This window comes from Leptinotarsa decemlineata, unplaced genomic scaffold (genome assembly GCF_025532065.1).
Source record: "Leptinotarsa decemlineata unplaced genomic scaffold, Ldec_3_MD MMD2_tig00000882_RagTag_RagTag, whole genome shotgun sequence".
NCBI lineage: Eukaryota > Metazoa > Arthropoda > Insecta > Coleoptera > Chrysomelidae > Leptinotarsa > Leptinotarsa decemlineata.
In genome coordinates, this window is record NW_027412556.1 from 9,034,535 (window position 1) to 9,106,623 (window position 72,089).

Genomic DNA, 72,089 nt, shown 5'->3' on the forward strand with positions numbered 1-72,089 from the left:
TGTATGTGTGTGTTCTTTTGAGTTTATCAAATTATTGATTTGACGTATGTAAAAACACTTTGTGTAATGGCATGAATAAATATCTATCTATCTATCCGGTTCGGAGACATTTATCTTCTTGGAGAAACCCGATGCCTGGGTTTTTGTGGCATTGAATTGAACCTAGTTACTCTAACCTAAATTTGAAATCATTTCTAGATCCTCATTGACATATGCAACCTCCTGCTGACGGTGAAGATGTGCATCCACAGCCGATGTCCTGGAATCCAAATGGAATGACGAGACAAGTGTGCTGTCGTTGACAAAGCAATGTATTGGAACGAAATTCTGAAAATCATGATGATGATTAAAAATTAAAAAAAAGATTTTAGAAGTTCTGAATTCCATTTGGAAATATGTATGTTTATAGCACATTATATGGAATGTGTTTTCATTTCTTGCAGTCGGTTGAATAGGATTATTCATTTTTTAAAACACTGGAAAGGCTGTACATTCCTCAACTTTATCATATGATTCGACTTTACCTGTGAATAAGAAAGTCTTTATCGAACGAAAAACCTATCATTTGAGTATATGTACAGGGTAAATTTGTGAAAATTGAATGAATTCTTCCTTTATTTGAGAAGATGGAGAAGTAGAAAGCCAAAACGTTTGTTTCCCAACTTCATTGTATTTCATTGTTCATATTGCTCTACGAAGTGATGTCAAAAATAAGACAGGGTTGTTTGTTGAACGGTAATATTTTCATGAAATAACCATTTGAGAAAAAAAAACTGTAGAACCGCAGACCAGAAATTGGCTCAGTGATACTTACTGGACATTGCCCATCTAGGATATTACCGGATGCAACCCAAATACAAGCAAATTCAAAGAAACATCCAGATGAAAGGAGGGGACAAATACCTGCACTAAGGCGTTCTAACCGTATCAACGAACAAACAAGGAGATAAAACGTTCAGTTTGAATAGAGCTATGAAGATGATAGCACATCCTGCAATCGAAAGCGCTCGCATTCAATGAGTAGAAGTTAGTTAAGCTTCGAATTTTTTTGTAAACATATGTTAATATCGAAAAGTCGAATGCGACGTTGAAAATTTTGTTACAGCACCGGAGAAAATGTGAATAATAAGATATTTGCATATACAGTGAGATTTAAATGTATGTAAAGAATTATTAGTGATCTATATTTTTCTTGAATTGAAGGGGTTATATTTTTAGGAGTGATTAATTTTTTGGGAAAGAAAGTTTTTGGCTTTCTACTACTCCATCTGATACAAAAAAAGGGATGAAAGAATCTTCCAAAGAAAGGAAGGAAGTAATCAATTTGAAACTCTATACATGAATGTGTAGATCATGCAAAGAAGTAACTTTCAGTCACAAACTGAAAGAAAGTCCTGAAACAGCTACTTTCATATAAACATTGAATTCACGAAAGAAAATAATTCTTTCGAAACAAATACTTCTATATGAACACTGAATTATACAGAAGATACTTTTCTCTACTCAGTTTGTATTTCAAACATTTGTTGTGGAATAAGAATCAGATATCATTCACATGAGTTCTACTTTGAATGAATGGTAATAAATTGTACTCACATAGAACACTGTCACCCTCACTGGTATACACCGATGTTTCGCCTTAAGACACTTGCCCTAAGGCTCTTCAGTACCAAATTGGATAACATTATAGAAAATACACACATTTCATTCATGAATTACGATTTTGAATGTCACGGAATAAGCTTGATCTGCTTATGTCTTTCGTGTAATTCAATGTTCATATGAAAGTAGCTGTTTCAGGAGGACTTTCTTTCAGTTGGTGACTGACAGTTACTTCTTTGCATGATCTACACATTCATGTATAGAGTTTCAAATTGATTACTTCCTTCCTTTCTTTGGAAGATTCTCTCATCCCTTTTTTTGTATCAGATGGAGTAGTAGAAAGCCAAAAACTTTCTTTCCCAAAAAATTAATCACTCCTAAAAATATAACCCCTTCAATTCAAATAAGATTCCTCTTGGCTGGGATTAAATCAAATAGGTGAATGAATGTCATTACGATGTCATCGATGACATAAGCAGATCAAGCTTATTCCGTGACATTAAAAATCGTAATTCATGAATGAAGTGTGTGTATTTTCTATAATGTTATCCAATTTGGTACTGAAGAGCCTTAGGGCAAGTGTCTTAAGGCCAAACATCGGTGTATACCAGTGAGGGTGACAGTGTCCCATGTAAGTGCAATTTATTACCATTCATTCAAAGTAGAACTCATGAGAATGATATCTGATTTTTATTCCACAACGAATGTTTGAAATACAAACTGAGTAGAGAAAAGTATCTTCTGTATAATTCAGTTTCATATAGAAGTATTTGTTTCGAAAGAATTTTTTTTCTTTCGTGTAATTCAATGTTTATATGAAAGTAGCTGTTTCAGGAGGACTTTCTTTCAGTTTGTGTCTGAAAGTTACTTCTTTGCATGATCTACACATTCATGTATAGAGTTTCAAATTGATTACTTCCTTCCTTTCTTTGGAAGATTCTCTCATCCCTTTTTTTTATCAAATATTTTTCTTATATTGAAATTATCCGTTAATTTTATTGATTTGACCTGAATTTTGTTTTTCTGATTTTTTGATTTTTTGTTCAAATAACATTGAACCAGTCGGAAGAGAATCGCACAGTCGCTTGCGCATGGCGACTGGCGCCACGCCAACAATCGGTTTTACATGCGGTTATAGATGTTTCACTTCATCAACAAATAATATTCTACAATTCCTGTGGATGGTTGTCTTCCATATTGTGATCAATAAATACCAATTTCTCTGAGGAGTATATTACCATGATTCTATAACTCAACATTTCAGTCCTAGTAGGTTTCCTTCATTTCTTACGACGTAATTCATGTATCTACAGTAACTTAACAGGTCTCAGTTTACTTCAGTTCACACACCTTAGGGCATTAACCGATGTTGGGATTTCCCAGTGATGTAACAGCTAAAAAAATGGCACTGCTTGAAGTATTTCCATATCGAGATAAATTAACTGGAGATTAACTGCAGTTTATATGATAACTGACTTCGTTTGGTTCAAATGAAAGAGAAACGCAACACAGACTTTTGTTTAAAATTATTGGCGGCCCATTGAAAAAATATATCGAACTACTCTAGACTCAAATAAAATGCAAGAATTATGTACCAATTTGAACTGCATTACCTGTAACTTGCATTTTTAATTGCGATGTGAGTTATGAAGGAGGTAATCTTACTTTTTAGCTCTTATAGTGGCAGATAAAATAATATTGAAGTGAGGTGTAAATAATAGTACGTCAAGCATTGTTGATAGTTCAGTTAGAGAAAACCTATGCACGTTTTTTTATGTCATTCTCTACATTGCTGGCAAAAACGATGATCAGATTGGTGGTACATTAAACGTAATACTTCACCCTAAGTTTATGTTGGATTTTCTTCATATTTTTTATGTAATTTACTCATCCTTGTTACGTGCCTTTTTAGTTACGGGTTTATGCAGTCACGATTTTTATGACAAGCATCTATCGGTTCACCACAGTGGAGACGGGGTGGGTTCAAAGTATGTTGATAGCAATATTTGGGCGCCAGGTAAATTTAATTGCCGATATAGAATGCCTGAGTATTAAACTATTCCTCCAATTTATCAAGTGGAATAAAAAAATAAATGACAACGTACCAGTACCAAACTTGTATTACAAGATCTCTTATTATGGCTTTGTACAACGGTGTGACCGATTGGTAACAGTTGCAAACAAAATGAATACATTCACCGGAAAATTATTTTCATTAAAAAAAAAATAACAAATGAACAAAAAAAAATTCTCGATTTCTGCACATCGACTCTCGAAAGAGTTCTCTCAAAATAAATAAACTCCCGTGGACAAAAGAACTAACTCAATATATCTATATACATACATATATACACAAGGACATGAAAATATAGGATTCAATACCGTACAACCTATATACGTTTACACGCTAATATTGTGCATTAATTCGTCAGAAGCTTTGGGCCCGGGGCGCAGACGCCGCAAAAATATTTATATAGGTTGGACGCAAAAGGTTAAATTCGATATTCCTCTCAAAATAAATAAGTAACAATAATCTATAGGTGTCTAGCTTTCCCCACTACTTGCGTGTCTTGATGCCTCCCTGGTCGTTGAACGAACTGTCGTGAAGGCTGGTAAGTTCCCAGATTCCCTTTCTGTCTTCCAAGAATCAGTGTCATCCAAAATCTAGCCGTACCAAACAACCCTTTTTTTCAGAAGAGTTGTTTTTTTTCCTCCTTTCTATTTCTGATCGTATACGTAATTTTGTAAATGTTAAGAGGCAGAACCTTGCGCCTTTGTTTTGCTGATCTTCTTATGATTTTATGTAAACGTTAGAATTTCGATAGCCAGTATAGTTAGCTTTACTAATCCTCCTAAGAGTGCGGAAATATGGGTCATCCCTTCCAAATTCGCAACGATATATTTGGAACAATACCCAATACACACTTTCCACTTATTATTTATTCAAATGAACCTACTCCCGTCAGGATGTTTGAGAAAACATTTATGTCTATTTGGAAAATGCTAACTATCACGTACAGAATAGGGCACCTATCTCCAAAAAAGTGAGAGGGCCTCGGTTTTTTTCCTTCCTCTCGATTTATCAATCTCATTAAGAAAAAAGAACAATCGACTACGTTAACAACTTGCTGTCACTATTTTGGACCTTGCAAGATAGAAAATAAGTATTTTTGATCGTAGGAAAATCTAGTAGAATAGTTGGATATCTGTATAATACACGAGATACAATAGAAATGGCGGCGAAAACACCGTTGTTTTTAGGGAAAAATCACGGAAACTCTTTGAAAATGTAGGTTGGGCACACTGGCAAACCAGATGTGTCCCTAGCTGTGACGAAAAGTTCGTCATCAATAAATGAAAATTCTGTCAATTCTATAATAAATAAACGAACAATATCTACAATATTTACAAGTAAATTTAGACCGTTACATCCTGCATATTGCGAATCGGCATAGAGATTTTGCTGAGGAAAACATGTTCTCGGCTGGAAAAAAGACTCAGCAAACCACCTAAGGACACTGCTGATACTGTAACTTCAAGTGATCAAGCTTATCAAAAACTTTTCAGCGGCTTTCAATAAATACCAGTCTCTTTTAATGTGATGTGACGGATTAATTATTGGTTAATGATGAAGTTGAATAAAATTAGTGAGCTGCATTCAATCTACACATTTGGGACACTCTAGGCCAACGAACAATTCTCTGTAGATATTATTTCTATTATATTATATTAAATATTAGTTAGATTATATTATTTTCATAGCTGACTTCAAAACCCTTTGATTATTTGAGATATCATCATTTGAAACCAAGTTCAAATTGTGGGTAGTACGACGAAGACTAGGCCAAGCGGTCAAGTCAGCTGTGGCAGAACACGCGCTTAGTGAAGGAGACCACATAATTTTGTTTGAAAACACAAAACTAATTGCCCCCATCCAGGGATACTATAGCCGACTGGTACGGAAGGCAATAGAGATCCACAAACACACGGAGAATTTCAACAGAAAAGAAAAAGCGGTGAACCTCAATCGAATATGGAACCCCATTTTAAGGAATCCGAGAATAACGAACAGAATGACAACAGGCAGCAAGATTGTTGATATTCCAGGTTCAAGTACAGGTACAAATACAGGTACTAAAACAACTGATTACCTGACAAGGCATAAATACGCTTTACGAAGCCTAAAAGTTAGTCATCGGACATCAAGCCATGATGGTTAAACCTCTGAAGAAGCTAGCCACTCGCGCCAGCGAAACGTCAGGAGAAAATTCCAAAAATCCACGGCTTTCAAACTCGAAGAACAGTGACACTGACGACGAATATACTTCACTATTTTTTCCTAATGAATTGTATGGAACCTTTGGTGTTGTAATAAATATTACTGGGTTTTTTTCCTAACATCAAACCGTTATTTTAACACCTCGACACGTGTTTCGATCACCAAGTGATCATCTTCAAGAAGAAGATCAAACTGCAATTTCCTCTTCCTCTGATCTTCCTCTTGAAGATGATCACTTGGTGAGCGAAACACGTGTCAAGGTGTTAAAATAACGGTTTGGTGTTGGGAAAAAACTCCAGCAATATTCTTCACTCTTTTCTATTTGATTTCAAACACTTTGGAATGACCTATGCCAGATATGGCTGAACAAATTCGAGAAGCCAATGTTTTCAACATCGTTAGAACTAAATCTAACAATTTTCATAATCTTACTGCTCTGCTTTTCCGGAAATTAAGCCACTGCTGCCGTTGGGTTGGAAAATGAATCCAATTTGATATGAAGGTCACCACGATATTACTCAAGGATTGAAATCCAATAAGATATCGTACATGTTATTTGAATACCAGAAATGTATCCAGAAAGGGGAAAGCAAATGCCTCATTCTGGGTAGCCTGGAAAAGGAAGAGACAGCGAACTACTCACCAATTATTCGACATGTCCCCGAATTGGTAACACTGGATTAAAGAATGACAATGACATATATCTTTGACCAATGACATGATTCTGTAGATGTCACTGTACCTGATTATGAACAGTGGATCAACTGAATTGAATCATTAGATAGATATTTCAAAACAGATTGTAATTTGTTGATGTCCATCATATGTAGGGTATTTCATTAGACGCTTACTACCTTCAAATTCGTTTGAAAGACCTATCGATGCAATTGTGTGTGGAATATAACATCGCTAGAAATATCCGACACGGCTTCTCTGGGTGGAGCGCATCCGAAACTTTCAATTTTTCATGACTCTGGTGCATAAACTAGGCTGAATTTGACAGATGACACGGGTTGAGTTGGCTTTGGGGACTTGAGAAAACCCCACAAGGGAAAGTCAAATCGCACAATCTTGTTGGCCAGTTTACATCACCTCCACTTGAGATGACCATGCTCTCGAATCGCTCGTGCAGAATATCCAATGTGTTATCAGCTATGTGACACGTAGCGCCGTCCTGTTGAAAAACCACATGTCGTTGACTTCAAGGTCATTCAATACAGGCCAAAAAAGTTGGTAATCTACCACCGTGGACCAGCCTACCTAAGCCAAAGTGTGAGGAATCGTGCCGACGGCACGGGCGAAACCTCATTGTAATCAGCCTTCATCTGGTAATGCGGGGTTCTGCCAGAGGTGACCAACTCTTCCCTTGCTACTCGTGGGGGACACATATATGAAACAAACAAAACAGACACAACAAAAACCAATCCCGAGGCTGGACAGAAGTGCTCACCTCAATCAATGGCAGTGGCTGAACAAAAATGTCCACCCCAATCTACCGCTTGGAATGAGGCTGAACATAGCAGATCACCTCGTGATGTGATACAAAGGCGGCGCATTTGCAGCGCCGAGGCCAAAAGGAGAAAGAGAGCAAAAGAAGCAGGAGTGGCAGCAATTATAAGTGCACCCTCCTCCCCCACACTACCTCCAACAGCAAGAGCACTGGGGCAGCGCTGGGGCAGCGCTAAGATCTCCGCCAAATAAAGGCAAGAAACCGGCTGCCCCTGCAGGAATGCGCCCTCACTTGAACACCTCCACTAGGGGAATCCCAGGGAGGTTGAAGAAGCCCCGCAACGACAGTAATGTCGCTGCACCTTCCAAAATCTTCGCAGAAGCCGCCGGGAGATACCTCAAGCTTGTCAAAGAGAGTGTGTGTTCGGCGAGTGCTGTGGGTATACACTCACCTTCTCTACTATATAAATACATACAAGTTGGTAATCATTGACCTATAGTGCTTGCCGTTGACAGTGATGGCCTGGCCAACGTCGTTCTTGATCCGCCAGCCCAAAATCCACACCAAACAGTGACTTTCTCGGGATGCATTGGACGCTCTTGGAACTCATGTGGATTGGTATTGTCGCAAATTCGACAATTTTCTTTTTTCACGAAACCACTCAACTAGAAGTGGACCGCATCGCTGAAGATGATTCTTCGTTGAGAATTAGGGTCAGTTGCCAACTGCTCCAGAGCCCATTCAGCGAACACACGTCGTTGTGTATGGTACATTACCTCTAGTCCCTGGGTGAATTGAATTTTATACGGATCTACGAAAGGCTAAGTTTTTGAGGACGACGCGAAATCGACTGCCTCGGATTCTTCTGCACACTCTCACTGACAGCGGAGATGTTTCGTCGACGTACGGGTGTTGATCGATTGTGTACTAAACCAGTGGACTCGAATGTATCCACCACATTGCGAATAGTTCTCTCGGTAGGACGATTATGGCGACTGTAAAATGGGCGAAATGCGCAATACGTTGTCCGAACAGCTCACCCATTTTGATATAACAATTTTATCATTTGCACGTGTTGTCGGATGCCGTCGATGGCGATTTGGCAAAACAGCTTCAACAAAGATACATATGTCAAATTTGTCGAAAGTCCCTGTTGGATGACCCCTTAGTAGGTACAGTTAAAGTTTACCTGCTACAGAACTATTTCAAATCCAAATGAGTATCGGATGATTTTGATGGATTGATCATCAAGTACCAGGAAATCTTTCTCACTCAGAGAGAATGAAAGATCATATTTACTAGTTGGATGGACCAAGGTTGATACACCTAAGTTTTTTATTGAATTCATTTTCTTTCAGGTGCTACGCTCAAAGAAATATCAACGATTTGAAGAAATCATTCTAATTTTTTCTTCTACTAAGATGGAATCTATTGAGTTGAACCCTGTTTTGAACTAATTATTTTGGTATTTAAACTGACTTGAGAATCAATACATAACAAGTACATTATTTAGATCAACTTCTTGATTATTTGGGCAGCGATAGGGATGTTGTCGCCAAAGAGCGACAACAGAAAAAAACAGATTTCATATAACAGATTTTGAACAGACAGAAAATTTTTATTTACATTATAATCTTTTGTCGTTATTCAAGTAACTAACTTATCTATTTCTTTATATTGCACGGTATTTGTAATTCGGAGAATAACATATTCTATTAGATTTGGAAGGTCATAAATTCATACGTGTAGAATTAATTATGTTGGAGATTTCACAGAAAATACACAGGTTATTGGGAAAATGCATTAATTGGAAATGCACTTATTGTTATGACAAGGTTTCTGCATAACGTAAACATGTATTTCTTCGAATCACATACTTCTAGTATACATTCATGAGCAGCTTTTATTATTTCGACGGAATATATCTTGTGACTTATAAAATGATTGAATATATATATATATATATATATATATATATATATATATATATATATAAATATATATATATATATATATATATATATATATATATATATATACATAGATATAGATTATTATTATTATTATATATATATATATATATATATAAAATATATATATATATATATAGATATAGATTATTATTTATTATTATATATATATATATATATATATATATATATATATATATATATATTACAAATTACAAAATAAATTACAAAAAGGATTTGAAGCTCTATAACTTCTATTTAATTATCTGCAAGCGCTTTTAATAGCTGGTCGTGCTGTCATCCTCTAGGCCCTACTCTATCTGAACGTGTCATCCTGTTGTGTGTCCTTTTATTATACGGTCCGAACGCCTCAATACAGGTACTTCAGGTACTTTAGGTAAACTTCCCTTTATTTGGATTACATCAGGTACTATTCTCTGTGTTGGTTCTTCTCTAGGTTTATTGTTTCTAGGAGTGTGTCTTGATTTGTTTAATATATTGAATGTTAGGTCTTGTTGTGTTTTGATTTGTACTTGTTCCTCGATAAGCATATCTTCTAGAAATTTCTAACCCATTCCGCTGCGACAGACCGTAAACGTAATGCATATCAGCATATTTCCTCATTTGTGTATGCCATTTCAATAACAAGTGAATTATTGAAGTAACAAATTAAAAACAGAACAACAACACACAATTAGTATTAATTCAATTTCGAAAATTCATGAACTGACAGCGTCATACCAATTTAATTGTCACTATCGCTAATAGCGACCTACTAGATAGATTAGTTTCGTATTTTCGCATTTATGACGATGTATTTCTGTAGTTGTTCGTAAAATAACTTTTTGCTGCGAACTGGTTTATTTTGGGCGAAAAACCCAAGAGACAATTTTTGTTTAGAATGAAACAGGCTATCGGAAATAAATTTTTAAATGGTATACACATGATGAGACAAAAAGTTACATTGGAAATACATTTTAGGGGTTGCGTTTTCCACCCCTTACAACCATGGGGTGAACCAAATAAATTTCTGGATAAGTGTCTTTTTGTAGTACAAAACGTCTGGTTAATTTCAATATTGTAACTTTTTTAGTGCTTGTGAAAAAAATATTATACAAATTTTATGTACCCCTTTTAAGGGGCTGTATCTTAACAAGGGATGCTCCAATGAAATTTGTTCATATGAAAGATCTTATCTTTTTTTCGATGAGGAATCACCTCCTTGAATGTTTTACACTTATTTAGTTACATATATATATATATATATATATATATATATATATATATATATATATATATTATATATATATGTTATAATATTATATATATATACATATATACATATACATATGTTATAATAATATATATATATATATATATATATATATATATATATATATATATATATATATATGCACAGGGTGTCCAATATAAAACTCCGCGGGCAAATATCTGAAAAATGCGAGAGAATATCCACATTTCGTGATGGCAGATGATTTTGATGTCAAAGGGTTCTCTTATTTGCGAAGAGATCCAGCAATAGGCATCATCTATTAGCGCGTCACGACACCGACGCCAATTTTTTCAAGTGGTAACCTAGATTTTTTGATTCGTTTTTGGATTCTGCATTAAATTCTGAATTCAGCCATATAGCACACTTGTAGTTTTCTTTAATACTGATGAAAAAAGGCAATTTCATTGCATATTATAAAGAGGACCATGAATAAGTCAATATACATATATACATATATATATACATATATATATATATATATATATATATATATATATATATATATATATATATATATATATATATATTGATTGATGCAACTAATTTTCCTTTATTTTGAGTATTTCAGTATTACTGCGAGCGCTTTCGACAGTTGGTAGTACTGTCATCTTCTAGGCACCCTCAAACTGAACTGGTCATCCTGTTGTCTGCCTCAATACAGGTACTTCAGGTACTTTAGGTAAATTTGCCTGTATTTGTTCTTCATCAGGTACTCTGTTTTGTGTTAGATCTTCTCTAGGAATGTGTATGGTTTTGTTTAATATATTGAATGTGAGGTCTTGTTGTGTTTTGATTTGTACTTGTTCCACGATAAGTGATTTATGACTGTTAAATTTATGGATGTTCAAGTTTTCCCAAATGTCCATGCGGTTTCCCTTGTATATATATATATATATATATATATATATATATATATATATATATATATATATATATATATATATATATATATATATATATATATATATATATATATATATATATATATATATATATTATACATCCTACATATTTACATGCACTTAATCAAATTCTTACTTTTTACATCTAACATTTCATATCTTATACTTAATTTTTCTCATATGTTATATTCTTCTCCACGAAACAAGTGCTTGCACTTATCGCAGAATTTCCTTATTCACTTCCACCATGTACTCATCATTGTATTTGACATATTGTAGTGCGAATAAAGTTATTATAGTTATATAAAAAAATCAACACTAATTCATAAATATGTTCTGTGGTGAATATTACTGGAGTTGTATCCCAACACAAAACCGTTATTTTAACCTCTACACGTGTTCCGATCACCACGTGAACATCTTCCTCTTGAAGATGACCACTAGGGGATCGAAACGCGTGTCGAGGTATAAAAAATAACAGTTTTATGTTGGGATAAAACTCCAGCAAAGTTCTGTAGTGATTAAATTATACGCTCGCATATATTTCTTTCTCGATGAAATAAACTTCTGTTGGCAAATCTTGGATCAACAGAGATTGCTGGCAGAAATACGCGACGGACAATGACTGTTTATTGTTTTGAGGTTCAACCCAGTTCACCTGGAACTTCTGTGTTCGAGAACTCTTCCATTTGGATAACTACGTTTATATGGAATAAACCTCCAGATAACGTTTTTCCGAATGAATAAAATCTCCACTGATTCTAATCTATTATAAATGCAAAACGCTGAGTGCTCAAACAAAATTTTGTGATTTCGTTTTGACTTGCCACTGGCGGTTTTATAATACTTTAACGGCTCCACGCTATTTTAGGTTTTACCTTTAATTTGGAGAACGGCGTTTATGTGGAATAAAGTTCCCGAGAACTTTTTTTCAAATGAATCTAATCTCTAGCGATTCGAATCCAACGTGAATCGTAACTTTCGCACAGACACCGCTCTTTTGAGAGCCTTGAGGATTCTTCTGTACTGCTTGTGTTCTGTCTTTAAAAAAATAGATTGTCTAAGAATATATAGTGATTATGATTGTTTTTTGACCGACTTGACTTTGGAAAATCTATTTTCCATATCGATTATTGTTTGTATATTTTTTAACCTCAATAATAACAGCTACAATTACTTAAGTCTATGTCACATTGTCAAAGTGCCTAAGGGCATCAATTGCCATCGTTTCTGAGACCCTGAGGTGCTAAAAAAATGTTGAATAAGTATTTCGTAAACAACTTGCAGGTGATATCCATTACTTCACTGTGCCTGTAGCCGATTTTAAGGAAGATTCAGCTCATAACTGGAGAAAGTTATTATATTAGTCAGAAATAGCCTTCAACATATTCAGTCTACCATAAACCGCGTGCTGAAAAATGAATATCGAAGAATTTAGAGAGTTCGGCAAAGCCAGTGTTGATTATATTGCGGATTACTTGGAAAATATAAGGAATATGTGAGTACTTTGATAAATATTCACTAATCGATGACATGTCCATTCTTTTCAAACTTTTGTAATTATAATTGATGTTATGTTATAACGCTTCATGCCCGAAATTTCCACAACAATTATATGGCATGAGCACACCGATATATCTACATCTCCAGCAATTTCTATAATAGTGATTCTGCATAACAATTTTCTTCACTTTCTCAACATTTCCATCGATTGTGGATGTGTTGTGGCTTCCAGGGCGAGCGTCGTCTTTGACATCTTTGTGAAAACGTAAATATTTTTATGACTCAGAGTACAATCACCGTATGCCACTGTCAACATTTCGAGTGTTTTTTTGGCACCCAATTCTATTTTTCATACGCGAAACCTTGAAATAATTTCAATGTATCAGTAATTTTGCACCATCTTGGCTATCAGATCAGTGTAATTGTCTGTATCGAATTATAACCGTTTATTTAGCATGACGTCTGTGTTATCTTCGACATCTTCATTTCTACAAAATGAATTTGATTACTTTGTCGATTTATATCAATTATCATTAATTCACTCACATTCAAAATTTTGTACTTCTTTCATTCACCTTTTTCTAAATGATTGCGGCAACACTGATGATACATGAAATTTATGACGTGTTAAAGTAAGAGGTGGATATGTCAACTTTGTCAGGGAAAAAACTAATAATGAGATCGATAAATATTCAAATCATGAATATTAAAGACTAACGAAGGTTCCAACAAGGTCTGTTACTTTTTTTTGAGGATAAAAGACAAGTACTATAAAATTTCGCACACTATACAGGAAAACACAGTATAAAATCAAAAATTATAAAACATACATATGTAAAACAAAAAACTCGAAGGAATTTGTATCAACACTTGAAGAAAACTTGAATAAATTAATATCATTCAAGTACTGATCTGAATGTTCTGGAATACAAGCGTTTTTTCAGATGTTCATTTTTTGTTTGAAGTATGGTAGTTTTCATATCAAAGATGTGATTTGGATAGAATAGCTATTCATTATATGATACCGTATCAAACCATGACCGTAAACGTACCGGCACATGCTAAAAATATTCTTTCATGCGGTTTATATGAAACAACGCCCACTAGACCGCTCCGTCACCGGTCCGGCACGTAGCGTAGCATGCACGTGCCATGAAAGTATTCGAGTCGAGAATAATTTGCCGGTGCTGATACGCAACGTGCATACGAAACGGTGTATAAACGGGTTATAAATCATTTTCAATTTTATTCGGCAATACATTCCATTGAAATGTAGATAATCTCACAGCCATATTCGTTCTTCGTGGTAAACTCTTCTACACGCTCACACTACACTGATGAGTAAGCCGAAAAAACATTCAATACTTCTCATTACCTATAGATGTCAAACGGGTATCTAACGCTCATCATACCCGTATGATACGGTCATTATACGTGTTGCTTACGGGCTTAGAACGCGGTTGATCTATTATAGTGGGCAAGGTAGACCGTGTCGTGTTATTTTCCGTGTCTGATACGGTCCTAGCACGGTCATGGTTGGTCCGGTATAGTGGGCAGAGACCTTAAAAGTAAAGTTTTATTTTGTAAGTGAAAACAAAATAAAACTTACTTTTAACAGAAATATCACACACATTTTTTTGTACAACTCTCCTGTTTTCATAATAAATTAGATAAATTAAATATTTCTCTAAAAACACATTTTGACATCTCTTGTCAATTAACTATTTTCATGTTATCGCATTTGCTGTGAAGTGCCCGTATCAGGTGACACCGAATCACCTGGGGCCTATAACACAACCACTACAAGTCTAACAAGTGTATGAATAAATTATACAAGTGTAGATATTCTCTAACATAAAGTAACTTGTAGTTACTAGTGGGCCACTGGTAATTACGGGACTTTCTCTACAATTGTAGTATCTTTTCGTAACACAAAAATGAGACTTGTACAGTCGTGTTACGAAATTGTCGACAATTGTAGACAATTTTCCACCTATCTTGATTTGATAAGTAGATTGTGCGTACTAGTGTAGTGAAGTCTTTCATCGTGAGCGTATATCTATAATTCGACTGTCGATATATGGTTAAGCAATTCGGATAGTGAAAACGAAAATGGTCATGCAGTATATCGCTATCGGGAGAGAAGTAACTTTGTCATACTGACAGACGGGGAATTTGTGGAAAGGTTCATACTTAGTGGACAACACTGTCAAAGTCTTCTTCAAGATATAGGTCCAGCCACAGCGAATATAACGATTCGAGGGAATGGCTTGTCACCATTACAGCAGCGGCGTATTGCTCTGCATTGGTTTGGAAACGGAAGGCAATACCATGGAGTTTGTGATATGCATGGAGAATCAAAAATGACCGTATGCAGTTGTGTTCACGAAGTTACTGCTGCCGTAAACGAAATAAAATTTGATGTATTAGTTCGATGGTCCGACAATACAGGGAAGGTGATAGAATGTTTTCATAATTGGGCAGGATTTCATGAAGCTAGCTTCAGCTTTACAGCATCGTTCTCTTCACTTCAAGAATTAAATGTTAATCTATGACATTGTCAACTCAGCTAGTTCAAATATATTACAAGGCTCTTTAACAATGCAAGGTATTAATATAGTTGTTTCAATTTTACTTTTCATATTATAATAATGTAATTAATGTTAGCCTTGAACAGACAGCGTGTTACTTCAGGGCTAGCACTAGAGTGCCACCAAGATTTAGCCAAAGCCTCGGTAGATAATAACATTATCCTGAGGTGGGTTAAAGGGCACGACAGGAGTAAAGGTACTCGCATTGCCGACTCTTTAGCCAAGGAAGCGGCTGGACTAAGAATTTTAGGACCCAGTGGCACCCTCGGCCTGATGACTTCGACAATTGCGGAACTAGTCAAATATTACACCCATGCTCAATCTTTAAAGAGATGGGATGAAATCAAAGGATGTAATCTTGCCAGGATCACCTTGGGCGACCCTGGGAAGCTGGCGCCGAAGAAATATCTGGCGATGACCAGGAAAAATCTACGCCTTAGAGTAGGATTTCCGACTGGTCACTGTCAGCTAAGGAAACACCTACATAATATGGGGCTAGTGGACACACCTCTATGCAGGATGTGTGAACAGGAAGATGAGACTGTCAGGCATGTTCTGTGTGAGTGCCCGGAGTTATCGTCAATAAGAGAGTGTGTGTTCGGCGAGTCTTGGCCTACACCTGCCGATATAAAGAAGATGTCTCCCAGCGACCTGTCCACCTTCCTGGAAAGGAAAGGATGGACGATGACCTAGGAGGACAACTCCTCGGGAGGATGTACAATGGGTCATATGTGGCCTAAGTGCGTGGGCTTACACTCACCCTCCCTACTCTACAGATACAGAGATACAGAATGTATCAGAATTTAATTGTATCTACATCTATGGTTCATAATAAAACTTTTTTGGAAATTGAATAATTATGTTTTGTTTATTGCTATTTGCTCGAAAAAAATCGTGTTGAAATTATTTTAAAAGGCTACTTTGTAAAATTCATCTTTTAATACTATTGACAACCAGTAAAAATGTAACTTTTTATGACGATTGTAGAAAAAAACAGTTTATGAGCTGTTAACAAAATTTTACGTGTTATTTGAATGAATAAAAGACTAAAGCTGATGATCAGTGATTTCGCAAAATAAGGGCTCGTGCGGGATTCGAACCCACGACCACCACGCGAATAAATTCAGTGTGGTAAGCTCTAACCAACTGAGCTAACGAGCCGCTGAAGACGTTGGTCATGACGATTTATTAAAACGCACTTAATGATATTCCTTCAGAACGAAGTTTGAAATAGAATATATTCAAAAAACATACCAATGTGAGTATTATGCTATCACATAGCGGTTATATAAACTTTCAAGTGGAAATCTGACGTTAGTGTTTTTGGAACACGTTCTGATGGATATTCATCAAGAATCGGTTGGACATCATAGACATAGAATTTTTTTGCCCGTTTCTGGGTAATACAATAACATAATTTGTTTTTTGATATTTTTGGAACATGTCAGAAATTGTATTTCGTTTAGTGGGTTGGCATATGAAATTGGTAAATGAAACGTAGAAAAACACCTGTAAATAGGGAACTATACAGCATAATAATTTGTGTCTATTTTGTTCTCCCAATTGCATTTTATATTAACAACTAAATGCGAGGTTCCAACTCTACCAATTCATTTCTTGATTGTTTTATTTTTCAGGAACGTACTCTCCTCGGTTGAGCCGGGATATCTGAGCAACGAACTCCCAGAGAAAACTCCTTTTTTTGGAGAACCTTGGCAGGGTGTTCTTTCGGACGTGGATAGAGTCATAGTACCAGGACTAACTCACTGGCAGTCACCGAATTTTCATGCATATTTTCCAACTGCAAATTCCTATCCTGGAGTGGTCGGCGAATTATTTTCAGCCGGTTTGGGGTGCATATCAACAGACTGGGTGAGAATACATCTCGAAATATCATTCTCAGAACTCAAAAATAGTGTTTTCCATAAGTGTCATCCAACAGTACTTCCGAACTTTGACAATTGATAACGGACGTCTTGTTGATGCTTCATCTGTCAAATTAGGTATTATCAGCCCGTTAGGCATTACACAACACGTGCATCCCATAATAAGCTGGGTTTATTTGGTCGAGTGTGAATAGGTGTGAGCCACAATAAACCCTTGCGGGTTGGACCTAACCTAACCTAACTGTAATTTCCATTTAACGGTATTCAGATGACAATTGAAAAATTAATGTTAACGGCCTCCGTCTGTTAAAATTTATTAACGGCCGACGGCCATTAAATATTCAAATATTGTTTTCAAACTTCATTCTGCTTATAACAAAAATGTTCATTTGATATCGCACTTGAGTTATTTTGGGCGGTAAATCGACACTCGCTGCACATGAGTCTCCCAATATTTCTGAAGAAATTTGATGTTGTCCCTCAATTTGTACAATTTCATCCACGGTCGTTGTTAAAGCGAACTTACGAACGCAAAAAACTGACGTTGTTGATAAATTTGTTGTTATATTGTTAAGCTGCTCCATTACAACACGATTTAGGGGTTTTTCTGTAGAATTACGATGGACGTGGTTTGTTCCTTTCTGGGAATCAAAATGTAATTTTTAAGCGGGATTACGAAAAGTTTTGAACGACACTCGACCGATAAGCAAATAACGAATTCGGTTGTTATAATCCCCAGCTGCGCCTCAGATTACAATATTCAACCTCATCCGTTATTTGCTACATATCGGCCTTGTAACGTTTATAACCATATCAAATTAGGTGTTCTGTTCAGGCAACGTACCGCGTTCCTAGCCCATTTTACAGACGTTTCAATCGTGCTACCGAGAAGACTATTCCACAGTATACTTATTTACAGTAATCCCACTTTGGTTGATTTTTTGTTTGAATTTTCTACAAGCTGACCCAGGAGTTGCAGTCTCAGGTCTTCGCAAACGACGAGTTCAAGACAGGCACGCAACCCTTCCATAGTTGTCGAATTTCATGGGTTTCACCCAACCTACTGTGGTATATTATTCTACAACTCATGAAAAAATGTTAAAGGTGGTCTCTTATTCCATCAAATTCTGATTGCAGGAATATTAATGGATGAGGCGTCCGTTCTTAGAAATATTCCACGTATTTTATTCGAAAGTGATCATTTTGTCAAATCTACAATAGCGTGTCGGATTAAGATAATTGTCACATTGGCAACAGTGCAAAATGCAATCATAACCACAGTTTACTGTGTCATAACCTTTTCGTTTCCTTTACTTTCGTCACATCCGAATATGAACATCTGCCGATTCCATGAATTTTTATAATCTACTTGAAACATAGTTCATCGTTGTCCAAATGATCTGGGTTACTTGAATATTACACAAATGCAAAATTATCATTTTTACAATTTCCTCAGGTGCCCAACATGGTTTTCATCGACTGTTTTTTTTGAGCGGTTTATATGAATAGTTGTTATGTTGAGCAGTGCTTAGACGCTTTGGTTGAGATTGTAGTAGGGAGAAATGTCATTAGTATCAAATACGTAGCATTGTAAAAACTGAAACTCTTGGACACCAACATCAAAGGGACCGACGCTAAGTGGGACTACTGTATACTGTGACTAGGTATTCGCTATGTGGTGGATAAATTTGAGTCCACTGGTTCAGTGACCGATTGACGTACGACCACGAAACGCAAGATTCCATAAAAATATCGCCGCTGTCTATTTTCATTATCTTTAATAATAGGACTACCGTAATTGTGGTATCATATGTAAAGCAATGGAACTCCATTTTAAGGTACGAACTGCAATTAATTTATTCTTATTGCATGACCAAGAGAAAGAGAAATTCATCACTGCTGTGAAAGTTTGGCTTTTCCAAGTACCGAACTGAACTGTTTCCAAATCCGAGGTTCAAAAGCACGTTGATGTAAGTTTTACCAGGGCCGCAATCAGGACGAAATATTATTGCAATGTATTCAAATTAAGACATTTGGAAATGATAATTTGCATTTGTCTGCTACCAACGGAAATTAGAAAAAAACATTTTAAAAATATCATAGAAGGTGACACAAAAGTACACATTATAATTAATCTAATGGTATAATAAAATCCATAGATTTGTAACAAAAATATATCTATATAAAACAACGATAAAAATAAAATAAATACAACAATAAAAATTAATTGGCGCTCCGGGAGACTTCATTGATTCCAGTGGCGCATTTGCTTTTTCAGCTGCAGGAAAACCCGGAAAAACCTGCAGCACCACATCATCTGAAGATCTTGATCTAACAATGTCCTCTCTCTCATAAAACAAAATGTAGGGTGTCTCCAGAGGCTCCAATAAATTCAATGCATCACCAGAACACTTCGTGACACGACTATTGTCAAACTTATACCAGGCCGTTTCTTCTTTGACCAAGGCGTAATAATGACCACATTCAACGCCAGAACCACAGTGAACAATGACTGCATGAATATTATAACAGTGGTCTGCTAGGTTGAAATGTTCATCTATTTCGAACCTTCCAAAGAGTTTCTTGCTTCCGTTAGAGGTTGAGTCTTGTTTGAAAATCATCAGTGTTATTATTAGATTGACTGGTGCCTCAGCTATACTTGTTTCCTTATAACAGTCAGTTAGTTTGGCGCATGTTTGACAATACAGTCGATCATCGCCTGTTAAAAATTCCATTTTCAGATGATTTAACAATAAGCTTTGCACGGACTGGTAATTAGTCGTATTAGGAAAAGCTAGATGAAGTTCCAGAAATTCACATAAGTTTTCAGTTCTTCTTGAACATTTACCACAAAGTAAACAAGTGAGGATTTTTCCAGCAAAATATTTACAAACACAAGACGAGATGGGTTGTACGGAATCATTCAGTCCAGAGCAGCTGGGAGTATTGATTTTGCTATTGTTTTGCTCACGAAGAGTATTCAACAAGAACCCCAAGAATTCGGAACAATCCTCTTGTTGTCCTAACGAGTATTCAGTGGACTTCAAAGACTCCAGGAAATCGGTTGGAGGGAAAGATGATACCTTCTTACGAAACTGCAGCTGCATGAACAGTTGTTTGAGTTTGATGAATAAGCAGGAAACATTCCCGTTCTCGTTCATTATTAAAACTTCGTTCTTGAAATTCTTCGTCATGAACAACACTTGTAAAATGCTATTCATGTAACAAGTGTTTCTTAAATTATCCAATCCAATTTTCTTCTCTAGATTTTTAGGACAACTCTCTACTGATTCGTAAGGAAGAACACGTTTCACATAATCTCCATAAGAACCATTTCTCAAGCTGCGATCGATCCTTCCAAGTGAAAAGGGGTTTCGTAGAGGGATCGATTCGGCTCTTGCTTCAAGAAGCGCTTCCACTGAAATGGTACCAATTCTACGAGGAATGCAACTCATTTTTGGGGCCAAGAATGACCTGAGTCTACTGGTATAATATAAAAAAAAATTGTGATGTTTGTCAGGAACTTTCTATAACAAGTATTTTTTTGAAGTTGGTTAACAATGTTACAAGGTGAATTCCATCAGTTTGGACTTGCATTGTCTAATATAAATAGCTAATTAAAATGAATAGCTGATAAAGAAACCCTGAAATGAAGTGACAATAAAATAAAAACTGAGTGGAAAATTAAACAATTAAAATGAAATCAAAGTAAAGATTGAAAGATTTCAAGGAAAGTTACTTCACGACGTTTCGTTTGTAAGTATCCACAATCGTCTTCGGGTGATGGCTGGACTATACCTCCGAGAGATGACTATTTATAGGTCATTCGAGGGCTTTCACTCATCCTCTCTTACCTCGCTCCGTTTCACCGGTTTAGCCGGAGAAAACCGTTTGACGGAAGTTGACCGTTTTCCGCTTGATTATGGGTTTCCATATGTTGCGTATATCTACGCTAGCTTGGCTGAATGCATCGTTAGACAACATATATGCAGCTTCTTCAAACTTCCTTCTAAATCAGTGTTCCTGCCTGTGGATGATCTCTGCTTTGGACCACTTGATATTATGTTGATGAGCCAAACATGCTCTACTGTTCCCGATTTGTTGGTTTCTCCTCGCTGTGTGTTTGGCAATGACCTCTCTGTTTTACCAATATAGGACTTGCCGTACTCACAGGGTAACTGGTAAATGCAATTCTTGGAATCGCAGTCCACGTTTGGTGACCTGATTTTCGTGAGGCTGCTACAGATGGTGTTTCCGTATCTAAAGCAGGTTCTAATGTTATACTTGGATCCAATTCTTCTTATTCTTTCCAACAATCATCTGATGTAGGGGAGTGCAAGCACTGGCCTCTTCCTTGCGAGCCTCTTGATGTTTTCTAGCCAAAGTATGTTCCACCATCATCACCATCATTTTTAATGATGCCTAGTTCCTTCTCGAGACTTTTCTTCGTATTACAGAGCTCTAAAGAACGGTCTTTTGACGTCTTGATGATTCCTCTTTTGGTATATTGAGGGTGGTTGGATAACTGATACTGTTCGGTGTGAGCTTCGTTCGGTTTTGAAAGTTGTAAATGTTGCAAAATAGCTTTCAATGCGGCCAGTATCAAACTTTTCAGACATTGGTCCATATCATAGACCTATAGACATACGCATTTTTTTTAAGTAGCACCATATTCAATAGTGCTTTTGAAATATGGTAACATGTGAGGCAGTTCATTTTTTTACACCGTTCCAGTGCACATTTAGGAAAACTGTAAGTTTTTCATATTCCAGTATCCAATTAATCCCTGTCACTGCTTGAAGAATACTTCTTGCTTGTGGGGTGGAGGAATATTAAACTTCAGCGTCAATCGCCAAGTGACAACCTTTGGATTATTCTAATCATATTTGGCCCATTTTAGGTCAAACCACAAGCTCATTCATCGTTTGTGTAATCATTCGATAATCATAATTGTAAAGAAATTCTTTCTTGGATTTGAAATTTTTACATTCCCTTGCAACCAAGATTTTTCATTTCAAAAATCATTCTGCATATTGCATTTCATTTAAGTAGTCACACGAGTTTCATTTCCAGGAATCCAATCCAGCATGCGTCGAATTAGAAGTTAGAATGATGGACTGGCTGGCTAAAATGTTAGGCTTACCCAATCACTTCCTGAATGAATCAGAAGGACCAGGAGGAGGAGTGATACAGGTAGGTACCGACAACAAGAACTGGATGATAAATGATTCGAATATCTGCATTTCAGAATGCAGCAAGTGAATCTACGCTGGTTGGTTTGCTGTCAGGAAAACAGAGAACAATCAAAACCATTCTAAACGAGAATCCCAAACTGACAGCAAATGAAGTTAAGGAAAAGTTGATAGCATACACATCCAAGGAATCCAATTCGTCTGTTGAAAAGGCCAGTTTGCTGGCTTCTGTACCTATGAGACTCCTTTCAACAGATGATAATTGTAGCTTACGAGGAAAGGTTCTCCAGGAGGCAATAAATGAGGATAGAGCCGCAGGACTGATACCTTGTTGTGTAGTTGCTAGTTTGGGAACAACGGGAACTTGTGCCTTCGATGACTTGGAAGAACTCGGTAAAATTTGCGCGAAGGAAAATATGTGGCTGCATGTTGATGCTGCCTATGCTGGAGCAGCCTTAGTTTGTCCGGAATATAGATATCTAATGAAAGGTGAAATATTTCGTTCATGATTTATGAGATAATTACTATATTTTTTTGATCGATTCCATTTGCAAAAATGACACAAGTATTGTTCAGAACTAGATGTGACCAGAGTAGTATTCTTGGAAATAAATATGACTAGCCCCAAGAATTTGAATAGTTCATCATGAAAAAAAGCACGTTGATTCTGCGACGGCATTCATATATTTTTGTGTTTCAACTCAGAAGTTATTACAATGTGTTAAAACAACGATAAAAATAAAATAAATACAACAATAAAAATTAATTGGCGCTCCGGGGCGACTTCATTGATTCCAGTGGCGCATTTGCTTTTTCAGCTGCAGGAAAACCCGGAAAAACCTGCAGCACCACATCATCTGAAGATCTTGATCTAACAATGTCCTCTCTCTCATAAAACAAAATGTAGGGTGTCTCCAGAGGCTCCAATAAATTCAATGCATCGCCAGAACACTTCGTGACACGACTATCGTCAAACTTAAATCAGTCCGTTTCTTCTTTGACCAAGGCGTAATAATGACCACATTCAACGCCAGAACCACAGTGAACAATGACTGCATGAATATTATAACAGTGGTCTGCTAGGTTGAAATGTTCATCTATTTCGAACCTTCCATAGAGTTTCTTGCTTCCGTTAGAGGTTGAGTCTTGTTTGAAAATCATCAGTGTTATTATTAGATTGACTGGTGCCTCAGCTATACTTGTTTCCTTATAACAGTCAGTTAGTTTGGCGCATGTTTGACAATACAGTCGATCATCACCTGTTAAAAATTCCATTTTCAGATGATTTAACAATAAGCTTTGCACGGACTGGTAATTAGTCGTATTAGGAAAAGCTAGATGAAGTTCCAGAAATTCACATAAGTTTTCAGTACTTCTTGAACATTTACCACAAAGTAAACAAGTGAGGATTTTTCCAGCAAAAGATTCACAAACACAAGACGAGATGGGTTGTACGGAATCATTCAGTCCAGAGCGGCTGGGAGTATTGATTTTGCTATTGTTTTGCTCACGAAGAGTATTCAACAAAAACCCCAAGGATTCGGAACAATCCTCTTGTTGTCCTAACGAGTATCTAGTGGACTTCAAAGACTCCAGGAAATCGGTTGGAGGGAAAGATGATACCTTCTTACGAAACTGCAGCTGCATGAACAGTTGTTTGAGTTTGATGAATAAGCAGGAAACATTCTCGTTCTCTTTCATCATTAAAACTTCGTTCTTGAAATTCTTCGTCATGAACTCAGAAGTGCTCATAATTGAATTGAATCCTCCAATTATTTTTCACGATATCGCTGAATGACATCCACGAATTGATAACGATTGAGAACTGTAAATTATGAGTCTTATGAATGATTGATATATTTGATATTCAATCCTGTGTTCAGAGGACCTACAAAAGGTATGACATCTGGACATATCATTTTTTTGTCGTTTCTGGCCCAAAATCTATCTATTGATTTTCACTAGTTCGTACTTCCATTGTCTACTATATAAAATGATTTGAAATCTTTGGAATAACTAAAAAAGACGAATTAAAAATGAAAAGATGAAAATTCGTCTTTTTTAGTTGTTCCAGGGATTTCAAATCATTATATATAGTAGACAATGGAAGTCCGAACTAGTGAAATTCATCATGAAACATTGTCATTCACCTTCAAACTATTATTGATGTTGATTCTGAAAGACCGTTCCCTGCAAGTGGCCGTCGATGGATATCTCTCGAATACTTTCACCATCAACGCTGGTGTTCCCCAGGGATCCATATTATCTCCACCCTCTTTTTAGGGTCTAACCCTTCTGGATCTGTACGTTGAGGAGGTTGCGTTAATGGCCATCGTACGATTGCGCACGACTGGTGTGAACCTCGAAGTAGGAATGGGTCAATTGAGGCTGGGCCAATGTCGAGAAGCGCTTACTGCGCAACCTCTACTGCAGGCAACTAGTGATGCAAATGAACCCAGGTTTGTGTTTAATAAACCCTACAAAATACAAATTGAGCAGAACACAGAGTCAGATGCTACAAATGCAATACGGATTTATACAGACGGCTCAAAAACCAAAGAAGGCTCAGGATGTGGAGTGTACTCCAGATCACTAAGCCTAAGGATTAAGTGGGGAATGGGAAGTAATACCAGCGTGGTCCGAACAGAACTGTCATGTATCTCAATCGCCACAAAAGAAATAACCAAGAAAGTGGCACCCACGGTCTGATGACTTCAACAATTGCGAAACTAGTCAAATGTTACACCCATACTCAATCCTTGAAGAGATGGGATGGAATCAAAGGATGTAATCTTGCCAGGATCACCTTGGGTGACCCTGGGAAGCTGGCGCCGAAGAAATATCTGGCAATGACCAGGAAAAATCTACGCCTTACAGTAGGATTTCTGACTGGCCACTGTCAACTAAGGAAACACCTCCATAATATGGGGCTAGTGGACACACCTCTAGGCAGGATGTGTGAACAGGAAAATGAGACTGTCAGGCACGTCCTGTGCGAGTGCCCGGAGTTATCGTCAATAAGAGAGTGTGTGTCCGGCGAGTCTTGGCCTACACCTGCCGAAATAAAGACTATATCTCCCAGCGACCTGTCCACCTTCCTGGAAAGGACAGGATGGACGATGACCTAGGAGGACAACTCCTCGGGAGGATGTACAATGGGTCACATGTGGCCTAAGTGGGTGGGCTTACACTGACCCTCCCTACTCTACAGATACAGATACCCTCTTTTATTGTATGTCCACGACTTAGTAGAAAAAACCAAGAATCCAATATATTGCTTTGCTTACGACAGCACACTTGTGTCGTCATTCTAGGACATTGACTGCGGATACACATCTTCACCGGCAGCAGGAGGTGGCATATCGCAATGGGGATCTAGATAGACTGTGGTTGCTTATCGTTCTGAGGTTCGACTCAGTACAACTCGTACTTCACTCTCCAGGAACTCTTTCATCTGGAGAACTACGTTTATGCGGAAAAAACGTTTTTCCAAATGGATTTAATCTCCAGTGATCCAATCTCTACTTTCGCACAGGCACCGCTCTGGGAGCGCCTCAAGGATTTTTCTCTAGTGCTTGTTGTTTGTCCTTGAAAAAACTATTTAGACTTCTTTTCTCACGAAGATGTCACTTTTCAAAGATACTTTCCTGTGTCATGAGATTGGACTGCCTTGAGATGAATCGGTGAAAATCACGTTCTTAACTATTTTGTTAACATAAAAATAGTCGGGTGTTAATGATCTTTGTTATGAAACAGGAATAACCCAACTGATTTTCCCAACCATCTGTTCATTTACTAACTTGTTACAAACGGGAAATATTGATTTCTGGCGAATCACATTAAATTAACTCAACAGAAAATACATAATTTCTGCGACATTAATTAACGAGAATTTCAACTTGAGGTTGAGCGTTGAGATAAGAATTTGCGGTTTTAACATGGAATTGTCGCTGCTCAATAATTCTCATTACTTTTTCTGTACAAACCACATAGAAATTTCTTCAGTTTCTGTAGAGGAATATTTTACGATTTGAAACTCTTGTGAGACCATCTCAAGAAATTCATCACTGCTGTGAAACTATTTCCAAATCCGAGGTTCAAAAGCACGTTGATGTAAGTTTTACCAGGGCCGCAATCAGGACGAAATATTATTGCAATGTATTCAAATTGATAAATTTGGAAATGATAATTTGCAGTTCTCTAATACCAACGGAAATTGTAAAAAAAACATATTGAAAATATTATAGAAGGTGACGCAAAAGTATACATACAATTAATCTGATGGTATTAAATAAAAAATTGAAATTGTGATGTTTGTCAGGACTTTCTTTAGTATTTTTTTGAAGTTGCTTGACAATGTTTCACGGTGAATTCCATCAGTTTGGACTTGCATTGTCTAATATGATACAATATCATTTGAAATCCCTGAAAGAAGGAAAACATTTGTTTCGTTTGTTAGTATCCACAATCGTCTCCGGGTCTCCGGGTCTGTTCATTTACTAAATTGTTACAAACGGGAAACATTGATTTCTCGCGAATCACATTAAATTAACTCAACAGAAAATACGTAAATTCTGCGTCATTAATTTACGAGAATTTCTACTCGAGGTTGCGCGTTGAGATAAGAATTTGCAGTTTTGACTTGGAATTGTTCCTGTTTAATAATAATTCTCATTAGTTTTCTGTACAAACCACATAGAAATTCCTTCAGTTTCTGTAGAGGAATATTTTATGATTAAAAACTTTCATGAGACCATCCCAAATAATTTGAGAAGAAATACGTATTTTTTCAAATCATGACATATTATTTTCTATTGATAACAACAGAAATTGAACCAATATTTGAAGTGGTATTAAATATATGAAAATTATCGATACACATAATACTAATTCACTAAGTCATATATTTTTTTAATTTTTTTTTTTATTCAAGCTCTCTATAATATTTGCTGTATACACGTTTTGATAAACCGAAGCATTGATTGAGTACATGCTTCCTCCCGCATGCATGACTTTATCGTCAGTAATTTCTCGTATTTTGATCATCGTTTTGCATTAACTACTACACATCATTTTGTCCGAACAAAATGGAAAATGGTTTTTCACAATAGATTCCTCCGCATTTATTTATTTCATTGAAAATGCCCAAAACAGTATTGGCAATGATTTTGCCCTATCACAATTTGAAAACTTTTATTTTACCCCTCTTGTAATAAAATACAGATGTCCTATCATAGCCAGTTATTGCGTGTAAAAATAGTACATGATTTTGACACTTTGCAATAGTAGATAAACTTTTTGATGAATATATTTCCGATTGATGTTGAGCTTTTCCTGGTTTCGAGAAGAAAATAGTTTTTTCAGTTGGAGTTCGCACAGTGAGTAATACGAGTAAGTCTACATCTTCACCAACAACAATAGTTGTATTTGTCAAATTGAATTGCTCTTTTGCTGTATCAATTATCAATACATCAGCATCATCATTAGCTTGTTTTATTCACCAATATATTTTCAGTAGTGAATTTTGCTTTCAACATTGAAATGAACCTAGACTTTTTGTGAGTATTTGTAAGAAACTTTTGTTGACTGGTTGGAACTGTCATATTTTCATAAAATAAAATATCAATTGATGTAGATGTTGCTAAAGTTCGACGACGTTGTTCTGCAGCTTTGGTATTTCTCGTGCAATTATTATAGCCATTAAATACGACAGTAACTCTGGAACCAAAATGTCGACGTACATACTGTACATATTTATCTAAGACCACGATAAATGTTTCTCCGCTATCCCACACAACGCGATGTAGTAAGTATCCTCCGTCAATGATGTATGTCGCATTTGTGTTGTTCATATGAAAATCTACCTTTTTGAAACAATCGTAAATGGCAGGCTTCTGTGTTTTACGCATCCCGATGTCATCAAACAACGATAAAGGATAGAAAGATAATTCATATACATTGACCAATAGAAAAATATTTTAACATATATTACAACTACAGAGATGTATATACGTGGTGTACTCATGCATATTATGACGATTACAACTTTTACAACTTTTTGAATCGTTATATCTCAAAAACAGTGGCTTGTAAAGAAAAAAACTATAGATACATTTTTTGTAGATAAGTTGATGGTCTAAAATTTTGGTCTGAAGCATTTTTATGCTGCGGAAATTAGCAAAAAACTAATTTTTTTGACCTATGACCTTAAATAAAAAATTTTCCATACGAGGGAAAGATGGGAAACTTTGGAATTTCATTTTTGATCATATTTCAAACAACCTTACCGATTTTCAACTCGGTGTGAATTTAGGTAGCTTTACTCTTATTTTTTGGTCTAATTTGACCGGACTAATGCAGGATTTTTTAGTGATAGTCTTCATTTTACTTCATTCACCTGGTGAATTGAAAAAATTACCAATTTTTTTTGAAACTTTCCTATATCTGCAATAGTGTTTTTTGCATCTATATTTTCATATCTCACCGTTTAAAATTTTTAATCGACAATGTTTTTGATATTTTTTTGAAAAAAGCGGTAAAAAAAACAGAGCTTTTGGAACAAGCTAATATCGATAGAGTGGCTGATCAAAGTATGTGAATAATGAAAGTTAACATTTTTCAGGCATCGAATACGTGGACTCTTTCAACTTCAATCCCCACAAATGGTTCCTCGTCAACTCTGACTGTTCGGCAATGTGGTTCAAAAATACTAATGACGTAGAGGCAGCGTTCAAGCTGCAATCATCGATGATCAAGGATCCTACATTCAAACCACAAATTGAAGACTGGCAGATACCAACATCAAGACGTTTCAGAGCTCTTAAGCTGTGGTTCGTTATGAGAATATACGGGGTAGAAGGGATTCAGAAATATATCCGCGAACAGGTATCTTTGGCGAAATACTTGGAAAGTCTGGTGAGGGAAGACGACAGATATGAGTTGCTGGTATCAAGTTTGGGAGTAGTCTGTTTTCGATTGAAAGGTGACGATTCACTGACACAGCTCCTTCTGGATAGGATAGCTGAAAGCAAGAAACTCTACATCATGCCCTATTACTACCATAAGAATTTTGTGGTCAGGTTTGTTATCTGCAGTAGGCTAACCACAACACACGACATTGATTTTGCTTGGCATGAAATCAGTTCTATAGTGGAGGAAATAAGTAATGGAGTTGTAACATCATCCACGGAATGTGAGAAACCAAGAAATGAAAATACACCTGCAGATCCATTGACGAAAGCTATGAAAGGCTTTTCTACGGAAAAAAAAGAAAAATTTAAACTTGGACTGTTCCTGTGAGTTATCCATGATGAAATTCATTTCCCAGTATTATATTTGATGTAAGATGTTATAAATAAATGAAATCAGTTTGTTATTATAATCTCCCACAAATAAATAGGATTCTGTGTAGTGCTGGAGAAGCTATTTAGTGAAATACATATTGCGATTTTGTGAAACTGTTAAGAAAAATCTCACAATGAAGTGCTTCTTGAATGAGCTCCATATTACTGAAGCTTCTGGACCTGAACCTGCTTTGTAATCAAAAAAGCGCTTGGAAAATTACATCAATGGAGGCTGTTAAATTTGTTCCACAGAAAGAATTTTTTTCCAACAGTTCAATACAGATTATCTATACTTATAGATCACTATAAGATCACTATACTTATCACTCACTCAACACTCAATAATTCCTCTATGTTCCTCCATACTGGTGAGTCCTAGGAAGCTAAAATTCGGTATATGGGTGCTTCTTAGGTCTTGTTTCAGAACAAAACACAATCACTACAAAACATAATTAAGGCACTCTAAGAGCGATGCCTGTGCGAAGGTAGTGATTCACATTGGATTTGAATCGCTGGAGATAAAAACCATTTGGAAAAACGTTTTCAGGGAGTAAATTCCGCATTAACGCAGTTCTCCAAATGGAAGAGTTCTTTTACAGTCAAGTTCGAGGTGTACTGAGTTGAACCTTGTCCGTCGTGTATTTCTGTTATGTACCTTTGAATACTTCCCGTGAAAGTATCTATAGAAGAGAGACAATTCTCCAACCTTTCTTCGATCTTCCAGACTATTGAGGTTGCAAGGGATGTTCGCGTCTCCAACCAGGAGGATGACCCTTTTCTGGATGGAATCCAGCATCTTTTGAGTACGCTTAGGGGCGGAGCTCCATACATCAATCAATAAATCAAAAATATACTTTATTGTCAAAGAAAAAAATTCTTATTAACAAAGCCTAAATGAATAAAAAAAAAACAGTCAATTCACAGCAACAATGGAACAATATAGATTCTAACGCTACATGTAGACAGGACATAAGATTCCACAAAGCAGTTGAGAATTGATTTACATGTATAGATAAAATAAATAAATCAGTCGGTTCGACCTCAAAGGTTCAGGTACTCAAAATCTGTCTTCAATATATTCTTCCAAGCTATAATATGCTTTCGTGAGTAAAAGTTCCTCCACACGATTTCGGAATGTTTTTGACTCTATTATACTTTTCATTTCAAATGGTAGATGACTGAATATCTCCCGACTCTCAAATATTATGGAATTTTTTGTTAATGTTGAAGTTGGCTTTGGCAGAGGTATATTGGCATTTTGCCGGGTGTTATATATTCTTTCTGATGGAAAGAGTATTTTTTCTCATTTGAATTAGACATACTGTTTCTAGAATGAAGATGCAGTAGATTGTAAGTATTCCACTATTTATGAAGGGTGGTCTACAGTGGTCCATACGCTTGGCTCAACATATATATCTTATCGCCCTTTTTTGTAGAACAAACACTGATTGCATCAACTACTTGCTACATAAACCCCAGAAAGCGATACCATACCTCAGATGAGACTCGACTAGTGAAAAGTAAGATATTTTTTCTGCTACTATTCCCAACTCCTTGGTGATGACCTTGATAGCGTAGCAGCCTGATAGAAGTTTTTTGTTGAGATGTTTTACTTGTTCATCAAACTTCAGGGTATTATCAATCCATAATCCCAAGAATTTGGTGCATGTCTTAGGTTTCCCGAAACAAATTTGAAAGAAATTATGTTTTATTCACACTGAAACATAAAGAATTGGAATCACACCAAGATTTGACTTTCTCTAAATCAGTTTGTTGTGGAATTGGCCGCGGTGGTAGTGCGCCCGACTCACAATCGGAAGACCGTGGGTTCGATTCCTGCCTCGACCAGATATTTTTCTCGAGAGAATTTATCTGGTTGAAGCTGGGATGATTCTGCAACCGTGTTAGGAATCACACGTTAAAAGGTAAGACCTCGTTAGTCCTTAGCTCGCACAAGTTTCTCAACTTCTGAGAGTTGTCGTTCGTATGGGGGCGACAGTTGATTAACGGAAAAACAGATTTAAACAGAATTATATGTCTCAGAGAGTCTGTATTATTTCCATGACATGAGAACAATACTCCGAAGAAGGTATGATTTGCGCTTCATGGAGCATCAGAAGTGTCTGAGGTGTGTTCAATTTTCTGGTGCGGAACAGTGTTTCAAGCTTTTGAGAAGCAGCCTTTGTACTTTCAGCCCAAAACTTATCGAAGCAGAAAATGGAATTGTCTGATCTGATATTATTATATCCGATTCGAAGACATTAACCATTTCGAAGAAAATCAATGCCTGGGTTTTCGTGACATTGAATTGAACCTTGTTATTTTCACTCCAATTCGAAATTACTCCAAGATCCTCATTAGATTACGCTGCTACCGGTGAAGATGTGCATCCGCCGTCGATAATCCAAATGGAATGACGAAACAAGGGTGCTGTCGTCAGCAAAGCAATATATTGTATCCTTGGTTTTTTCCAATAAGTCATTGATGTACAATAGAAAGAGGGTTGCAGACAATATAGCTACAGCGCTACAACTCTTGAGTCTCCATGTTTCTCGATTGCGTTATTCCATACATGGTTGACATAGGATAGAAGGTCGCCTGTTGATCTTTGTTTCCGAAAGCCATATTGATGATCGTTCAAGATATTGAAGCCTTCCAAATATTTAAGGATATGGTGGTTGACGGCTTTCTCCATGATTTTTGATATCACCGATAGCAAAGCGACTGGTCTATAGTTATTTGGAAGATTTTTCTTGCCTTTTTTGTAGGACAGGTTGGAAAGTCTGCAAAATACTGGTGCGAGTTCATTTGCGCACTTTTTAAGTACGATGAGGGCCGCTTCATCAGGACCAGAGGCCTTTTTGATATCGGGCTGTTTCAGAATTCACCTGACTAGACGTTGTCGAAAAGTAATTTCCGGCATTGTGAATTCTAGTGTGGGAATAGTGGGTGGTACCTTTCCCAGAAAGAAGACTATGGAGTGGGACGCAAATTGTTAAGCTAATAGATTTACTTTTTCTATGGCTATTGTTGCAATTGAACCATCCGCTTCCGTTAGTGGTAGAATTGTGGATTTTGTAAAGTTTAGATCAATAGCTCTATTAGCTACCGACGAGAATGATCTAGACCCCTTGGAATGGGCAGGCAGTTCATCCCTTATTCTCTGATTTTCATTTCTTTGTTTTCATTTATCCTAAGTTTGCAGCTGTTGCGAGCATCAACAAACCCAGTTTGGTTTTCGGCACTGGGATTTTTGCGCCACTACCGGTAGGTGAGATTTCTGGAGGCGAAACACACTCAGTAAGGACAGTTGCGTCCATAAAACAAAATTATCTTTCCATCACTGTTTCTCCATGTCCTTGAATTTCCTGTGGATAAATTATTGCATCATTGCATTTGTGCGCGGAGCCAGCCTAAAATATGTGCAAGAAATATTTCATATGAGTACAGAGTGTCATGAAGACAGCTGCAAATCAACATCACTACATAGTATGAAACACAGTCGCTTCCCGCTATCTGTCTCGATGTATGCTTGCTCTTTTAAACTATACAATGGATTTTGATGCATCTTTTTCAATAGATAAAGTGATTCAAGAGAAAGGCATGATATAGTAGTGAAACACTGATTGAATAATCTAGAATTAGAGGTTTATGATGTGATGTAAATGAACACTTTTTTGCGGTCACATTGCAAACGCTGGCTGAACCCTACCTAATAGATCAAAATAATATACTATAGTACTGTACACCAAAAAAAATCTACGAAAAATCCGCGATGGTATGTGTCTATCTTCTAGGGATAACCCACAGAAACCATTTTTTATCCCTGTTTACGAGAAATAATGGCTTATTTACGAAGCGATTTTGAGCAATACAGCATTAGTCTTTATCCAATTAAGTACCTTGAACACATTATGCATTCAATATAGGTAGATCAATAAGGCTCTTTACAGCATATTCTTTGAATGAATATTTTTGAAGCTATCAAAGATTTAAAATGCAGCGACATAGCGGTTGCCCTATGGCACTATATGATTAGTAGCGATCGCATTCGTTTTTTGGGGTTCTCTAGCAAAGAAAATAACAATACTTTTGAGATATTCTGTAGTATATCCAGTATCAGCATTGCACCCGTGCGAAGCCGGGGCGGCTCGCTAGTTTGATTTGTTCATTCATTCTTGCAAACTTACTTATTTCATTGTGATATGATGTATGCATTTTTCAAAGTTATCATATGAATGCCTGCAAAACATACCTCAAATACCTAGACACAATCCAAACCACAGAATATGTCTGGATGTCTTCAGATCCAGTCTGACGTAAAGCATTCTCTCTTCATACGACGAAAATACCAACTGTTTTCCTATTTCTCCAGGGTATCTGCTTATCCACAAAACCCGGTATTTGAATGTATTGATTCTATACAACCAGCTCCCAAAAACAGGCCCAGAACGTCGCTTCCACCTTCACAATTATTATACCCTATTTCAAGAAACACCAACCTCAAAGCTCCAACTCTTATGAAACTTTCTAAAACTTCGCCATGGACCAGAAAACCGCCATTTCTGAATACATGCCTGAGAAACTACAATGAGCACAATACTCCTAACATAGTCTCCATACAAAGATTCAGAAAACTGATAAATAACCAGCCATTCAACAAAATCCTTCATACTGACGCATTCAAAGAAGTTGATGGTACCGGATGTGCTGTTACTATACTCGATACATTAATAGTAACATAGAAACTCCCCAGTTTCTGTAGTATACACACAGCTGAACTATATGGAATACTACAAGCGTTGAGGCCTCCAGTACAAGATAACACTAAACTTGCCATATGCACAGACTCCATTTCATCAATATTCTCTATCAAAAATAGTTACTCACATCATCCTTCGGTTCAAGATATCCTCGACACCTGTCACCACCATAGTACCAGAGGTGTCCTTGTGAATATCATCTGGATCCCTTCTCATGTAGGAAATGGGCAACGAACGTGCAGACCAAACAACGAAACAAGCTTGTTCCTCCGACTTGCCAGAGGAGCAAATCTGACTTCACCAAGACTTAAAATCAGCAGCTTGACAAATGATGATATAAACATGGCAAATACATTGAAACACATGTACCACCAAACTACATACAATCCAACCCACAGTTTCTGCGCTGGACTTACCCCCAATGATAAGAAAGGACAAAAGTGTTACAAGAAGACTCAGAATAGGCAACTCACGTTTCACCCATGGTTACCCGTTGACTTCATAAAATACCCCTACTTGTGAATTTTGTGGTAATGCAAGACTCACATTTGAGCACATACTTTCAAATTGCATACACTACAGCCCAACTCGCCGCAAACACAAACTCACTGGAACTCTCAAAGACATTTTTGGACTACCTTACCAGTGTCGTGATACAGTTCTTCAAGGACTGTCGACTGTTTAATTTAATCTGATTTCTATGTTTTGTATTATTATGTAACCAGATGTATCACAGATCCCGTGTCAGTGGCCATTAGATGCCTAGACACGTTAATATTGATAAAAAAAGTGCTTTTCTTTAATGTCTCCTCCCCTTTTATTTTTTGAACGGGTCAACTCACAAAATTGAAATTTGGAATAATGAAATTAATGCATGAATACTTTATTTTGAAGTGACGAAACTTCCAAGATAGCGACTGGGCGCTATCGATATTACTCGATACAGTGCCAAACTATTTGTCAAACATGTTTGAATTCACCCCTTTGTCCCTACAAAACTTATATGACATAATTAAATCACAAAGAAAAAAATATAGTACTGATGAAGTTGGTCTCGAAGTTATCAAAAATGTATTTCATATTGTTGGTTATCCACTACTGAATTTAATTAATTTGAGTTTATCAAAGGGAAAAGTACCTCTATGTTTCAAAACTTCAACAATAGTTCCAATACCAAAAATTCTGAACACTAACTTAGCTGAACAATTAAGACCAGTAAATATGTTACTGTTTTGTGACAAAATCTTAGAAATAGCGGTACTAAATCAAATGATGGAATATATTGATGTAAATAACATTATCTATTCGTACCAATCAGGATTTCGTAAATCCCATTCGTGTGAATCAGCACTTCAATTTGTTATATCAGACATGAAGAGTGCTTTGGATAAACCTGGAGTTGGAATATGTGCAGTTTTGATTGATATGAAAAGGGCATTTGAAACAATCGATCGCGAAATATTATTATTGAAATTAAAGAAATATGGATTTTCTGGTTCAGTAATACAGTGGATAACAATAGATATCAAACAACCAAAATGGCAAACATAGAGTCAGAGTGCCACCTCAACAACTATGATGTGCCATAAGGAAGTGTTTTAGGTCCCCTTTTATTCTTGTTATATGTAAATGATTTGGGTTCTATTCTGACGAAATGTAAATTTCATGTTTTTGCTGATGATACCTTGATATACTTCAATAGTTGTGATTTCGCTGATCTTATGAACACATTGAATGATGAAATAGATCAACTTTTTCATAAATTCAAAATCAATAAACTGAAAGTTGATGAAACTAAAAGTAAATATATGTTTATTGGCAATAATTTTCTGTATCAAAAATTTCTAAGCACGGAATTAGATATCAAAATAAATGATCAGCGGATTGAACGGGATTGATTGGGATTCGTAACTGATACCCAACTGAAATTTGATAAACATATTGACTATATTTCGAAAAAAATAGGTAAGAAATTGGATTCATAAGACGTATAACTTCATCTTCATCTCAGTCTAGTCGGATAACAGTGTACAATACTATGATATTGCCACATTTCAACTATTGCAGTTCTATAATTTACACGAACATATCTAATTATGACAGACTGCAAATTCTACAAAATAAAGCAATGCGTGTTATCCTTGGTTGCAACAGGTACACGAATATAAAATCGATGTTAGATATTCTCAACTGGCTTAATGTGAAACAAAATCATTATATTCAAACAATGACTTTCATTTTCAAAATGATAAATAATTTACTGCCCAATTATTTACAGTGTCAATTGATTCCTGTGAACAATATCCATGATCGAACAACACGAACTGCAAATAATATGAATTTCCATGTGAAACCAACCTCTTAAGCTATTTCGATGAAATCTGTCTTTTTCAAAGGTATTGTTGAATTCAATCTACTTCCTCGTGAAATCAAAGAATCTTCGTCCATAAAATTGTTTAAAACAAAATTGAAAGAATATGTGACAAATTGAACATTATAAATGTGTATGTGTATGTATATGTATGTGTGTATATGTTTATATGTATTAATATGTGCATATATGTATAAAATAGGTGGTTCATTATGATATTATATTGTGTATGTACGTATATATATGAGTGTGTATATTTATGTATATGTTAATATGTATATATGTATATATAGATAAGTGTAAAAATTTTAGCATGTTCCATACTATTCTTTTATTTTTTATATTTTCTGTAATCTGTATTCTTTATATTTTCTTTATACATTGTAATCTGATTATCCGGTGATAAATAAAGCATTCATTCATTCATATTGATGTGTTTTTCAGGAAATTATTAAATGTTTTGTAGTAGGCGGAGATATTGACTTCATATTCTAGGGTTGTGAAGTATTGTGAAGCTTCAAAATAATGTGTCATAAGACCCCCCTTTCCATTAAATTTCTTTCTTCAGATGGCGCCCAGTCGCTATCTTGAAAGTTTCATCTGTCAATTTCACTTCAAAATAAAGTATTCATGCATTAATTTTATTATCCCGAATTTCAATTTTTTGAATTGACCCGTTCAAGAAATAAAAGGGCAGTATATTAAAGAAAAGCACTGTATACTACAACAACAATGGCAACACGTGAATAGTATACGGTATAAAAACGATACTTGAATATGTTTCGAATGGAATGGAAGGTTGTAATTGCTTCATAAAATATTGTAAGTTATCAATAAAATAATATTCAGCAGTCAACTGAAGATCCCACTCAAATTTTCAATCGTTATCACCTGTTCTATAAAACTTGAGTGCTTTCAGTTTAATCTGTGGAAACCACAAAGTAGGCAATTGTGAATGGTTTTCGTTATGAAAAAGGAATAACCCAACTCGGATAAAATTTTCCCAACTATCTGGTTGTCCGTGATACTCCATGATACTTTCAACCAAATGTAACACTTACATAACTACTAAATTGATTGGAGATGTGGAATAATTCCCATATAATTAGTTACTTTATATTTGAGGTAATGGTTAAGAGTTTTTTAGTGAAACAATTGTTTAGGTTTTACCCAAGTGTCTTAAAAAAATGGTATCAGGTTCACTACAAACCGTGTTTTACTCTCTTATCCCTACAAGTTTCGAAACATCAAGTATTTTGCTTTTTTGTCAACTTGGTTCAATGATTGAATTATCTGAATAGGGGACCCTGGGGCTGGTTTTAACAGGGGTAAATACTAACAGCGTAATTACATGGAACCTATTCGACTTACCATGTTAGTTCCAACGCACTTTGTGCTTACGAATACGCGCGAACGTGTCTCGACCTGTCAGTTGCCGGCCGAGCGTCACGGGAGCAGGTTGTGTCAGACGCCTCCAATTTCACAGGTAAATGAACTTTTTAACGTGTTTAATTTTTTGCATTACTTTTTAAATATGTATCGTAAAAAATTGGCTTTGGTATTGCATAAATCTGTATTTATTGTATTTTTCATTAATGTTAAAGTTTTAATCGAGAATATAACCGGTAAAAGAAAAACTATAACTTTGTGCAAAATGGGGTCGTGGGGTTGGTTTTAACAAAATGCACGGGGTAGGTTCTAACGCGTTAATATTTGCCCCGCACACGGGGCAGGTTTTAACAGTTGAAAAAATTTAAACGTAGGTAATATTGTTCTTACTGTTTCTATACGACGAGGGTGCAATTTTGATACCAAATGTGATCCCATTTAAAAAATGTTAAGGTTATGGCGACAATGTTTGACGACCTCTGTGGTTGAGTGGTTAGCGTGCCGGCTTTCAAAGCGCTACTACTTTCATTTCCTCCACACTGTTCGCACAAGCTGCAGCCATTAGATGTGGGAATTTATGGGCCCCTGAAGAATTACGTTGCCAGACTACAAACTATTGGATGATTAACAATCCTGGAAAGACGATGACTATTTATGACCTGCCTGGTATTGTAAGAGAAGCATTTCCGTTGGCTTTCACCCCGAACAATATTGCTCACTCGTTTAGAAAAGCTGGTATCTGGCCATGCAATGAGTTTGTTTTTGGCGATGACGACTTTGCTCCGTCTTTCGTAACAGACCGGCCAATGCCTGTATCCCAGCCGAATGACAACACTAATGCAGCGCCTGTTGAATCTAATATCACGATTCCCCCGAATCAACAAAACGAGGAAGACATTTTAAGTAATCCATCGCCTTCATTGCTGCAAACTGAGGAACAAGACGAATTAATAACACCAAAGAGTCTCAGCCTAACATTAGGCCTGGAACCGTCCTTGATACCAGAAATCGAAAGAAGCATGCCTAATCTTGATATCAGCGTAGGTGCAGTAATTGAGGAAATGTCAAGGAGTCCAGTTCCTGGTACATCAACTGCAGAAAATGAACCAGCAGTGACGTCTCGTCCAAGAGATTCACCAACATTCTTTAGTCCCGAAGCTGTACGGCCATTGCCAAAAGCGGCCCCCCGCTCTAAGTCTAATCGAGGTCGCAAGCGAAAATGTGCGATCTTAACCGACACTCCGGAAAAGAGTGCTTTAGAAGAAGAAGCTAAGCTAAAGAATAACAAAAAGAAATCTACTGCGAAAGTAAAAGTCAATAAGGAAAAGCAAAGAGTTAAGAAACGTAAAGTGGAAAAAAAAGAGAAGAAGTCCAGTAAACAGCCTAGGGATAGAGTGAAAAAGAAAGTATTACAAGAGAGTTCAGAAGACGACGATGATGAGGATGAAACCATTTGCTTAGGCTGTGGCTCATCGTATTCTGAAGATATATCTGGTGTGGACTGGGTTGAATGTATATCCTGTAAACAATGGTCGCATATAACTTGCATAAAAGGCGATGCAGTTGCTTATGTTTGCACAAACTGCAACTCAGATTCCGATTACGATGACTAATTTTTATCACTGGTTTGAAGACTGACTAATGAGTAGGTTGAGTAAGACTGATTAGAAAGTTTCACTGTTATAACCAAAGTTGTACCTATGTTGATTTATTAGAGGAGTAATGTTTTGTTATTTTATTTGATAAAGATAGATTTAGTAAGTTTTAAGTTTATTACACATGTTTAAACGGCAAGGAGCCGAATTTCATTTTATTTGGATTTTTAATGATCATTTGATGATCAAACATTATTTTTTGTTCTCTGATTTGAGTAATGCTGATTAAGTGAGTCAGTTTAACTATATAATTTAAGTTTTCTGTTTATTTTATGAACGGTAAGGAACCGCATTCAATTTTATTAGTGTTTCTAATAAACATTGAATATTATTTTGTTGTTTATCTTAACTAAAATCCCATTCCCAACTACATGTTATTTCTTACCCCCGCTGTTAAAACTTTCCCCAGCGGTGTTAAAACCAACCCCAAACCGGGGGTAAGATCTAACAAGTGACTTGTTTGCCAAAACTCGTTTTTTCTCAGATATGGTAATTATTATATACATTTTGTTGTACTTTACGTAAAGCTCATTAAATTTTGCATCATTTACCAAAAAACCATGTTTTTTGCTAAAGTAGTTTAGAAAATATTACGCTTAATTCAAAATTTGTTAGAACCAGCCCCGTCTCCCCTATAAAGAATATTGCATTTGTTTTGAATTTTTACAAATATAAAGATTATTTCGTTTCAATTTGGCTTCAAGCAAACATAATTTAACAGAATTGTTGAAGTAATATAATGACAGTTCATTTTACGATCGAAAAATCATTTTTCGGTTGCTCGTTAGCTTCAAACCTCTTCACGTTTTCGCTTCAAAGCAGTTTTTCTACGTTTCCTAGGTATCTTGTATAATTGATACCTTATTTCCTCATTCAATTCTTTATTGGGTTGTCTAGGTGAAATCAATTGAAGTAATTTCATCGACAAGGTTTCAACCGTGGGGTTTCGACTGCAAGGTCAAAACGAAAGGGATTTTTCAGCCATAAGCAATCGTTTTTGTATCAGTTGTTGGTATTTCCAACATCAATACCAGTTCTTATCCAAAAGAATTTAAATTGCTATTCAAAACATTTCATTACAAGTAATATTCTACATCGGCATTCCCATCGAGCAATTATTATATAATGGAAAGTAAGTAGTCCTCTGCGAAATAGGGCAGTAAAATATTTTTCAATAAAATACTTATGATCACAATTCTGGGGAATTCTATAAGAAAATATGGGAATCTCTCAAAGAAAGGAAGGAAGCAACAAATTTCGAAAAATTAACTCTAAAATGTGTAGATGTTGCAAAGAAGTAACTTTTTGAAACAAACTCGGTTTAATTCGGTTTAATTCGTGAGGTTGCAGTCAATAGCTGGGCTGTTACAAAGAAAACTCTTTGTTATATGTCAAGCTTTCGGTATATTTCACACCTTCGTCAGGACAACTACAATAATAAGATTATATATCTTGTAAAAAATATATAAATATGGAGAACTTACTAACGTGAGAATAAAATATAAAATGGTTCACGTTAGTAAGTTCTCCATATTTATATATTTTTTACAAGATATATAATCTTATTATTGTAGTTGTCCTGACGAAGGTGTGAAATATACCGAAAGCTTGACATATAACAAAGAGTTTTCTTTGTAACAGCCCAGCTATTGACTGCAACCTCTCGAATTAAACCGGTTTATAGTTAATCCAGTCACTAATTATTCTGTGGCAACACTCGTTTGCCAAAATAAGGAAACAACACAAACGCACGGAGTCAACAACAGGAGCCAACCAATATATATATATATATATATATATATATATATATATATATATATATATATATATATAAATTACGTGTCACGTTGTTTGTCCGCGATGGACTCCTAAACTACCTAACCAATTTCAATCAAATTCACACAACGTGTGCAGTTTGATCCAACTTGAAAGATAGGATAGCTTACATCTTGATTGCAAATTATTTGTCTATTATTTGACATTCATAATTATCTGTTAACTCAAACGATTTTAATAGATGACGATATCTGTTGACTGGATTGAGTAAGTAATCAATAGATGGCGCTGCTATGTTAAACCCAAAAATGTGTCATACAAGCTACAATTCAATTGCATAACCACCACGTGTTGTTGAGGCTAAAGTATGAGTTAAATTTATTTTGAAGAACTTTTTTGGTGTTAGCATAGCCGGCCACATGTTATTTAGACTTGAGTGTTAATTAAATTCATATTATAGTGAAGATTATACAGTGAAATTATTCCTGCTTTTTAATTATTTGTGCTTCATTGTTCAAAACTCTTTAATGAAATATATACATATTTTCATCACATTTTTTCATTATTTTTATTTAATCTCTATTAAAAATTATTTTGCACGATATGCAACGATACGCGTTTGGTCATCAAAAAGATCCCCGGAAATATTCTTGAATCAACCATTTTAATTGGGAAGTTTAAAGGAATAGTGGTCTTGTCGCCACGTATTCCAATGATACCGTCAGATTCTACCATACCCTTCAGAAGGCTACAGTTTCCAATTCGTTTAGCTTTTGCCATGTCTATAAAGAAGTCTCAAGGCCAAACAATGTCTATTTGTTGTTTAGATTTGGAAAATCCATGTTTTTCTCATGGGCAACTATATGTTGCAGGTTCGCGTGTAGGAAAACCGTCGAATCTATTTGTGTTAGCTAAAGACAGGTTAACCAAAAATATTGTGCACCGATTAGTGTTAAATTAAATTCAAATTAAAAGTATTTATAATTCAAAATGATAAATATTATTGTTACATATTTAAGATTATCTGCCATACCTACCTCATTCATAAGTTTAAGTGGCACATGTTATTTACTAACAACTTTGTAATATACTCATGTGTTACAAAATTGAATTAAAATAATAATAAATTTCAGAATTAATACTTTTGAATTGATTTTTGCTTAATATCAACTGTACGAAAATTTTAATCAATCGTGTTCAAAGTCCTTCCCCTTCAAATCCCAACACAGTGGATTTTTATACCAGCTTTAACGTTTCCGTCTTCGTTTTTAAATAATAATTTCATTGTACTAAGGCGTTATGGTAGTAGAGAATCTGTCATGGAGGTCACCATATTTTTTTACAAATGGCATCTATGTAAAAAAGCATGGTGGTCCCCGTGACTGATATTCTCCTACCGTTCCTCTTAAATAGTTTACTACAATGTAAAATAACAAAAACCTCAGCCACAGCAACGCGTGGCCGGATCTGCTAGTATAGTATATGGAGTAGGTGAAATTTCACTTACATGGAACACTGTCTTCCTCAATGAAGGACATCCGATGTTTCGGAATAAGACAGTTGCTTTGTTGCCTCTTCAGCCTCTTCTGGATAACAATACAAGATAAAGCTCTCAATTCATTCATGAAATTACGACTTCATGTCACGAATGAGTTGACTCTACTCATGTCATCGATGACAGTACGTAATGATATTCATTCGCTTATTTGATTCAATACCAGCCATAGGACTCTTGTTTGAATTGAAAGGGGCATATTTTTTATGGGAGATTGAGTGATAGGCAGCTGTGTACGAGACATATTTTGCCTTAGCTGGAATCAAGCGAGCTGGGTCATTAGAACACTTTCCGTGAAAGTATCTATAGATTAGACAAGCCATCATACTTTTTCGATGTTTCAGGCTAACAAGGATGCTTGTGACGTTTGAGTCTACAGATAGGCGCATAGATGTTTCTAGACAGAATTTGGCAGCCTCAGGATATGCTTAGGATATGTATTTTAATATTCCATGAGTTTCATGAAGTATTAAAAGTTACTGATATTTCTACAAATTTCTACTTCAAAATAGTTTTCCAAATTTGTGAGAAGCTAACTTTCCGTGACATGATTGAACCAAGACATATTGGTATCAAACTTAATACTAAACAAATCAACCAATGCAGAAAGTCTATTTATTCCCCCTTTTAGAGAAAACTGTAACGTTGTTAAAAAATATTTCTATGATCTTTATTGGAGGTTTCAAATGAAGACGTATTCACTTCAGTTCCATTCATTGAATACCCCAAGAGTCGACCACAAACCCAAAAAGCATATACCATACATGAAAAAGAAGTGAAGAAAAATATTTACCTTTTTATGTATGGCTCACCAGTGGCAGCTGGATGGAAATTTTCGGACAGACAATAAAACTGGTATTTGAATTAACCACTAAAACTAATTTTTTGGTTCAGCCTAGTTTATAACTTGAAATGTGTTGGAGTCATAATCCTTGCAAACCATGGTGAACTTCTCAGTTCCCGATTTTAGCCCACTCGACCTGAGGAAAGCAAAGGTCAAGCGGTTTGATAGGGTCTTCAATTTTGTTGAAAAAGGCCCCATGCTCATCCTTGCATTGCCGCAGGAGTAAAGTGATATTTGGGGCTTTTATGTACGCCTTTCAATGAACGGGTTCCACCTAGTTCAGTACTGAACGGGTTCCACGTCGTTCAGTGCTGAACCAACTTCAGCAGTCACTCGGGTAATTGCCTCAAAGAGAAGTGCTTCAATTCTTGCTTTCTCACTGTCGTAGACCATGCAGAAAAGGGAATTCAAACTACTAATGACTTCTCAGACTCAATCCAGAACAATCCTGTCATGTAGATACACCAAACACTCATAATTGATTTTTATTCAAGGTTGCGCTGGTCGGGCCCTGTCAGCATCAACCAATAACCACTCTCACACCGTGAGGGCAGTGATCATTGAGTCCCAAAATAATGTGCCGTAAGCAAACGCGGTGAGCCAAGAACGAAAACCTTTCGCATTGTTCCGGCTGAGATTTCTGCCTTCATGCGGCAAGCCTGCATTGTCATTACCCTCTGTCCTTATATATCAGTCTTTGCAGACATCTTGACACATGTTGATCTATCTTACAGTATAGTATTATATCCAAAAAATTAATTTATCTTAGTTGAAAAATGAATAAATTAATCGAAGCAAATTATTCACCAACCGATAAATATGAAGAATTAAAAATATGCCACATTTTTGTTCAATTTAATTCATTGATTTCCATAATCTCGTATTGATATGGTTAATAATAGATGGTTATATTCATTTGAAGAGCTCGTGCAGCAGAAAATTAATTAATTAGATAATGTAACAATGGGAGTTCAATTGCTTACGTCAAATAGATTATTATCGTTATCTCCGGAGTTCTCGATGGAAAAACAAAAAATGACATGCGTATTCAATGTATAGAATTTTTGAGGGAAGTCGATCAATCAAAATACTAACTGAAAAAACAGGTAACAAAATGAATCCAAACAAGAGGAAGATCACCTTTGATCTTCCTCCTGAAGATAATCACTTGGTGATCGAAACAAGCATCAAGGTGTTAAAATAACGGTTTGGTGTTGGGAAAAAATCTCCAGTAATACCGATACATCAACTCCATCTTTTCTCTCATCCATATTTTGTGATACCACGAAACATTTCTTTAAACCTTTTCCACCAAAATGATTGATGAATGAATGTAAGCCCCTCATTTAATCTAGCCAAAGTAGACCATATCACTTCTTTTGAAATTTCAACAGCTCTCGATGTGTGCCTCAACCAGAGTTACCTACAGTTCAACAACAAATTTTATAAACAGGATTCAGGTTTACCAATAGGCTCAGCACTTTTAGCAGACATATTTATGAACAGCTTGGAGACCACTATAGTAAATTTTGATGTAGGTAAAAACCAGACCAGTGTAACCTACAGTTCAACAACAAATTTAATAAACAGTATTCAGGTTTACCAATGGGCTCACCACTTTTAGCAGACATATTCATGAACAGCTTGGAGACCACTATAGTAAATTTCGACGTGGGTGAAAAATAATATTCATTTTTGGTACAGATATTAAGACGATATTCTTGCATGTTTTATGGGTACTACACGACAGCTGAACCAATTAATGACATTCATGAATAATCACAATAGCAACATTCAGTTCACACTCGAAACAGAGATAGAGAAACAGATACATTTCTTAGACCCGAACATTACACACAATCCGAACAAATTTGAGTTCGATGTATTCAGAAAACCTAGCTATACAGACATCACTATCTCGAGTGGTTCTTTCCATCCAGACAGTCATAAATTAGCAGTCTGTCTTGGTCCGCTAACAATCTAGCTAGGAAAATGAAAATAATTACACAAATAGGCCATAATAATGGTTTCAACGCAGATACAATCCAGAAGTCACTCAGAAAACAAAGCCGTAAATTCACCTACAAACTAATATAATACCCCCAGATCAAACAATCAAAAATCAAGAAATGGGTAACTCTAACATATCTTGGTAAAAGAACAGAGATAATTGCGGGTTTCTTTAGAAAAAAAACAATGTGAAGGTGGCATTCAGACCAAAACATGCCAGTTTATCTGATTTCCTTTTCAATGCCAAAGATGAAGTGAACAAGTTGGAGAAATAAGTGTCCGAAATGTAATAGTGTTTATGTGGGACAATGTGTGCCTCCGTAGCCGATGTCCTGGAATCCAAATGTAATGACGAGACAAGTGTGATGTCAGCGAAGAAATATATTGGATTCTTGGTTTTTTCCAACGAGTCGTTGATACACAATAAAAAAAGGGTTGGAGACAATAGGGATCTCTGGGGAACACCAGCGTTGATGATGAAAGTATTCGTGAGATATCCATCGACAGCCACTTGCAGGGAACGTTCTGTCAGGAAGCTGGTGAGCCATACACAAAAATGATTCGAAAAGCCATGGCATCGAAGTTTGACCAGCAAACCCTCATGCCACACACGGTCAAAGGCTTTAGAAATATCAAGCGCAACAGCCCTTTATTGTCCATTTATGTTATTGTTAATATGATAGATAGAAGGTCGCCTGTTGATCTTTGTTTCCGAAAGTCTTCCAAATATTTGAGGATATGGTGGTTTACGACTTCCTCCATGATTTTTTATATCAAGAAATATCAAGCGCAACAGCTCTTGATTGATCATTTATGTTATTGTAAATATGGGTGACATACGATAGAAGGTCGCCTGTTGATCTTTGTTTCCGAAAGTCTTCCAAATATTTGAGGATATGGTGGTTTACGACTTCCTTCATGATTTTTTATATCAAGAAATATCAAGCGCAACAGTTCTTGATTGTCCATTTGCGTTATTGCAAATATGGGTGACATACGATAGAAGGTCGCCTGTTGATCTTTGTTTCCGAAAGCCTTCCAAATATTTGAGAATATGGTGGTTTACGACTTTCTTCATGATTTTTTTATATCAAGAAATATGAAGCGCAACAGCTCGTGATTGTCCATTTATGTTGTTGTAAATATGGGTGACATACGATAGAAGGTCGCCTGTTGATCTTTGTTTCCGAAAGCCTTCCAAATATTTGACGATGTGGTGGTTTACGACTTCCTTCATGATTTTTTATATCAAAAAATATCAAGCGCAACAGCTCTTGATTGATCATTTATGTTATTGTAAATATGGGTGACATACGATAGAAGGTCGCCTGTTGATCTTTGTTTCCGAAAGTCTTCCAAATATTTGAGGATATGGTGGTTTACGACTTCCTTCATGATTTTTTATATCAAGAAATATCAAGCGCAACAGCTCTTGATTGTCCATTTGCGTTATTGCAAATATGGGTGACATACGATAGAAGGTCGCCTGTTGATCTTTGTTACCGAAAGCCTTCCAAACATTTGAGGATATTGTAATTTACGACACTCTTCATGATTTTTTATATCAAGAAATATCAAGCGCAACAGCTCTTGATTGTCCGTTTGCGTTATTGCAAATATAGGTGACATACGATAGAAGGTCGCCTGTTGATCTTTATTTAGCCATATTAATGATCGCTCAAGATGTTGAAGCCTCTAAAATGTTTGAGGATATGGTGGTTTACGGCTTTCTTCATGATGTTTTATATCACTGATACATCCATTTCTTGTAAGACAGGTTGAAAAGTCTGCCAAATACTGGTACGAGTTCATTTGCGCACTTTTTAAGAACGATGACAGGCACTTCATCAGGGCCAGACGCCTTGTTGATATTGAGCTGTTTCGAAACTCGCCTGACTGGATGCTATCAAAAAGTAATTTCCGGCATTGTGCATTCTATTTTGGGAGTAGTATGTGGTGCCTTCTCCAGAAAATCGACTGTGCAGTGGGACGCGAATTGTTCAGCTAGTAAATTTACTTTTTTTATGGCTGTTGTTGCAATTGAACCATCCACTGGTGTTAGTGGTGGAATTGTGGACTTTATACAGTTCTGATTAACAGCTTTAGCTACCGACCAGAAGGATCTAGACTCGTTGGGATTGGCAAGCAGTGTATCCCTAATTCTCTGATTGTGAAGTCCTTTGCTTCCATTCATCCTGAGTTTGCAGCTGTTGCGACCATTAACAAACACAGTTCGGTTTTCAGCACTGGTATTTTTGCGCCACTGCCGGTAGGTGAGATTTTTGAAGGCAACCGTTTGCTCGCAATTTTTTTAAAAGGTCGTTTTATTGAAAAAGGAATATATGCTTACATGGATGCTAGATTAACTTTCTTGACTCCAGAAGCACAAGTAGATGAATCTTGAGATCTGAAACGAACATATAGCCAGGGGAAATTTCGGAAATGGTCTTGAAGATCCTTCCATTCAGCTGATCTGTAATGCCAAACTTTGCGCGGCATAGATTGTTCCCCAACTTTTATTGGTAATTCATTCAACACTGAAATGAGTTTGTGGTCAGAAGATCCCAATGGAGATCTTATGGTGACTGTGTAAACTTCTGGATTGGTTGTTAAGTAGAGTAGGGCGGGGCTACTTGAGCAATTTTTTACTCAAGTGATTATAGCTCCTCAACAATAACTCTCAATAGTTTGTGTAGCATACCAATGGATTGCTTATTTATTCTTCTACAAAAAAGCCCATACTAATTTATTTCTAACAAATCAAATTCAAAAGTTACAGCTGTTTAAACGAAGAAAGTCAAGTATGCTCAACTTACCCCATAGGTGAGGTAAGTTGAGCAAGGGTATGGGGCAAATTGGACAGTTAGAGATTCTAGTCTAACTAAGGTTTTTAGACATGAAATAAAAATTGTATTCGATAATCATCTGTTACTTTATTAATTTCTAAGTGAAAAAAATAAAACAAAACATAATATTCTTCTAGACATTGAGCATAAAAATAGAATCAACAAAAACGCAACATATTTGAAGATCAATTTTTGGAATAGATTCATCCTTTCCATTTTCAATAAAGAATCAATTAAGAAAAAATATCCATAATGACTAAAACTAATCATAATCGTCATCGGAATTGCAATTGATGCAAATGAAATGAAGGCCAGTAAGTTGGACACATTTTTTATGTGCTCACTCTTTACAATCTTCGCATTGGATCCACTTCTCTCCTGGTATGCTGTCAGACCAGACTTTGCTACAAACCAGGCAGATACATTCATCTTTGTCACGTTCATCACTTGACTGAAGTATTTTTTCACTAACACTCTTCTTTCTTTTCTTTTCTTTTCTAATTTTCTTCTTTTGCTTCTTAACTTTTTTACTAGATTTATTTTGTTCTTCTTGCATCGCGTCTTTTTTGGATGTATCTGTGCATGAGAATTGCAGCTTCTCTCTTTCTTCAAATACTTGTACTTATCTTTCTTGGAGCTGTCTTTGGGTATGGCTAAACAGTTTCCAGGGCTGTTCATTTTCTTTATTGCTCGTACTAGGCTCAGGTTCACATTGATTGGCAGTGGTAGACGGAACGGGATCAGGTTGAATAGCTTGAGTGGTGGACATTACTTGTTCTTGACGATCTCTTTCTAGGTCAATAGATGCTGGATCTGGATGGTTGGTTACAGACGATGGTGGAAACTCATCGTCGCTAAAAATGTTGGGGTTGTATGGGAAGATGCCAGTCTTTTTCAAACCATTCATAATATTCATACTTGTCTGAGCAAAAGGCAGTGAATCAGCGACTATTTTTGGGATATCGTAAATGGTTATAGTCTACCCTGAGATGTTTCGTATCCATGAATCTTGTGCAGAGACGCAATATTTTTTGAACGGTCCGAATAGTGAGACGTCCATCCATTTAACTCTTGAAGTTTTCCTTTTATAAGTCCGCATTCTAAAACGAGAGAAAAATATAAGTCACTATTATTTTGAATCACGGGGTAAGTTGAACAACAGTTGCTCAACATATCCCAACCCGAGTATTTGAATTTAAAATGAGGTTATGAAAAAACTGTATTAGTTTAAACAAAATCCATAATAGATATCAAAAATACATGAAATTTATGAAACTTTAACACTTACTTGATTGAAAATGAATAACGTTTGACCTGTACAGAAGAAATTTACACAGACACGATTGTTTTACTTTTTGTTCGCAAAATAAACAAATCGCTGCCTTACTCGATCGTCAATTCGCCACTAGCGGTCGCGTGATCTGTTTCCCTCCCGCGCCCCCGCATTTCTATCATTTGACGTCCGGTGTATAGTTTCGGAGATATTTTGATTGCCCAACTTACCCCAATACTCAACTAGCCCCGCCCTTCCCTTTAGATCCAGAAGACTAGCATAGTCTCCATCACGGTCAGGAATCCTGGTTGGCTCATTTATAATCTGAGTAAGTCCGCTGCTTCTTGCAAAAGTCCCAGCTTCACTTCCTTGTTCGTCGTTAATGTTTGAAAATTTGAGCCATTCGATATTGTGGACATTGTAGTCACCGAATATGAAAATTTTGCCACTGGGATGATTGATTTGTAGAAAGTCTATGGTGAAGAAAAGAGAATTGAAACTTTCTATGTTTTTTACTACTTTTATTTATAGCCAAATGTCTTATAAGGACATTTTCAAACTCATATATAATGTATAAGTTTGAAAAAAAATGTTCTTATAGGACGAAACTGGAGTAACGTTAGTTACAAATAGAAGTGGTAAAAACATAGAAAGTTCCAATTCTTTTTTCTTCATTATGATTTCCTACCACGTAGTAACGGCAACATCCATCAATTTATTGAAAGTCAATGGTGTTTGCAAGTGGGGAGGTTAGTGCCCTATATTGTGTATCGCTAGGTGGTCGATAAACGCAGGTGATAGAAACACTTGTCTAGGTGTTGAAATAACGGTTTGGTGTTGGAATAAAACTCAAGTAATATTCATTACTACACCAAAGATTCCAAACAGTGCATTACAAACAAATAGAATCAGATAACTCCTCGTTACTGAATAATTTTTATAATTTGGAAAATGGTCCATAATCTCAGGTCGCTGAGGGTCGAACTGAGGTACGAACTGAGGTACAAACTAATGTAGGTACATATAAAATATCAAATGACAGGAAAAACTCAAGTACTTGAAATATAGACTGCTTCTCAGAAGCTTGGAACACCGTTCAGAACCAGAAAACTGTACAAACTTCGGCAACTTTTGATGCTTCATAAAGTTCAGATCAGACCAATATGTCTTGGCACAATGATGTCGCTGGAATTGCAAAGGCTGCTTCTGAAAAGCTTGGAACACTGTTCCGAATCTGAAAACTGTGCACAACTCAGCAATGCAATTGATGCTTCATAAAGCTCAGATCAAACCTTCTTCCAAGATTGTTCTCATTTGAGGAGTCCGCTCCTAAATATCTGAAGCAGCTGAATACAGCCATTTCAATTCCATCTCTTTTTTATGTTACAGAAAACCGCTATTCTAAAATCTGTTTTTTCGTTAACCAGCTAACGCACCTCTACGAACGAAAACCCTCAAAAATCGAAACTTGTGACTAACGAGGTCTCACCTTTTAACGTGTGATTCATATCCACCCGCACATCCTGAATAGACCCTGTATAGAGGTTTTTACTCTCAGTTTGGTGACAGTAAATTTTCCACAGATATTGTGGAAAAATCCAGTTGTGATGGCAATTTGTTTGATAATTGCCATTACACATATCTAAAACGAACAAACGTAATAATAGTGTCACTAGTATTTTTCCTTATTTTTTTCTAGGAACTATTTTTCCTAGTTTTCATGCCGGTAACTTAAGTGGTAATTATTCGATTGACGGGAAATATAAGCAAACGAAAGTATAATTTTTCTTCAGGGGATTAGTAAATAAGTAAGCAAAATCAAGGTAAAGTCTCGTTACTTCTTGCAGAAAAATTCCCTCAATGATGTAGTGGATTCAAATGTGGTCTCAAATGATTTCATTTTGAAACGGCAGTGGATAGATTACGAAAAATGGAAGCTTCGAAAGCCTCTGTCTAGGAAAAATTGCACAATGAACTTGGCACTATATGTACTAGCTAGGTGAGTAACCCTGAAATTTTTCAATAAATGTCAATATATAATTCAATTCTGAGTTTTTCAATGATGTTCTTAGAATTTTGAAAAGTTTCTCAAAGATCCAACACACAAGGTGCCTATAATTGAATTATTATACAGCGTGACTCACGGTCGATGATAGGTTAGACGTTTCTGGAAAACGCAAAGCATGATTTTTCTGAAAATGTCACGTCTCACATTTCCTTACCTGTTCTATCGATCTAAAATATTTTCAGCATTGCGGCGTTGCCACTTCCAAAAAGTCCTAGCAATTATATTTTTTTAATGGAACATCCCGTATATTAATACATTTTTAGAATCGCTCTAGTATTTTAATAGTTTTTTGTCATAATTTCCTACAATTATCTCTATCTGTTTTCGAAATAAAAAATAAATTGTGCTAAATATGGTCCAGAACATAGCCTTAATTGAAATTAAGTACATCAGTACTCTCAATTCATAAAAAGTTGATATTTCGATGATAGTTTGGACAAACTCGAATTATTCAAATAACACCAAGAAATCGACTCCATATCATATAGGGCGTGCTAAAATTACTATTATTTCCATTGCGCATAAAAGTAGTCGAAAGTTCATTATTTCAAATGAAACCCCCTGTATATTACACAAAAAATTGGAAGATGGTGAAAAATACTTCAAGATGATATACATCTATACCTAAATCGTCAAGTTTTCTTAATAAAGCCGTTTTTTGTGGAAAAATAGTTATTCACGTTTTACCTACAAGTGTTTAAAGTGGCATTTTATTTTATGAGTGAGGATTATTGCAAAATGAGCGTCAGCAAGTGGAGCAAACTCACGAGCAAAATAAAATCACTTTCAACAAATGTATCATTCACATTTTTTTGTATAACGTTACTGCTGATAATAAAAAAAAATTATAAGGTCCATGGGATTTGAACACACGATCTTTGGATTACAAGGCATATGTTACAACTACATACGCCAACATGTTTTAGCCCACAAAATCTTACTTTTCACCTAGAAATGACTGATTTTTGGTACAGTTGTTCCCTGGAAACTTTGAGCCATAGTTAAGGAAATTATTTTGTAACCTTACAAACTTCCTCTCGTTCATTGGTGTTAATTCAGGATACATTTGGTTGAATTTTCCACACTTTCTGACAATGATTTGATCACTTTGTTCATGTGTATAATAAATAATTTCATAGAACTTCGTTTGAATAATCGATATTTGCATTCATTTTGGAAGATGATTCGAAATACCGTCGATAACTCTTTGTAAATTACTTATAAAAGTAACCGAACTGCTATAAGCTTGATAATTCCACTGCTACCTAAATCCAAATTCAAAAAAAAAAAAATGTTTCTAGAAGAAGCTACTTTATTGAGAAAACTTGACGATTTAGGTATAGGGACATAATATATCATCTTGAAGCATTTTTTCACCATCTTTCAATTTACCGAGTAATATACAGAGGGTTTCATTTGAAAAAATTAACTTTTGACTACTTTTATGCACAATGGAAATAATAGTGATTTTAGCACGCCCTGTATGATATGGAGTCGATTTCTTGGTGTTATTTGAATATTTCGAGTTAGTCCGAACTATCATCAAAATATCAACTTTTCATGAATTGAGAGTACTGATGTACTTAATTTCAATTAAGGCTATGTTTTGGACCATATTTAGCACAATTTATTTTTTATCTCGAAAACAGATAGAGATAAGTATAGGACATTATCGACAAAAAACTATCAAAATACTAGAACGATTCCAAAAATGTATTAATATACGGGGTGGGTGTTTCATTAAAAAAAATATAATTGCTAGGACTTTTTTATGGAAGTGGCAACACCGCAATGCTGAAAATATTTTAGATCGATAGAACAGGTAAGGAAATGTGAGAGGTGAAATTTTCAGAAAAATCATGCTTTGCGTTTTCCAGAAACGTCTAACCTACCATCGACCGTGAGTCGCGCTGTTTAAATATGGAAATACGCCTAAGTATGAAATATATCACATTATCATTTCCCAAATAACATCGATATCGATGAAATAAAACACACGTATTGATATGTATATGAAGAGAGATATCCAAATCATCATCCATATATCCCATTTACTGATTAACGTCAATCAAACAGATAAGATACCCGAATGAAATTGTAAATCCCCTTTTTAAATTCATTAATGAAAACCGTCGAGAATTTCTCTTCGAACTCAGTAGACTCTATCTACACCACCCTGTTCTGATGGTTGTTCTGACTATTGAAGTCCTTGGTGAAATAATTACATCTCTACTCTCTCAGGATACACGATTCTCAAACCCTCTAATCACTCACTGTGTCCGACTGTGTCGGACTTTCGAAGATAGGGCTTGACCAGCTATGTGAAAAAAATAACAATATTCGGCTCAACCCGATTGTTTGCATACTGAATATTATCGGAGTTCTAACCCAACACCAAACTATTATTTTCAATAACACGACTCGTGTTTCGATCACCAAGTGATCATCTTCAAGAGGAAGATTAAACTGAATGTATTTATAACAAAGGTACCTGTGCTATCAATCTTTGCCAATTGCAGTACAAATTGATCGTTATTCGATGAATGCCAAACAGTATATAAAGTTATCGTCCGTAAGAAGCTGATTCTCTTTGGTCTGAAACAATTGTATGTCTACGATTAAATTTGGAAGATAACAAAATTACGAATTCATCTCCAGTGGCGTAATGATGTATTTCAGCAGTGAACTATTTCATTTTACTAAATATTCACTTTGTAACTAACCCTGATTGATCGTATGCGAGCTGAAGTGCGGAGAGGAAAATCTTTTTTTCAACATGGGTTCTTGTTAACATTACATTTGTTCATGAGCGCTACATATAATCAAAATACACCGTTAACATCAACCTCAAGTTTGAGGTTACAAAATTTGAAGAATCCATGTTGAACAGTCATCTCAAAATATGCTTGATGGAAACATCTGTAATATAGGGTGTTTCAATAGGGACTTTCGAATTTTGACGTTTGAAAACGGAAATCTTTTTGAAGCTACGTCTGTTAAATCAATTTTCATTTATTCAGTCTATTTTACCAAATCACCATGGACGGATATAGCATTCAACAACACATGCAAATGATGAAATTGTTTTTAACCAAAATGGATGTCCTGTTCGGGCAACGTACCGCGCACATCGCCGCACATCGCCAGAATCGTCCTACCGGGTTGACTATTCGCAATGTGGTGGATAAATTTGAGTCTACTGGTTTTGTGAACGATCGACCAACACCTGTACGTACATACCTGTACGATATTTGTGGCAAACGAAGGTTTGCCACAAATATGGCCGCTGTCTGTGACAGGATACAGGCAAACGAAGGTTTGCCACAAATATGGCCGCTGTCTGTGACAGGATACAGGAGAATCTGAGGCAGTCGATTTTGCGTCGATCACAAGAACTCGGTCTTTCGCAGACCACAACTTGGCCAATTTTGGGTCGTACAAAATCAACTGACATAGGAACTGAAGCTAAACGACCATTAACAACAACGTGTGTTCGCTAAATGGACTCTGGAGCAGTTGGCAACTGACTATAATTTCCATCGAATAATCATCTTCAGCGTATAATTTGAGGCAGTGGAAAAGCTGATGACGGATCATCAATAGGTACTATATGTGGGTTCTGAACCAGCTGTGGGGTTAACAAAATTTTTCGTAGAGGCCTAAATCTAGAAATGGAGCTGGAAAACTATAAACACACAAAGGAATACCATCTGAGAAAAGAACTGCTTCAACAAATCAGTGTTTCATGACTTAGACTCAAGCTGAAGGGTATAAAACAGACGAAGAGGAAGACCTCGTCTTGTTCTGAGCAAATGTAAGGCAGAGAATGAGAGTAGGAAAGCAATTTATGAACGGTCAAAAGTGTTATCAGGAGAATATTGAATATTAAGGTTGTGGAAATGAGTGTTATGAATAGAGAGAAGAGTCCTCCTAAATGACTGCTCAACGATTCCAGAGCTGTACAATTCTATCTGCATGGCTATTGGTTACATGAGAAAATGGGGAAAACGTCTCCTGGTTGAAGGGTGCAATTTTAGGGCAGCATACTGAAATGTGCTACATGCGGCCCAATTTCCAAGTCGCATATGTGTTTTGCTTAGCAACCTGATGAACACAGTTGCAGACCAACCACTGACTGCCAACTTCGGTTAGGATAGATAGGGTAGGTCTAAAGTGAGAGGATTCATTTTACCCAGAGTAGATACTCTGCTATCAGGGCTTATATTCCTTCATGAATACCATGAGGAACTTTCTTCAATCTGATGAAAACCTGATCTGTGGTCAGTAAGTACTTTCGTCATGAAGAGGAGTATTACGAATGTGTGTCTTGGGAACTAGGTCCCCTATGCTCATGAGGAGGTGATCTGTCTAATCTTGACTGAACCACCTAGACTCCTGAATTTGTTAACGTGATTAAGAGTTACAGAGATGATAGTTGGGATCATTCAATAGGCGTTGACCTAGAGTCGAATTTTTTGGTTGAATTCATGGTCCATTAAGAAGAGATCCACTGGTGACACCTCATCTAGCAGGAGTATTCTAACATCCTTCGTTGCAAGGACACTATCAAGTTTGTACTGAACCAATTTAGCCAGTCGACCTGAAAGATGACTTCGATGACTTCGACATGTCACATGTTGTTGAATATGAGTTTTGAGCTGTCACAATCAAATGTATGTTATATCTAAAACCTCTCCGATTTTCCTGATTTCTCTAATTTGGATGTTTTATCTTTATTATTTTTAACTAACTTTCCCAACGTATTACTTGTTCTATATGCAATTTTGATATCTCGTTTTCCCAAAAATGAAACCACTTTCTCCGTTGTTTGTTCAAAATACGTTGAAGCTCAATAATTTTGATTATCTAACGTATCAGTACGAAAAACGTATATAAACGAGTATATAAATTAAATTGTGAAACGTGTCCTAAGGTATATATTGGTCAAGCTTGGGGAACATTTAGGAATCGAATCCAGAAACATCATATTATGACCTAGTAAATAAGAAAACAAGTTCAACATATCCAAATCATCTTTAAGAACGAAGAGTTCGAAATTTTACGCATAGAAAATGAATGTTTGAAACTGAATCATTTGAAAGCAATGGAAATCAATAAACTTAAAAATTCAAACATTCTGATGGATGACCAACTAGATTTGAATAGATCACCATATTGAATTTATTTTTTTAGAAAAACCGAGAAAGAATTACTATTGATGTAAAAGTGAGGTGATATGCTTCAGGTGATCATTATTGAAGAGGTACCTTAGGTAGAGGTTTAGGTAATTTTTTGGAGGTAGTCTCAATTATGGTTACCTGTAGTGTATAAATATTAGTGTATGAAGCAACTTGTCGTATTCAAATCACTGTTGATAAAGCTACTGTTTTAGCGAAACATATTTTCCAAATAAAGTTTGTGGAAATCAAATCGTGAGGTGTAGTTTATGAAATTACTATGGATCTTCATCAAATAACGGCCGAATCAATCAGAAAAAAAAGGTACATACTAAGCCAGGACGGGTTCAGGTATCATTTTCGGCCACAAAAAAAACAGAGCAACCATATTGAGGCTTAATATTTATCAACCAAAAAATGATTGTCGACTCACGAAGCCTTCAAACGGAGATAATTTCGGTCCCTGCATACCCTTGAAAAGACTCATCAAGGCTAGAAGTCCATTAATATCGGTCATATTGAATTTGACATTTTGGGTGTTATTATTAATTGTCAAATGTAGGTTCTGAGCTGTCACATCACGATGGACCCATTCACTTCAGACTATCCCTCTGACCTAACTTTAAATCTAAATCTAGGATTAAAAAATGTCTTGGGAAGGGTCAGCTGATCAACCTGATCAAGAGATGTGTGAAGTGGGATGGTTTCTTTTATAGATGTTAAATTTTAGCGTTAATCGGACACTAATACAATCAATCTATTCTAGTGGAAAAGTGGTGGGTTTTCAAACACACCAGTATCAGAAGATGGGGCATTCCAAATGGAGTGACTAGGTTCGAAAATATTTCAGAAACATTATAGTTCAATTGAGAGAAACACCGCACCGACCATTAGTATGATTTCGTTACAGTATTTCTATTTTTGGACTGGTTTTTCTCTATACAAGTAGTTTTTCCGTTTCAGAATTTCCGACCCCTCCCCCTCCTACCCCGACCATGTTCTTGACTTGATACTTTCGAAGAAATCGCTTCATCACATGCACATACATATATAAAGTTGTTTCGGATTTCCCATTAAAAGTTTATTCCTAGTGCGTCAGCCAGCATACTTCGCAAAATAAAAGTACCAGGACGAGTTTTCAGTAAAGATACGCCCCTAACATCATGAAGAGACCTTGGAGGAGTGCATAAATACTGATACCTTATATTATTTTCGTGTGTTTCAGTATCAGTCTTCAAAGTTGCATCACGTGAACAAAATTTCACATAAATAAACAATTTGATATTTTAAATCGAATTAACAAACCGGATAACCAGTGTGATAACCAAAAGTTTTGAGCAAAAGGACTCAGAAAATTTTTGAGATGGACTCTGAGCAGTTTCGTGAGTTTGGAAAAGCCGCAGTGGATTATATAGCGGATTATTTCGATACTATCAGAGACAGGTAAGGTTTCAAAAATCATTGAACTTGAAACTGGAAGATTTCTTGATGAAAATATTGATTGTGAGTCATTCTCATCCAATATAATTTTCATCTTGTATTCATGTGACAATATTGAAATTTGAAGACGCTTATTATCAAGTAATTATCAAAATTTTTTTAGCGTTTGCGAAACGCTCATTGTTATTCAACTTTTTTGTATGAATTTTCAATTTCTGAAAGGTTATTTCAGTTCCTGAAACTGAGCATATTTCTCTATGGAGCTTTTTATATTTTTCTGTTAATTTCCAAATTTTGAAAAAAAATTGCAATCTAAAAATATGCATTGTTCTAATCTCAGAACCTTCCTGTTTTTCTCATCAGGCCACTCGAACACAGTGAAAGTAGGGGTTTCAACTTGCCCCAAGCGAGTACGTTGTTGGTTTTTTCTGAAAATTACTTATAATTGTATAAAATTAGACTCGATGACAAGTTGAAATTGATTTCATGTCAAAATATAGACTTCAATAACCGAAGTTTTTCATAAATGTTGTGTATATTTTCCAAGAAGCATTATTGTCGGAGATACAAAGTATTCGAAACGTAAAAATCATTGTTTTTCATTAAATTGGATATTTCATATATGATATATTATTTTTCCTGTGAATAAAACCAAGAATATAGATCTTCAAAATGCAGCTTCCTGTAGCAACTACTTGCAATTCTCACAGTTTAACCTGCTCAAATCCTCAACAAAATGCTAATATAGCAATAAGCGATAGTATACAGATTCAACAGTTTCACCTGTAATTATTGATAACAATTCAATAAGTTATATTAATTCTTTTGAATTCCTAGGATTATATCTTGATGAAAAAGTATCGTGGACAAAACATATTGAAATCATTTGATAAAAGTAGCATCCCTCATTGGTATTCTATTCAAAGTCAGGGACTATATTCCTCTTCAATTTTATGTCTATTTGGGGATCAGCCACTAAATTTCATTCGAGCAGAATTTCTCACCAGTGAGCATTTTGTGAGGTCTGTGAACAGCTGGTGGTCGCTAGGAACCAAATCTGACGAATACGGTGGATGTGGGAACAAATCGAAGTTGTTTCGATTGACTTGTGACACGGTGCGTTGTCTTGACTCACAGTTGATGGTATTCTTGTTTTCATGTTAGCCGATGAATATTACATCACGCACATCCCAAAATACCAAGGCCATACACTTTCCAGACACTTGTTGTGGTTTCGGGCGCTTTGTGCAAGGTTTACCAGTTGCTCTCCACTAAGATGCCGATCGTTTAGATTCCGGAGTGATATGATGGATCCATGTTTCATCCCTTTTCAATTTTGTTCTTTCACTTTGTGGCCGAGCTGCATAAAATATAAAATAACACACAGAGTTTGTCTCATTTTGCAACATGTCACGATTGCAATGATTATTGGTGATTGATAATTGTTTTATTCATCCAGTTGGACACTACTTCTCAGCTATTCAAGAAGAAAAATATGAATATTTTTGTAGAGACGGAAAATGATCCCAGACCCAAGTCAGTGCTACTGAAGTGACACAATGTTAAACGAGGTACGGGTGTCTGATTCTTGAGCGGAATCTGTATGGAATATCTCTGGGTGTGTTGCATAGCAAAAGTTCAGACTTGATTGTTGAAGTTCAACACTTCCAAATTGTATCTAGTGGGAGGTGAGAAATTTGAATACACTCTGCATAAACTTGGGTCATAGAAAAGTCTTCCATGTTCCACCCATCGATAAAAGTCAATTCAGCTTAAATCAACCTTCAGTTATATCAACGGCATGTTAATGAACTGACTTCTTTCTCAGATATGACACATACCTGCGTTTCATAAGATATATTTTATACCTTCAGAGTATTAGAATAAGCCAACTGTATCATTGATTGGTAAGTAAAATTATCACTTGGTTTTACTGTTATAATATCGGATAGATTTAGGAGGGGCGAAGCTGTTTTCAAAGTGAAATTTTGTTGTGCGATATTTTTTGTCTCACGGTTGAGCACAAAACCGTATGAAAGAAGGTCAAGGAATTTTATAAGTAGGTTAGTCCTTCCATTCGAATGTTTGGAGAGGGTTTTTCTTCCAGTTTGTATCTGAAAGTTACTTCTTTGCATGATCAACAGATCTTTGTATAGAGTTAATTTTATTGTAATTCATTGCTTCCTTCCTTTTTTTGGAAGATTCCCACATTTATTTATTTATTGATTGACAATTTAGTTCAGGAATAAAAAACATCCCATTTTTGGGTTCAATTCAAATCATCCTGAATCGTCTGCAGATAAATATTCGTGTCCCATAATCACCTGACTAAATAAGCTAATAACTACTGAACGGTGGTTATGTGAGTTTTCGTTTCAAAACAATGCATAAATTAGGTGAATTCAAATTAACATAATTTCCTCAATTCATTATGTTATTTTGGAGGATGAAGTTGTTTTCTGACCGTGAGTCACTTGTAATTATTGGTATAAATCGATACTTATACAGTTGGAAATCCCCCATTTCACTTGGACTTCCTGATTGACCAACTATCATGAACCTTGCTTTCAATGAATTGTCACCAGTTGTATAAATGTCAAAATCGATTGGTGATCTCGAGAAAAAAAACTAGATAGAATAACTCATGAACCGTAACCTTCAGAAATCGAAACTAATTCAAGCTAGGGATTAACTAGGTATAATTTTAAACGAACGATTCTTAGCATCAATCTGACGGTACGTTAGTATGACGTTTGATTGAATGCGTAGAACGAACTACTCACGCTAACTAATCAGCTACCCTCCAAAAATACGTCACATTCAACAGTACTCACTAAACAAATTCCAGTGGTTCCAAATAGGTGAAAGGGCATATACATATATCCATGAACTCTATCACAAAATAACCGTTGAATGAATTACTCAATGTTTGCCCTTGTACTTAGGTCAATGTACGCAGAATATGATACATTTATCTAAGTTTGTAGCGTGCGTAAAATGAAAATATATTCGAGTCACAACAATAAACAAACCCATTAACAATATAATTGATGAATGTGTATTTCAATAATTATAAGTATCATAACATCATTCAAGTTCAGGCATATGCTTTTCAGCCGAAGTCGATCATAACAATTGAAACATCATTAAACTTTCTGATTGAAACCCATTAGAGGTGATGTATGCATGTGATAGTTGATTGTGAAAAACACCTGAGCGGTACAAACCTTTTTTTGCAATAACGAAAATATCTACAAACGACGAAGAAGTTTCAAAGAGGTTTCTGGTGGAGCGGGTATTTTGAAATAATACCAGGAGAAATGTTTTCTCAAATTTTCGTATGTTCGCCTATTTTTCTATATGTCTGTTTGTACCCAAGTTCATTTGTTTGTATCCATGTTTATTTGTTTGTATGGATCTATGTATCTACTTGTCTGCTTGTCTGATTGTTTGCTCTTCTATTTATAAGCTTGCCTGTATGTCTGCCTGCTTACCAGTTTTTTCATATGCCTGTTTGTTGTTTGTATATATGTATCCATGTTTATTCGTTTCTATCGATCTATGTATCTGTTTGTCTGCTTGTCTATTTGTCTGATTGCCTGCTCTTCTGTTCATCTCCTTGCCTGCATGTCTGTTTGCCTGTTAACTAGTTCTTCAATATGTATATTTATTCGTATATCTGTATACATGCTTGTTTGTCTGTGTGTCTATTTATCTGTTTGTCTGTTCATCTGCCTGCCTGCATGTCTACATGTCTGTTTATCTATTTGCCTGTTCAACTATTTTTCAATATGTTTGTTTGCTTGTGTGTCTATATCTATATTTAACTGTCTGTTTGCCAGTTTGTCTGTTTGCATGTGCGTATTTATCTCAAAAAACGACTCGAGTTGATTTTTTATCAGATACCATAATTACATATTGAGAGTTATGAAACAATCTAAATTGGTTATTTGGACTCTTCAATTTTGTTTGTGTTTTTTGTATTCAAGTTTTTTTTCTGGTCGACATAAAGTTCTAGTATTCATTTCCATTTGCAGTGTAATTTGCTACCTTGATATTCCATCAGGCGAAAAAATTTATACCAGCAACATCACTATTTGAGTTCATATAATATCTCCAAGTCAAAGAAGACTATTATCAGAAAATCAGAAATCGTTACAGACACAAAGTCGCTCAAATCAGTATAGGATTGCACATTTTAGAGCTTATTGAAATGACAACAATTTGACGCATAATAAATCTGAATGGAGCAAAACATCAAATTATAGATTTGGAAATTTCATCTTATACAGGTTGAAAATTGATGATGAACAGTCTTTTCCGTTCTTTGATATCTTCTTGAATTTGTGAGGCAAAACCGAAGTTATCTCTCATCATCTTGGAGACATAATACATTTTACTGATATGTGAATGTGTTGATTTTCCGAAGGAAGATGAAAAATTGAGAAGATACGCTGTACTAGTGTCTGAAATATGAAGAAAGAAACCTTCTGAATCGTTGTAAGGACAGCACAGCAAACATGGATTATAACTCAGGTCACCGGAGCATCATTTGATTTCACTAATAATTCAGCTCATCAAACGTATTCGCTGTTTTAATATAAATTATATCATGACAAGGTTAACACGTATCATCTCAAGAATATGGAAAATACCAGAAAAATTCATATCCCCAAAATTCTCTCGAAACAAGCTGCTTGTAAAGAAAAAGAATTATTTCATCTCCCTCTATGTCTCTAACTCTCTTTGAAAAAAAATGGTCGCGTTTATCACCCATACATTGATCAACTCATACATTTTACATACAATGTAATTACTATTCAACATAACTAAAATGTCAATACTCAAGTGAAACTTCAGCAGAAGTTAGTTTTATTTTCCACATCCCGTATTGCTGCGATTTTGTGGAGAAGACTCAAAGTAATGACTATGTTAAACTTGAAATGTGTCTTACTAAAGGCCAAGCAAACTACTACGCAATGAAATCAAGTTTTTAAACACCAGCACAGAACAGCATGGATTATTTGTGGTTCTTTTTCAATTATCTGCCATTCAAAGTAATAATAATCACCCATATCGGGAGTTCTTGTTTCATCGTATTCTCAGGAAAAGCATAACTGAGAAGAACTGTAAACGGAAAAATCATGGATGCAGAAAATAATGTACCCAGATATATATTTTTTAACATTCTATAGTATTACTTACTTCATTAGAAACTATTGAAGTCGAGAGAGAGAGAGATAGAAAAAAGGCCAGAGGCAGGGGAATATGCATCTTTGAGAAACATGGATGCATTGTTTTTTTTTGTGGATGATTCAATTTTATAATTTCAGCTTCATGATTCATTTATAATAAAATAAAAGAAAACATTTTTGTGGGGAAAGAAATAATTTTTATGCACAGTGTTTGATGTGGATGTACAAGAACATATTCAAATATGATATTGAGGCAATAAAACCAAAGATATTTCCTAATAATATCTGCGAGTTAGAGAAAAAAAATTGATGGATGTGCACAATTCCTCACACTTTGAAATTTATAAGTGGAATTAAAAATTCATTGATTTTGCCATCATAGTCAGTACAAGGTCGTATTTTTTTATGTGAAACGTTGAAATTAATATCTTCGTTCATGAAGCTGGAGATGAAACTATGATGCTGATAATGAGAACAAGTACCAGATTACAGACCAGAAAATTTTGAGCCTAAAAATATCTGATTCTCTAAAACGTAACTATCTACTTCAGATGAATGGAGGTCAACTCAAGCTCCCAGGTAATCGTTATATCTCAGAAAAACTACTCGACGGCATCAAAAACGACCAATATAAAATATCGTATTTTCAAATTGTAATATAATATTTAAAAGGTTGTAAACATTTCTAGATACAAAAGAATATGTTCTTTATGTTCAAACACAAAAAATATGAGTTGAGCAATGTACCCCGCAAGTTGTCGTCGATGGATATCTTTCGAATACTTTCACCATCAACGCTGGTGTCCTCCAACTCTCATTTTATTGTATATCACACAGAAAATGAATGTGAATTTGATGAGAAAGTTAACCAACTTCATAACAAATTCAGTAACTGGTGTGTCTCTAACCGATTAATACTTAACCACAACAAAACCATTCTTATGCAATACTCTATAAAAAACAATAGTATGGTCCCGGAAATAAGTATACGTAACTGGACATTTATTACATCAGAATTTACGAAGTGTTTAGGTACGTTCTTAGACTCCAATCTATCCTTCAGAGATTGTATCAATAATATCAACAAAAAAGTAAATAGTGGGTATTATGCCATTCTGAAAATGAAGAACATCTTTAATAAGCTTCAACTTATCAATATTTACTATGCCCTCATATATCTCCATATCTGTTCTGTTTAAAATCTGTTTTTTCGTTAATCAGCTGTCGCCCCCATTCGAACGACAACTCTCAAAAGTTGAGAAACTTGTGCGAGCTAAGTACTAACGAGGTCTTACCTTTTAACGTGTGATTCCTAACACGGTTGCAGAATCATTCCAGCTTCAACCAGATAAATTCTCTCGAGAAAAATATCTGGTCGAGGCGGGAATCGAACCCATGGTCTCCCTATCGTGAGTCGGGCGCACTACCACCGCGGCCAATTCCACAACCACAATCCTATAATATAGGACTCTACTTTATTGAAAACAATATCCTCACTGTGCCATATATATACATCATGAAATCTTTATTGGCAATTAAATTACAACTCTCTAACCTCCCGACAAGTGGTGATAATCACAACTATAATATGAGATACGGTACTCGCTTGCAGATACCACAACATAGAACAACCCTGTTCGAAAATGCCCCTTCCTTTACAGGGGTCAAACTAAACAATAAGCTGTCTGATGATATTGCGAGTGAGAGGAATTACAGAATATTCAAAAACAAATTGATAAAGAAAGTTTTTGGCTTTCTATTACTCCATCTGATACAAAAAAAAGGGATGAGAGAATCTTTCAAAGAAAGGAAGGTGTATACCAGTGAGGGTGACAGTGTTCCATGTGAGTGCAATTTATTACCATTCATTCAAAGTAGAACTCATGTGAGTGATATCTGATTCTTATTCCACAACAAATGTTTGAAATACAAACTGAGTAGAGAAAAGTATCTTCTGTATAATTCAGTGTTCATATAGAAGTATTTGTTTCGGAATAATTTTTTTCTTTCGTGTAATTCAATGTTTATATGAAAGTAGCTGTTTCAAGAGGACTTTCTTTCAGTTTGTGTCTGAAAGTTACTTCTTTGCATGATCTACACATCCATGTATAGAGTTACTTATTTTCAAATTGATTACTTCCTTACTTTCTTTGGAAGATTCTCTCATCCCTTTTTTTTTATCAGATGGAGTAGTAGAAAGCCAAAAACTTTCTTTCTCAAAAATTAATCACTCCTAAAATTATAACCCCTTCAATTCAAATTGAGAAAGCTTCTAATCAGTTAATGGTACTATAAAGTAGATACATTTTTTATTGAGTGACTATGGTGCCTGAATGCATTTTAAATGTATTTTAAATATGTATTATACTCTTAGGTAATGACCGGTGATAATTATCAGAATATTACTTTATAAATTTTACTAATATTCAAGATTTTATATATACATGTACTGTGTTTTTTTGACTGTTTCAATATCATTTGAATAGTGATCTGACTGGAATAAATATTATTATTATCATCGACTTATCGGAAAAAACGAAGGGCCAATATAGTGATTTGCTGACGACAGCACATTTCCAGGACATCGGCTGCGGATACACATCTTCACCGGCAGCAGGAGGTTGCATATCTCAATGAGGACCTAGAAGTGATTTCAAATTGGGGTGGAAGTAACCAGGTTCAATTCAACGCCACAAAAACCCAGGTATCAGTGTTCTCCAAAGTGATAAATGTCTCCGAACCGGATATAATGATATCAGGTCAGACAATTCCACTATCTGCTTCAATAAGTTTGTTGGTGGTTAAAATGGACACCAATATGTCTTGGCACAATCATGTCGCTGGAATTGCGAAGGCCGTTTCACAAAAGCATGGAACACTGTTCCAAACCAGAAAACTGTACACACTTCAGCAACTTTTGATATTGTATGAAGCTCAGCTCAGACCTTCTTTGGAGTATTGTTTCCATGTATGGAGCTCCGTCTGATTGAAGACGCGAACATCACTTGCAACCTTCATAGTCTGGAAGATCAGATTTGCCACATTTGATTCCACCAAGAGCGGTGCATATCAAAAATATGCCATGGACTATGGCTGCTCATCGTTTTGAGGTTCAACTCAGTACACTTTGAACTTCACTGTTTAAGAACTCTTAAACAGATTAAACAGACACCGCGCCTCAAGGACTTTTCTGTAGCGCTTGTGTTCTGCCCTTAAAAAATAACATCTAGTTTCTCAGAGAATTTGCGAATCGTATATTGAAAAAATGACATATTTCATTGATTTTATCAATAATTCCAATGAGATTATGGAATAAGACATTCCAAAACCGTTCGAAAATGGTTAGGCATTTCTCACTTTCAAGTTATTGATTATCATAATTTGAATTAGAATGAATAAACAATTGATTTTGCGGAACTTTGAGAAATGGAAATAGAAACTGTGTGATTGATTCTGCCTGAAAACCTATTGACCAATATCCTGGAAAATGATGAAGACGAAAATTTTGAAATGTTATACGAATCTGTGTGCGAGAAAAACACAACAGAGGAAATCAGACATCAGATTCATCAATACAATGCACTGTGCCACAAGTCAATCAAAATAATGAGAAAACTAAATGAATTGAACTTCGAATTGCTCCTACATCCACCGTATTCGCCAGATTTGGTGTCTAGCGACTAATGGCTGTTCGCAGACCTCAAAAAAATGTTCACCGGTGAGAAATGAAGAGGTTACTGTTGAAACTGAGGCCTATTTTGAGGCAAAAGATAAATCGTTCTACAAAAGTGGTATTGAAATATCAAAACGGTGCTGGAATGATTGTGTTATTATTGATAGAGATTACGTTGATGTATGAAGTCAATTTTGAACAAAAAAAGGTGTTTTCACTCTTAGGCCCACGACTTTTCAGCCCATGTTTTATATCCAGTATTCTACCAACTACTACAAAACGACGTATATTATTTTGATATGTGAATATTTGAGTTTCAAACTCATTCCGTTATTGAGTGTCGAACTATTGAGAAGTATCAATATGTAATTTTCACAGCGTTTTTCAAAAATGTTGTCTCGCTGAAATACTAAAACAGATAGTGAATGAAATCAAAATGCCATTAACATATTTAATAAATCGATGCATGGATACGGGATGGTTTCCAAAAATTCTCAAAACAGGACCATTGCATAAAAGCGGGGATAAAACAGAAATGATAAATTACAGACCACTTTCTCTGATCTCAAATGTAGCAAAAATAATAGAAAATATACTGAAAAAAAGGATATTGAATTTTTTTAATAAATATGGAGTCATTTCGAATAGACAGCATGGCTTCAAGGAAGGTAAATCGACGGAAGATGCAATGCTTGCTTCAACTTTTTACATTTGTGATGCACTGGATAGAAAAAATTCACAAATATACATAGATTTGTCGATTTATCCAAAGCATTCGATACTATATGTCACCAGAAACTCTTTAAAAAAATGTCGTCCTATGGACTAAGAGTAAAAGCATATAATATACTGAAACTGGAAGGGAGCAACGAGTAAGTATTGATGGATTAGTAGGTGAGACTAGGACTGTTTTCTATGGAGACTCACAGGGAACAGCACTAGGGACATTATTATTTACAATTTACATAAACGACCTATTCGAAATAAAAACTAAAGGTAACATATTAAGTTTCGCCGGAAACACGGCTATTCTATGTGAATCCAATACATAGCAATAATCGAAAACGCTGGTGGAGAATAATTTCCTGGAAATGGTTCAGATATAATAAGCTGACGATGAATTTTAATGAAACAAAATACTTGCCGTTTTCCTCTTATATCAGCGGCTTATCGAATATGGGTCCGTTGAAAATAGGAGAGAGCTACAAAATCCCAGAAGACACACCTATAAAATATCTTGGGATCGTAATAGATCGCCATCTACGATGGGACCTGCAAATTAAAAATGTTGTAGGGAAGGTAAGGGGATTATTGCATAAATTCAAATATCTGAGAGACTTTCTTGATAATTTAAGAACATTATACCATGCAGCAGAGTCTCAGTTGCAGTACGGAATAATTTGATGGGGAGGGGTGACTGATACTCATGTAGAAAGTCTAAATATAGTGAAAAAATATATACTTAAAATAATGTATCGAAAAATAACTACTTACCCTAGTGGTAACTTTTATAAAGAATCTGGTATTCTCGACGTGAGACAACTCTATTGCTTGAGTATTTTGAAACATTTTAAGAAAGGTTCCATAACTTTACGGCCTATGAACCATTGCCAGTATACTAGGAATAAAAATGTATATTATCCTCGCTGCGAAAAATATATAGGACAACGCAACGCATATTACCTTGGATCTCATTTTTATGACATTCTAACGATACCTATAAAAGACACTAAAAATTAAAATAATTTCAAGAAAAAAGCCAAAATGTGGATATTGAAAGGAAATAGATTTTTTTTTAAATTTTATAAATCAGGTATAATTCTGACATTCATCAATGTGCACAACTAGATGTAATCGAATTATTCATACATTTTTATGAACCTTGAATTTTATACAATATCGCCCTTAAATCTTGTAAACCTATACTTCTTTAACCTAATTTCAATCAGGCACACATGATTAGATGATAATATTTGATCGAAAGGTACTATAACACCATCATTCGACAAATAATCAGTGTTTGAGGAAAGTTTTTCGTATAATATATCGACCACTTTCAATACTATTCCAAATGATTTTAAGAATATGAAACTTTCCTACTTTCGAAAACATTTATTTGAATATATGAAATCCTCTATATTGAGTAAGCGGTTATTTGAATCAGCACATATATATGTGGTTTAACTCAATTTTGATTAGTTGTGTCTGCGATCTTTTGGTCTGCTTGTCCAAAGGTTGAGTGGAAGACCATCTTTATGCACTCCAGGTGCTCAAGATGAACTCCGCCTTTTCAGTTTGCATAGAAAATGTTGTAGGGCATTTGATAGATCTTATCCTCTTTGTAATTTTGTGGTCTATTGAATAAAGAATATTACTATAATTATTATAATTTCTTCGCGACATAACAATTTTTCAGTGACTCCACACTGATTTAAACTTTACGAGCTTTGCTTGATACTTTCTACAAGTCATGCAAAACTATTTTTCACTTCACCGGTTGAAAAATATATTTCACTTTGATCTCTTTCGAACGTGGAAGATCTGAAGTAGATATTTTTCTGCAGGCCAGTTCTTCACTCAGTCCAACCAGGATACTTAGAGGAGCTCTTACCCAAAGAAGTACCTAGAACGGGAGAGACCTGGCAAACTGTTCTTCGAGATGTCGACAAACTAATTCAACCAGGAATAACTCACTGGCATCATCCCAATTTCCATGGGTATTTTGCCGCAGCCAACTCGTTTCCAGCCATAGTTGGTGAAATGATGAGTGCAGGATTCACGTCAATCGGTGTAAACTGGGTGAGTTTCTAATTTAAGAAGAATACAAAATAATCAGATAATATAATAGTGAAATAGTAGCTTAGAAATATAATAAACAGTGGGAAAGAAAGTTTTTAGCCTTCTACTTCTCCATCTTGATACAAAAAATGTGGCAGTCTTTCAAAGAAAGGGAGGAATCATTATCAAAAATTACCTCTATACATTTTTTGTATCAAGATGGAGAGGTAGAAGGCCAAAAACTTTCCCAAAAATTGATCTCTCCTAAAAATATACCCTTCCAATTCCAACAAAATTCCTATGGATGGGATTTAGTCAAATGAGCGAATGAATGTTATTTATGTACTGTCATCGATGACATGGGTGGATTCAACTCATTCCGTGACTAAAAGTCGTAATTTCATGAACTAATTGAGTGTTTTCCGTATTTGCATTTGAAAAGCCGATGAGGCAAGTGCTTTACGGCTGAATATCGGATGTCTAGCAGTGAAGATAACAGTGTTCCATGTGAATTTCCACATATAGTCAGTGGAAATACTTGAAGACTGGCTATAAATCAAATCATCTGAAGGAACAATTCGTTCAGGCCAGTCTCAACTCCCTACACTGTAGGTTAATAGACTGACACCTTTTATCTAAAGGACTGGCCTGAAGGAATTGTTCCTTTAAATGATTTGATTTACAGCCAGTCTTCAAGTATGCTCACTGACCATATATGGAAAGTTTTCTTTTCTCATACGAGGAATTGGGCAAATTTCGAATATTCCGTCAGTTACCTCGTTCACAGGCAGATGGGGAGATGACAAACCTATTGTTTGTTGTTTTCTTCCGTGTAATTCAATATTTATATGAAAATACCTGTTTCGGGAGGGCTTTTTCTTCCAGGTTTTAGTTGAAAGGCACTTCTTGGTATGACATACATATCTGTTGAAATCGATGCCCTCCTTCCTTTGAAAAATCCCCACATTTTTATATCGAGATAGAGAAGTAGAAGGCCAAAAATTCTCAAAAATTATACCCCTTCAATCTGAATAATACACACTGAGATGATACTGATGTCTAACTCCATAATACGTTACTGCATAATAGCATGGAGTGGTACCTTCAAGGTATCAGTAGTTAACTTGAGAGTGATTCAAAGTTCATTGATAAGAATTATAACCTTTCCAATACGTTCTAAACCATCAATAACAGCATGGGAGCTGACGCCCAGTTCTACAGTTCTACTGTAGGTCGACAACTTCGAGGCTCATTTTTCGGCCTG

General features: G+C 35.7%; 2 protein-coding genes across 2 annotated transcripts in view; both read left to right on the forward strand.

The window, feature by feature from the left end:
* The first annotated feature begins 12,805 nt into the window (after positions 1–12,805).
* Positions 12,806–30,070, forward strand: LOC111507384 (aromatic-L-amino-acid decarboxylase). The gene is made up of 5 exons (XM_023162684.2): positions 12,806–12,995; positions 17,229–17,463; positions 22,551–22,670; positions 22,726–23,158; positions 29,292–30,070. Exons 1-5 carry the CDS (start codon positions 12,916–12,918, stop codon positions 29,966–29,968), a joined length of 1,545 nt encoding a protein of 514 aa, XP_023018452.2. The 5' UTR covers positions 12,806–12,915; the 3' UTR covers positions 29,969–30,070.
* Positions 30,071–58,805: 28,735 nt separating this feature from the next.
* LOC111507383 (3,4-dihydroxyphenylacetaldehyde synthase 2) overlaps positions 58,806–72,089 on the forward strand; it is a 20,625-nt gene continuing 7,341 nt past the window's right edge. Inside the window, exons 1-2 of the mRNA XM_023162683.2 lie at positions 58,806–59,182; positions 70,612–70,846. Of these exons, the coding sequence (XP_023018451.1) occupies positions 59,103–59,182; positions 70,612–70,846 (315 nt within the window). The 5' untranslated portion in view covers positions 58,806–59,102. The remainder of the gene's footprint in view (positions 59,183–70,611; positions 70,847–72,089) is intronic.

What these genes read in the sequence shown, in the direction of transcription:
- LOC111507384 (XM_023162684.2), top strand. Translation starts at nt 12,916, where the DNA reads ATGAATATCGAAGAATTTAGAGAGTTCGGCAAAGCCAGTGTTGATTAT. An exon ending in TTGGAAAATATAAGGAATAT is followed by an intron (nt 12,996 to 17,228) that starts GTGAGTACTTTG and finishes TTTATTTTTCAG; the next exon opens with GAACGTACTCTCCTCGGTTG. An exon ending in GGTGCATATCAACAGACTGG is followed by an intron (nt 17,464 to 22,550) that starts GTGAGAATACAT and finishes TTTCATTTCCAG; the next exon opens with GAATCCAATCCAGCATGCGT.